The sequence below is a fragment of the Odontesthes bonariensis genome, chromosome 19 (genome assembly GCF_027942865.1).
Source record: "Odontesthes bonariensis isolate fOdoBon6 chromosome 19, fOdoBon6.hap1, whole genome shotgun sequence".
NCBI classification, from domain to species: domain Eukaryota; kingdom Metazoa; phylum Chordata; class Actinopteri; order Atheriniformes; family Atherinopsidae; genus Odontesthes; species Odontesthes bonariensis.
In genome coordinates this window covers 3,861,989-3,922,936 of record NC_134524.1, presented here as the reverse complement: position 1 = coordinate 3,922,936, position 60,948 = coordinate 3,861,989, and the positions used below count along the sequence as shown (strand labels likewise).

The following is a 60,948-nucleotide window of genomic DNA, read 5'->3' as shown; positions in this document are numbered from 1 at the left end:
AACTTTAAACACCTCGTTCAGCCTCTGAACATTACAAACTGGACAGTGAGGCGCAACAAAGGGGTGACGAACCTGGACCGAGAGCCCCAATAACAACCCAACTGGTGGTGATTACGTCACCTGTAGGAGGCTTTCATGACTCCTCAGAGAACCCCCACCGTAACACCCATCAGTCTGAGCAACACAAAGTTACTGTTGTCGTAACAACAAACAGTACAGGCTCCCAAACCGCCCAAGTGTTCAGTCACAATCATCCATCAGTCGGTTTGATGCTCAGCCGGCCTGAACGAAGAAAAACTGCAGTAAAACACTCAAGTTTGGTGAGAAAACAACTCAAAGTTAAACTCTGTGTCCACTGCAGATAGATTCAGCTCACCTGAGCCTCACCTGCGGGGTTCAGGGGTGACTTTATACTGGAGGTGAAGCTTCTGTGAGGATTTTAGTGTGGAAACAATTGTTTAATCTGTTTAATCTTCTTCCTTAGACATCAAAGAGCATCCAGTGATATTTACGTTACTTTCTGCTTTATTTCTATCCATTTATATCCGATTAGTGAGAAAAACTAGCCTGGAAATTCCCAGGCGATTTCATTCTCACTGCAAAGGCAGCCTGGACACCACCGCCCTTATTTTTGCCTGAGTTAGGGAACCAATCACAGAACGGGGGGTGGGCAGCAAGACGATGACGACGTCTATGCGCGACACCGAAGCTCGTAGAGTGTTAATCCAACATGGCAGCGGACACAACGGTATCGTTCGATGCAGCCTTAGAAAGTGTTTTAAGTAGCTTAGAGCGCAAGTTTACTTTTATTTTACTTTTTTTTTCTTCTTCTTCGTCGAATTTCTGTCGCTCTACATACGTCATCTGGTATAAGTGATACAATTGGCTATGAATCGCGCGCAAAGCAGCATGGGAAGAACCAGACGCCATTTGATAGACATTCGTAGCGCCCAATAAACGGCTCGAGGCATTCGTAAACCACGCCTCAAATACGAGAAGATGCACAACTAGTTCCCAGACCACCATCTCATCCAGATGTGGACGCGTCAGCCAGGCTAGAGAAAAACAGTAAAGTTCATGAACCTTAAATGAGGCTCTTGGCGGTTAATGGGTTAAAAAGAGCACATCTGTCCTGTGAAGCCTTCAGAGTCAGTTTAAATCAACAAATATTGGTAAAAGCTGCACATCAGAGCAGAGATAAGGTGGAAACACTCGTTCTGTCCCTGGATCCTCCTCATCCACAGCTAGTTAACGGTTAGTTACAATTTAACTTCAGAGAAAATTACAAACAAAAGAAGAAATCCCACGTTGTACAAAACAAGCTGCCGCCAAGAAAAGGAAACTAAAAACAGAGAGTTTGGGAATAAAAATATGTTTAATCTCTTCAGTTTAATATCTACAAAATCACTTTAACACAGAAATTTTTAATGAATCCGGAAAGGAAAACAGAAGAAGATTCGAAGCAGACAGAAATGAAGGCAGGAGTGTTGCTCACAGCTCTAAATTACAGAATAATCTGATAAATTTGGAGCTGAACACTCAGTTTAAAACAAACTAAAATCTGTGCTGTGACACAAAAAGCTCACATGGCTCCACAGAAAGGCTTCGTGGTGGTTTTAGACCGATTAAAGCGCTCCAATAAGGACGCCGCAGCGGCGGCGCTTAGATCAGCGGTTCTCAGGTGTTCCTCAGGGCTCAATCATCGGACCTTTAATTTTGCACCTAAAGCTACTTTATCCATCTCAGCTCCTAATAATACACACATTCTGTGTTACCCGGGATGAAAATGAAAGATAAACACGATAAATTTCAGAAACTAGTAGGAAACTCAACATGAAGACACAGCTGAGCAGCCCTGAAACATCCCAACAGCATTTCTCTGCTGGTAAACGTATCCAGAACCGGAATCTCCAGAAAAAGACCAGAAACAGGAATGCAGCAGCGAGGAGCTGGTTTTAGGAGATGAATTATGTTCATGTTTTAATGTATTTTTCCCATGAAACGGCTGTTAAAAAGAGAAGAAACCTTCAGCTGAGTCGAGTTTTAGCCTAAAAATCTCCAGCTGCAACGAGAAGAAACGATATCTGATCAATTCAAACAGTAATTATTAACTTTAACAGCTACTTTAAAAAGGTTCTTATTCCAGTGTTTGAGTTGATTTTAGGGAATAAGTTAAACACTTTACTGTTTAAAGTTAAAATACTTTAAACTATGTTCAGGACACATTTACTGTTTAATGCAGACAGATGGAAGGAAGGAAGGAAGGAAGGAAGGAAGGAAGGAAGGAAGGAAGGAAGGAAGGAAGGTTTGAAGAATGGATGGAAGGATGGACGAACGGAAGGATGAATGGAAGGGTGGACGGATGAATGGACGGACAGAAGGAAGGAACGATTGACGGAAGCAGTTTTTCTTTAGTTTTGAATAAATAAGTTTTGAAGAAGTAGATCAACAAACAACAAGAAAACAAAATGTCGACGGTGTCTGAGGCTTCCCAATATTCTTCCCAATGATCTTCCCAATAATCGTCCCAATGATCTTCCCAATATTCTTCCCAATAATCGTCTCAATATTCTCCCCAATTATCTCCCCAATAATCTTCCCAATAATCTCCCCAATGATCGTCTCAATATTCTTCCCAATAATCGTCCCAATAATCTCCCCAATATTCTTCCCAATATTCTTCCCAATAATCGTCTCAATATTCTCCCCAATTATCTCCCCAATAATCTTCCCAATAATCTCCCCAATGATCGTCTCAATAATCTCCCCAATAATCGTCCCAATGATCTTCCCAATAATCGTCCCAATGATCGTCCCAATGATCTTCCCAATATTCTTCCCAATGATCATCCCAATGATCTTCCCAATAATCGTCCCAGTAATCTCCCCAATAATCTCCCCAATAATCTTCCCAATGATCTTCCCAATAATCTCCCCAATAATCTTCCCAATAATCTTCCCAATGATCTTCCCAATAATCTCCCCAATAATCTCCCCAATAATCGTCCCAATGATCTTCCCAATGATCCCTTTACGGTCCGATTCTGCGGAGCTGACCCAGATACCGACTGTGGGAAAGTCTAACGGGACAAAACAAAGAAGAAAATGACTAAAAGCTGCCAGAAGAGAATCAGAAGCAGCTTTGAGCGTCTGGTTATTTCCTCAGAGGGAACATGAAGCACAGATGTGGCTCCAGAGCTCTTTGTCATCGTCGGGCTGGGAGCAGATTTCCTCTCCACTCTTGTGGCTTCTCTCATTTCGGGCTTTTATGGGAATGTGGACTCGCAGCTTCGACACCTCGCCTGTTGATCTGAGCATTTCCCATGTGAGTTCTGCTCTGCTTTCAGTCCGGGCCTGAAAGAATTCATTCTGGTTTTATGGTGCTCCAAAGTGTTTGGCTGCGCGTCACCAGGACCGCCGTTTATTTACCGCCTCAGACAGGCGGCCGACCCATTTTCTGTGTTCAGGGGAGGGTTCAGCGACTTCAACCTGTTTGTAATTATGACTGAAAGCTGGAAGGTCACGCCGGGTCGCGTCAGGACGAACCAGGCGGCGCTGCGACGGTCAGACACGAGGTCAACGAGCGACCGTCTCCTCTGATATCTGCCTGGAACATCTCCAAGCCAAAGATTTTATCCTCCTAGGGAACCCAAAACAAACCGCCGGCCGGTCCTGAGGGGGTCAGAGGTCGAGCACATTCCCCCTCAAGCCGCTGCTTCACTCACATTCTCAGAGACGATGTCAAACAGGAGCTTTTTCAGACACCTCAGAGACGTGTGGGCCTGTGTTTTTAACCTTTTTTCAGGCTAAATTCGGAGCCATTCGGCAGCTTTTGTGGTTCTGTTGGGTTCTGTTGGGTTCTGAGCACTTTAAGAACCTCTTAAGATCCAACGTTCATGGTTAAGTCTGTCAATCACACAGATAATAATCTGCGGTTTATCCCTTTACTATGTCCTACGGTGGCCCTGAAGTGCAAAACACAACGGCAAAATGAACCAAAACGGAAATAATACTTTCAAAATAAATGGGCTTAAACAATTTATCATGAACCCGTCGTACCAATATTGTTCCATATGTAGCATCTATGAGGGGAAAAAGGATGTTTGTAGATCAGTGACCATATAGAAGCATCTGTTTATTAAAGTAGGAGAGTTTTAGGGGATTTTTTTTCAACGTTATAATTACAAAATAAAAATACATTAAGGCCTCCTGATTTAGAGAAAATCTGGTTATTTAAAGTGTAAAAGTCTAAAAAGTTAAGGCCATCGTTATCATAGGAGTTCATTATTTCTGTTTTTTTTTAATGTTGTGGTTTTTGTGCCTCCATTTAAAGTTTAATAACATCTTTTGAGATCTTTTTGTTAACATCGAGAGATAAAGCAGCATCAAAATATTCTTTAATAGTTGTCACCAGCAGCGCTCTTATTTTGAAAATATGTTACCCGTTGTCTTTCCGGTTTAAAGCACGGAACAACACCAGAACCAGTATTTTATGTGGTTTTTGAAGCATTTTGGTCATGAGACGCCTTTTATTTCTTTATATTTTGCATCCAAGCAGCTTAAGTGATCTTCAGCAACAGTTTCAACACTTTCTGAAGGTCTTTCAGCGTTTTTCTGCTGACATTTTTCTGCCTTTTCACTCATCTTCAGTCCAGTTTTTTCTTCGTTAAGCCACTTAACTCTGAGCTGTGAACCATTCAGGCAGGAAAAAGGCTCCTAACTCAAGGGATGAACCAGCGTTGTGTCCACACAGAACAGACAACTTAGCAAAGAAGCCGTTTTAAACTGGATCTTTAGGCTCTTTGTTCCCAGCAGCCTGTCACAGAGACACTTCATTTGTTCCCATTTCTTTAGCTGCATCTGTGAAAAACAGCTTCATAGTTTCAACTTTTTTGTATATTTACATTAAAACTGCTTTCAGTTACCAAAAGAGTCAAATTAATATAAGAAATTCATTAAAAAAAAATCCTAATCCCAACATAATGAACTATAATCAATTATATTTTATTCAACATCAAGGAAAAGTAAATAAGATTAAATTTAAAGCTTAAAAAAGGAATATAAGATCAAATCTAATGACTAATTATGGAACAATTAATATAAATGACATGATTAAACTGTTTTATGCCACCAGAAATGAATAATCTAGAAGCTCTTTGTGGGTTTTAGACTGGAATTAAGATTTGTTCCCATTTCTTTAGCTGCATGTGTGAAAAACAGCAAAGATAACACAGTGTGACAGACAGAAAACAGGATTTCTGCAGCAACAAGGTGATTCCCAAAGAGCTGTTAGCTGAAAACTCTGCATATCTCAGCATGGTGTGCAGTGTGTCCTTAAAACATTTGAGGAAACTGGACAAAAGAAGAAGTGTCAGGCCTTCATCACACTTTCACTTCAAAGCGACCCGTCGCCTCATCCGTCTCCAGCTTTTCTTTTTGCTTGGACTCCTTCAGATAATCGGATTACTCGGCTTGGCGGCTCGTCTCCTGGCTTCCTGTTTCTGTCACTTTGATGCAACCTCTCAGTGGGAATCGCTCCCAGATGTGTCCCCGCAGACCCGGCTCTGCAGCCTTACTGAAATGCACCGTCAGTGATCACACCGCTGACGGCTGAAATGCGTGTTTCTGTCCCCCAGCGCCGACGCCGAGCGCTCTGCGGTCCCGTGATGAATGCAGCATGGCGTGTTTTTAACGTCTGGAGCTTCACACTCGCTGCTGCGAAAGCTGTTGTTTACTCCGTTCTTTTGATAATCTGTTTCTGGGAAACACTGCCAATTATCTATGATCTATGGGGCCTGAACACGCTCGCGTTGGCCTTAAAGAAGCGCAACTGTGGGAACGTTTACCGAGTGAAAAGCAGAAGAAAACAGCCCGCTTTCAGTTGAGTTTCCTGGAAGTTTTCCTTTGATTCGTACTGTGGAAAAAGACTTTAAAATCGTACCAAAATCTCATAACCTCATCATTTAATGCCCCGTAGGTCTCTACAGATTGGACCCGAGGATGTGATTTCACCCTGTGACGCGTCCCTTTGTGTTTCTGTGGAGGTAAAGCGTCTCCCGTCCTCCTTCGTCCTCCTTCGTCCTCCTCCTCAGTCCACCAGGGACTTGAGGTCGGGCAGCCCGCTCACCTTCAGGTCCAGCAGCATCTGTCCGTAAGCTTTACCCTGAAGGGAAGACAGAGATCTGAGTGAGTTTACAGGACGTGTTGGAATGCCCAGATTGTGTGTCTGAGCTTTACGAGTTCAGGAGGAGTGCGGAGCGGCACGTTGGGAGCTCTCTTTGATGTTTGGGAGGTTCCAGCGAGGTGAAAACTTTAAAACTTTAGAGGGGCGTTAGAGAATGGAGGCCTTTGTTCTCTGTGGGGAAGCTAAAAGGTGCTTTAAACACATTTCCTTTACTTTGCACCAGGAAGCCCCTCTAACAACATGCAGGACTGTAAGTGTCTGCAGTCAGAAGCTTCTTCTTCTATTATCTCTGAGCTATCTATCTTTCTTGATTTGACATGAGACGATGACTGAAAGTGTCGAACTTCCGCTTTAATTTACACGAGAAGTGACAGAACTGTGACGCTTCCTCTCTGAAGGCTTTTATTGGACTGACAGTAAGATGCAAAGGTATCAGCTGGAATAAAAAGGTTATTATTAAGGTCATCTGAGGACTCGGACTGTTGAAATAGAAGCTGGATGTCTGACAAACACATCAGTCACCAAACTGCAAACTTTTCTTTTCTCTTCTGACCTGAACGTCTTATGTGGGGGAAGACACAGCTGCAGAGATGCAGAGATGCAGAGATGCACAGATGCACAGATGCAGAGATACACAGATGCAGAGATGCGCAGCTGCAGAGATGCACAGCTGCAGAGATGCAGAGATGCACAGATGTACAGATGCACAGATGCACAGATGCAGAGATGCGCAGCTGCAGAGATGCACAGATGTACAGCTACACAGATGCAGAGATGCGCAGCTGCAGAGATGCACAGATGTACAGCTACACAGATGCAGAGATGCACAGATGCAGAGATGCGCAGCTGCAGAGATGCACAGATGTACAGCTACACAGATGCAGAGATGCGCAGCTGCAGAGATGCACAGCTACACAGATGCAGAGATGCGCAGCTGCAGAGATGCACAGCTACACAGATGCAGAGATGCACAGCTGCAGAGATGCACAGCTACACAGATGTACAGCTGCACAGATGCAGAGATGTACAGCTGCACAGATGCAGAGATGCACAGCTGCAGAGATGCATAGCTGCAGAGATGCACAGCTACACAGATGCAGAGATGTACAGCTACACAGATGCAGAGATGCGCAGCTGCAGAGATGCACAGCTACACAGATGCAGAGATGCACAGATGCGCAGCTGCAGAGATGCACAGCTACACAGATGCAGAGATGTGCAGCTACACAGCTGCACAGATGCAGAGATGCACAGCTACACAGATGCAGAGATGCACAGCTACACAGCTGCACAGATGCAGAGATGCACAGCTACACAGATGCACAGCTACACAGATGCACAGATGCACAGCTACACAGATTCAGATGCACAGCTACACAGATGCACAGATTCAGATGCACAGCTACACAGATGCACAGATTCACAGATGCACAGATTCAGATGCATAGCTGCATAGCTGCACAGATGCAGAGATGTACAGCTACACAGATGCACAGATTCAGATGCACAGCTACACAGATGCACAGATTCAGATGCAGATGCACAGATGCAGATCCCTCTCTGTGGCTCAGTGTCTTCAGTCCAGCGTTGAACTGGACCGAGTTGTTTAAACAGTGGGATGAAAAGTTTAACTGCTGCCGGCTGTTTCTGCATCTTTATGGAAAAAGTTTAAACTTGTTTAAAAGGAGGATAAACTGCATCCTAAGATTAGGAATTTGTGATCATTTTGATGTTTTTATGCACATTTTTCAGCCGGCTGTTAAATAAATTTACTTCTGAGGGTGTTTGAACTTCTGACATGTTGGAGTTCAACTGTGAGCAGATGAGGAGGAAGAGGAGGAAACGAAAAGAGGAAGTAGGACGCTGCAGGAGTTCAGTTTGGAGGGGGTTAACACCTTCTCTGACGGGACGTTTCTCCCACCGAAGCTCAGGATCTGCCCCTTTGGGTACAGTAAAAGGCTGTGGAAACCGCCATGTGTGTGTGTGTTTACCTGGGGGTCGCTGCGCAGCGAGGCCACCCCTCCCCCTCCCAGAGAGCTCTGCAGGACGAAGTTGAGGCTGTGGATCCCCGGCAGAGAGTATCTGCAAACCACAAGAGAGGCCACGCCTGTTACAGCGCCAGCAGAGAGTCGGGTACATGTGTTAAACACCAGCAGTGTGTGTGTGTGTGTGTGTGTGTGTGTGTGTGTGTGTGTGTGTGTGTGTGTGTGTGCGTGCGCTGTAAGTGTTTAAACATGTGTGTGTGTGTGCTTGTTAGGGTTAACAGGCGGCGGAGGTGCACTAATGAAGCGTTTTGAGGTGCGAGAGGAGACGCAGGCCGGTGAGGTTTACAGGCTCCAGGTCTTAATTACGCTAATCGCTAACAGTCGCCGCATGCAGCTCCGCCTCCGGCTGCGTTACCAACGGTTACAGCGAGGGGCGTGAAGATCAACAACACACTGGAGCTTTGTTTAAAGCCACGAACAGATCAACGGGCCGATTCTTCCATGTAAATCTGACTGACTGTAAGGTTCAGATCCAGCAGAGTCAGAGTGAAATATGAGGGAGTCGTATGCAGAGTTTTCTTTGGGAATCACCTTGTTGCTGCAGAAATCCTGTTTTCTGTCTGTCACACTGTGTTATCTTTGCTGTTTTTCACACATGCAGCTAAAGAAATGGGAACAAATCTTAATTCCAGTCTAAAACCCACAAAGAGCTTCTAGATTATTCATTTCTGGTGGCATAAAACAGTTTAATCATTTCATTTATATTAATTGTTCCATAATTAGTCATTAGATTTTATCTTATATTCCTTTTTTAAGCTTTAAATTGAATCTTATTTACTTTTTCTTGATGTTGAATGAAATATAATTCTTATTATTATCTGTTTTTTCCTACTTTTAGACGTGATAATGTTTATTTTTTTGGGATTAGGATTTTTTTTTAATTGTGAGCCCTGCACATTGTGCATGTGCAGGGCTCACATGCTCAATGTGGCCCAAATCCAATCATTCGCTCATATGCGACTCGGATTTCTTCATGACATTCAGTGGGGTCACATGGCACTGAAAGGATCAGATTATTGGCTAAATTACAATCAGACTGAGCTGAGCGAGGGTAATTCTCCTTGGATATATGGCGGTGAATGAATGGGATTAGAGGCACAAAGCGTGTCATACCCCGGTGTGATAGGTGGCGCTGTACCCATTCCAGCTGTTGCTAATAGAGCCACTTCCTGTTGACCTCTGAGTTAAGTTATCTCGGGGTCTCAATCCGATCCAATCCCATTCTTAGTCTGATTAAGGTGTCTACATGCACTTAATAACTCAGTCGGATTGTAATTTAGCCAATAATCCGACCCTTTCAGTGCCATGTGACCCCACTGACTGTGAACAGAACAGGTTTTTGGTCATAAATCGGATTAAATGCGACTTCTACGTCACTCTTGATCAGAAGTCGCCACATTTCGGTGTCTTTTCTAAACATGAAGGACGGGAGCGAGTCGCTGGGGGAGAATTCCTGCGTCCAGTGAGGTCTTTGCTTCTCTACTCAGTACGGTGAAATCTGATATCTGCCACATTAAAAAAAAAAAAGACTAAATGTGAACAGGCCAACAAAAATCTGAGCAATAAACTGTAATTAAGCATCAAAGGCTGCAGCCCGAACGTCGTCATGGTGATTTGTTTTTATGACGGTGGTTGGGGGGGGGGGAGCCAAAGAGCAGGAAAACTGCCAGATTCTCCAAAAACACTCTGAAAAAAAGAGGGGAAAAGCAGCCAAAGAAAAGCCTGGAGAACGGCTGCTTTGAAAGATTAAAGAAAGTCTGAAACAAAGAACCTTTTTTAAGCATCACTGAGGAAAACTAACTCAGTGTTTCCTTCTGTGGGCGAGAACGTAAAGATGACCCGAACAAGACGGGCTCAGAACCTTTAAAAGGAAACACGATTAAATGAAATGAGCACAGATTCTGCCGCTTGGCTCAGAGTTCGACCCCTTCTCTCACAGGAAGTTGGTCTAAATAAAGACTGATGTGGTTTTCTTCATGAATAAAAGCACATTGAGTTGGCTGTGGTATGAAATGCGCTATATAAATAAAGATTGATTGATTGATTGATTGATTGATGAATACTTAAAAAGAGTTTTCTTTACCGACTAATCAAGTTTGTTCCTCAGAGACTCGAAAACATGGGTCTCGGTTTGGACTTGGTCGTGATTAATGAGGATCCTGCCAATAAAACATAGTTAGTTGAGAGTTTTTTCTATGACGGATTGATTTATATGATCAGCTACGTCCCAGTTTGAGGTGTTGGAGGTGCCAATCTTTCCACAGACTTGGGATCTGACTTGAATCTTCTTGTCTTTGACCTGTTTGGACAAAAGACTTGATATCCGACATCTTAAAAGTCTTCATCTTGAATTGGACTTGTGATCTGACATCTTAAAAGTCTTCATCTTGAATTGGACTTGTGATCTGACATCTTAAAAGTCTTCATCTTGAATCGGACTTGTGATCTGACATCTTAAAAGTCTTCATCTTGAATTGGACTTGTGATCTGACATCTTAAAAGTCTTCATCTTGAATTGGACTTGTGATCTGACATCTTAAAAGTCTTCATCTTGAATTGGACTTGTGATCTGACATCTTAAAAGTCTTCATCTTGAATTGGACTTGTGATCCGACATCTTAAAAGTCTTCATCTTGAATTGGACTTGTGATCTGACATCTTAAAAGTCTTCATCTTGAATTGGACTTGTGATCTGACATCTTAAAAGTCTTCATCTTGAATTGGACTTGTGATCTGACATCTTAAAAGTCTTCATCTTGAATTGGACTTGATATCCGACATCTTAAAAGTCTTCATCTTGAATTGGACTTGTGATCTGACATCTTAAAAGTCTTCATCTTGAATTGGACTTGATATCCGACATCTTAAAAGTCTTCATCTTGAATTGGACTTGTGATCCGACATCTTAAAAGTCTTCATCTTGAATTGGACTTGTGATCCGACATCTTAAAAGTCTTCATCTTGAATCGGACTTGTGATCTGACATCTTAAAAGTCTTCATCTTGAATTGGACTTGTGATCTGACATCTTAAAAGTCTTCATCTTGAATTGGACTTGATATCCGACATCTTAAAAGTCTTCATCTTGAATTGGACTTGATATCCGACATCTTAAAAGTCTTCATCTTGAATTGGACTTGATATCCGACATCTTAAAAGTCTTCATCTTGAATTGGACTTGATATCCGACATCTTAAAAGTCTTCATCTTGAATTGGACTTGATATCCGACATCTTAAAAGTCTTCATCTTGAATTGGACTTGATATCCGACATCTTAAAAGTCTTCATCTTGAATTGGACTTGTGATCCGACATCTTAAAAGTCTTCATCTTGAATTGGACTTGATATCCGACATCTTAAAAGTCTTCATCTTGAATTGGACTTCTGATCCGACATCTTAAAAGTCTTCATCTTGAATTGGACTTGATATCCGACATCTTAAAAGTCTTCATCTTGAATTGGACTTGTGATCCGACATCTTAAAAGTCTTCATCTTGAATTGGACTTGTGATCCGACATCTTAAAAGTCTTCATCTTGAATTGGACTTGTGATCCGACATCTTAAAAGTCTTCATCTTGAATTGGACTTGATATCCGACATCTTAAAAGTCTTCATCTTGAATTGGACTTGTGATCCGACATCTTAAAAGTCTTCATCTTGAATCGGACTTGTGATCTGACATCTTAAAAGTCTTCATCTTGAATTGGACTTGTGATCCGACATCTTAAAAGTCTTCATCTTGAATTGGACTTGTGATCCGACATCTTAAAAGTCTTCATCTTGAATTGGACTTGTGATCCGACATCTTAAAAGTCTTCATCTTGAATTGGACTTGTGATCCGACATCTTAAAAGTCTTCATCTTGAATTGGACTTGTGATCTGACATCTTAAAAGTCTTCATCTTGAATTGGACTTGTGATCTGACATCTTAAAAGTCTTCATCTTGAATTGGACTTGTGATCCGACATCTTAAAAGTCTTCATCTTGAATTGGACTTGTGATCTGACATCTTAAAAGTCTTCATCTTGAATTGGACTTGTGATCCGACATCTTAAAAGTCTTCATCTTGAATTGGACTTGTGATCCGACATCTTAAAAGTCTTCATCTTGAATTGGACTTGATATCCGACATCTTAAAAGTCTTCATCTTGAATTGGACTTGTGATCTGACATCTTAAAAGTCTTCATCTTGAATTGGACTTGTGATCTGACATCTTAAAAGTCTTCATCTTGAATTGGACTTGATATCCGACATCTTAAAAGTCTTCATCTTGAATTGGACTTGTGATCTGACATCTTAAAAGTCTTCATCTTGAATTGGACTTGTGATCTGACATCTTAAAAGTCTTCATCTTGAATTGGACTTGTACGCTCTACAGACTTGTGATCTGACATCTTGCTGGCTCACACCTCCATGTGGTTGTGATCTAATAACTTCCTCTTGACGTGACGAAGTCCACAGACTTGAAACTTGGCTTGAACCTGATCTCTGGTGACCTGATGCTGACTGGGCCTTGTCCCCTAAAGGTTTAATACCAGACTTGGACACAAGACCTAGGGTCTTCCCCTTGAGTTGGACTCAAACTCTACAGACTTGTGACCCACTTTGAAGACTTGAAATCTGAAATCGTGCTGCCTAAAACGAGTCCTCGGACTTGTGCTCTTATAACTTCATCTTGACGTGAACTCACAATCTACCAGAGGTGGGAGAAAGTCCCCATGTTGCAAGTCCAAGTAGAGTCTCAAGTCTTTGCTCTCAAGTCCAAGTCAAGTCCAAGTCCTAGGATTTTTGTTTAGAGTCCCAACCAATCGCACGTGTCGGTTTCCAGAGGGTGGCGGTAAAGTAACATAAACAAACAACAAGAAGGAGAAGAAGACACGCAACAAGTCTAAGGAGGCGGTCTTATGAACATGTAAACTCCTTTGACACAAGGACACGACGCAAATCCTCTGACCCGGATATGTAAGTATCTAAAGTGCAACAGGCTGAAAGAGCGCACGTTTCACTAAAGCCCCGATATCTCAGTTTGTTGTTGATTTTGGTGGATACCCGCCTTGGTTTAGCTAAGGATAGCTCGCTAATGGCGGCACCTAGAGACACGCAGTTTTGACCCACAAAGAGTTTAAAGTCTCAGCTTTCAAACGAGCCATAACATGTTTCAGTGGCCCTATCACATAATATGCTGTGACTGTACAAAAAACGTAAAAAAAAATGGTTTAGAACGCTGGGAGTCTACGACATAATTCTGTAAAAACCGCTGGTAGTCAATGTGTTAAGTTGTTTATATATTATTGTTAATGTTCTGCCACTTATTCATTTGTTTATTTTTATTAATATTGTGTTTAGATGCTTCGTCAATATAAGCACTGCCTTCTTGTGCCAATAAAGCTATTTGAAATTGAAAAAAAATTGGGCGATATCTTTAGTATCTTTTTTTGTGTGTATTGGCATTAATTATCCAGCCAAGACTGATAACAGGAGTGCATTTGTAAATCAATAGACAATAGGCTTTGGGAGGTATTTCTCCTTTTATTTCTACACAAACTTGCTGAAACTTGCACATAAAAAAACCAGGTTGAACCTCTGGTCTGTTAGCTGTGCGTAAGGTAACGTGACGTAGTGACGTGATGTAGTGACGTGACGTGGCGGGCGGCGTGCAGTTCAGGCGGCGTTCAGGTGTCACTGACGGCTGGGATTTCTGGCTGCTTGCTACAGTATTGATGCGACACTTTTAAAAAATATTTTAATATTTGTGCTTGCTGCATGTGACTTAACTCGAGTCCAGAGGGTCAAGTCCAAGTAGAGTCTCAAGTCTTTTTTTGATTTGGTCAAGCAAGTCTCAAGTCATCAAAATCGGGACTCGAGTCCAAGTCAAGTCTCAAGTCTCGAGTCCAAGTCCCCACCTCTGCAATCTACTGACTTGGACTTTGACTTCAACTAGCATCCCCGGGACTTGAAATGTGACTTTGATTTGTGCTCGACAGACTTGAAACTTGACTTGAACCTGATCTCTGGTGACCTGATGCCGACTTGTCCCCTAAAGGTTTGATATCAGACTTGGACACGAGACCTAAAGTTTTCACCTTGAGTCGGGATCAAAAGCTCTTAGAGCTGTGCTCCAAGTGCATGAAGCTGACCTGGACTCGAGCTCTAAAAAGACTTGGGACCTGACTTGGACTTGCTTTCTCCAGCGCACTCATGACTTCAGACTTTGGACTCTCAGGAAGGGGAAGTCTAAAATCTAAGGCGTGATTCGGACTTGCTGACCAACTCCACTGAAAGACTTGAACCTGAGTGGAGCATTAAAACAGGATTCGCAAGTTAAACATGTTGAGGACTTGGACTTAGTTAAAACCAGGGCTGGGCAACGATTAAAATGTTTAATCTAATTAATCACATGATTTCCCTGATTAATCACGATTAATCACATTTGTACGCAAAATACAGACTTTTACAAAATAAAAGCCTGTGAGCAAAAGACTTTTACAATAATAAAAGCCTGTGAGCAACAGACTTTTACAAAATAAAAGCCTGTGAGCAAAAGATTTTTACAATAATAAAAGCCTGTGAGCAACAGACTTTTACAAAATAAAAGCCTGTGAGCAAAAGACTTTTACAAAATAAAAGCCTGTGAGCAAAAGATTTTTACAATAATAAAAGCCTGTGAGCAAAAGACTTTTACAAAATAAAAGCCTGTGAGCAAAAGACTTTTACAACAATAAAACCTGCGTTAATGCGCGATAAAATATGTATTGGCGTTAAATAATTAACAAGTTAACGCGATAATAACGAATTAACTCGCCCAGCACTAGTTAAAATATGTCAACTGGGACCTCTTTTGGCTTTTAAAAGTTCAGACTTTGCAGTGAGAAGCTGTTCTGATCGGCTTCTAGGCATAAACACAAAGAAAAAAAACAAATGTGGTGGACTTTAATGTGGTCTGGATATGTCCCCGCCTCAGTTATGACTAAAATCTGCTCGTACGCAGTTCTGACGGTGACCTCACCGACCACAGCTGCTGACTGCTGCTGTTTTATGTTCCTGGGTGTCTGACAGACACTCCCGTAAGAAAACCCCACAAACCTCCTCCATGCTGCTTTTATCCGTCTGTTTTGTCTCACCGTGTCACGGCGCCGCGCCGTCCCGGCTGGATGAGGTGGGAGAAGTATTCCTCCACCACGGAGGAAGTCAGGTGTTTCTTCAGGTAAGGGAAGAAGAGGGGATGACGAGCTACCACCCCTAAAAAGAGAAGAAGAAGAAGAAGAAGAAGAAAGGGTTAACTCTGAGTTTTTGACTCTTTTAATGACGGGTTTTTCTTTCCTCGTCTTTCAGAGACCAGTCGTGACGCTCTGCAGCGTTCAGGTGTGTGTTACCACGATGCCAAGGAGGAAAGACATCAGCAACCTGGGAAGGGTTAAAGGGCCGTTTCCAAACTATCTGGAGTCCATCGTTCCACAGAGAGAAAGATTATTCACAGGTGGAAAACATTCAGGACAGCTGTCAATCTGCCCAGGAGTGGACGTCCCAGCAAGGTCACCCCAAGGTCAGAAACCCAAGAGCTACATCTCAGACTCTGCAGGCCTCAGTTAGCATGTTAAAGGTTAAAGGTCACCCCAAGGTCAGAAACCCAAGAGCTACATCTCAGACTCTGCAGGCCTCAGTTAGCATGTTAAAGGTTAAAGGTCACCCCAAGGTCAGAAACCCAAAGAGCTACATCTCAGATTCTGCAGGCCTCAGTCAGCATGTTAAAGGTTAAAGGTCACCCCAAGGTCAAAAACCCAAGAGCTACATCTCAGACTCTGCGGGCCTCAGTTAGCGTGTTAAAGGTTAAAGGTCACCCCAAGGTCAGAAACCCAAGAGCTACATCTCAGACTCTGCAGGCCTCAGTTAGCATGTTAAAGGTTAAAGGTCATGACAGCACAGTTAGAAACAGACTGAACAAGTATGGCTTGTGTGGAAGGGCTGCAGGAGAAAGCCTCTTCTCTCTAAAAAGAACATGGCAGCACAGCTCAGGTTTGCAAAGCTGCATCTGAACAAACCACAAGACTTCTGGAACAATGTCCTTTGGACAGAGCAGACCAAAGTGGAGATGTTTGCTCATGATGCACAGCAGCAGGTTTGGAGGAAACCAAACACAGCACATCAGCACAAACACCTCACACCAGCTGTCAAGCACGGTGGTGGAGGGCTGATGATCTGGGCTGGTTCTGCAGCCACAGGACCTGGGCACCTCGCAGCCATTGAGTCCACCATGAACTCCTCTGGAAACCATTACTTCAGCTCACTGCTGCTACCAGCTGCTGGATCAGGGGTTCACTTAGTTTCTGTTCAGTAAATTATGACACAAAGCCATCTGAACCTCTAAATAAAGTTGTTTACTCAGCTATAACCCAGTCTGGTCAACTGAGGCCTTAAGAACAAACTGGTCTTCTTCAGGAAGTCCCTGGAAAATAAGGTCCTTAAACAAAGACGTTCCCAGGCTGCTTTTAGTTAAATTGAGCTCCGTTATGAAGCTGTGCCGTTTTTAAGCAGTTTAAATGTCTTTGCATTGGGAATCAGAACACCCAATAAGGACCTCTTGAACTGCCCCAGCTACCATTTCGGCACCATGTTTCATGTCTAGAACTTTCTGAACGACCTTCCTGACTTTGGAAACTTCTTATAAGAACCTATGACTCCCTAGAATCTCCTCAACAACCATTGCCCCCCCTGAGGGAACCCCGAAACTTCCTTTAAGACCAATTGAGCACCCCCACATAATGCCTTTCATTTAGTCAAGAACCATCTCAACTTCATTAACCCATTGAGGCCGGGAAAGCGTTGCCGCATTTCTACCTTTAAAGCCGGGGGCGCTGTTGCGTTATTCTACCTTTAAGGCCGGGAAAGCGTACACGTCTTTTTTCCTGTATAAGGTTGTTTTGCACCAATTATTGACCTCTGCGCCAGTTAAATGCATTATAATAGACACGTGAGAGTGTCGTCATGTTCCTCGTGTCATTGTTTTGAAGTTAAGTAAGTTACATCGAACAAGTATGGAGGACTTTCAGTGGAAAGACATTTCAGACGGGAGCGATTGTGAGGAGTTTCTTGGCTTTGATGATGCTGATGAACCCAATTGATGGAGATTTATGGCGAGCACATATGTTTGAAGATGACGATAACGAGGATGATTTTGAAGGGTTTGAATGTGAGTGTAAGACTGACAATTACCACCGTAATCGACGGAGAGATTTCAACCGCACACCAGGGGTGAAAGTGGATTTACCTGCAGATGCCACACCGTTATTTTATTTTATTACTGTTTTTTTTAATTGAAAATAGTGCTGTTCCTGCACTTTACTTTTTACATTTTCTATTTTCGTGAAGGTGTATGTAAATAAACTCAATTTCCAAAGAAAGCCACAGGTGTAAGCTCTCAAATACTTTATGAATTTTGTTTCTATCTGCTACAGAGGCTGAGAAATCAATCATTTGGTAGGCGTTGACACAATTGCTGAATTTCCAGAAAAACTTCAGGTTTTAGGGGGTCTTTCTGAAATCGCCCATAGGTTTTACAGGCATTCTTTTCCAAGCCTTTTAGGCGTAAATGGGTTAAAGACTTTATAAGCATCTAGAAATTCAAAAGGGGCCTTAGAAGGACCACTGGAGCCTCCTTAAAGGACAATTGAGGCCCTTCAGTTATGAATATAGCACCACAGTGACTGAGAAAACAATCCAAAGCTCACCGATGTTTGCCGAGTCTCCTTTGTCGCCGCTCCTCGTGTACGCCAGCTCCTCCAGTCTGTAGCTGTGTGGTCCGCTGGGCAGGTCTGAACAGAAATACGTGCTCGTTAGGCTCAATTCAGCCAGATAAAACAGAAGCAAACACACCGTTTGTTTTAATGGAACCACTTCAGCCTCTCAAGGACAGTGGAAGGCTCTGATAAAACATCTGGATCTATAAAGAACCTTTTAGCTCATATGAAGGACACAAGAACCCATTCAAGTTCATTAGCCCTCATACACAACTTCATTTCGGAAAGGGGACATTTTTGTCCACTTCAATTATTTAAAAAAAATTAACCCTTTAGATGCCAATTCATTATAATGGATGTCTATGGGAGCCGTTTCTGTAATCTGCCATTGCAGAAAAACTAAAAAGCTGTAAAAACTGATGTTGGAGCTCATCAATGACATATCCCAGACCTAATAATCCCCCATAGAATATTTCACTTTGCACAGCATACATTGAAAACACAGCAGTTTTTGTGTGTGTTTTTTAACAGAAATTGGCGTTCACCTCATATACACTGGTATTTAAAGGGTTAATTTTTTGAAAATAATTGAAAACTTGGTAGTTATGATCAGAACTGAAGTGGAAGAAAAGATTTCTGAAAAAAAAAGTGGAAATAAATATTGATATATGATGTTTTTAGGTCGTTTTAAAAGGGGACAAAAATATCCATTTTCAGAAATTAAGGAGTTTTTTTTGTTTGTTTTTTTTCCAAAGGAGGCATAACAAAAAAATTAAAAATCCCTAAAAATCAAAATTGTTGCCAATCATTGACATATCCCAGACCATAATTATCCCTACTCAATAATCCCACTTTGCATTCCATATTTTGAAAATACTGGCACCTAAAGGCTTAAAATTTGGGCTAAAAAGTTCAAATTGGCATCTAAAGGGTTATTTTTTTTTAAATAATTGAAAACTTGGTAGTTATGATCAGAACTTAAGTGGAATAAAAGATCTACGAAAAAAAAATCCGGAAGAAAATATTAACATACAATGTTTTTAGGTCGTTTTAAAATGGGACAAAAATATCCCTTTTCAGAAATTAAGTTGTTTTAAATCAGGTATGAGGGTTAAAGAGGCGAGTTTACCCACAACACTGTCTGAGATCTTTCAGAATGTTCAGACGGTTTCTGAACAGATTTATTGGGTTTAAAAACATCCTATTAAAGACTATTTGAATTCATTTATACAAATCCATCTGCTGAGGAGCTGAAGTTGCCCTAAAATGTGTTTTCCCGAGCTGAAACGTCCATCCAAAGTACAAAAATATGTCAATAAACCACAGCTACAGTCGATGAATGACTTGGATTTAAGTAAAACCAGCTTTTTCTTCTTTCACTGGAGCACCTTAACCCCGTCAGACTGGTCTTTGTGCATTTTTGTGAATGAAGCAGTTGCCACGGCGCCGCTGTGCGAGTGCGTCTTTGTGTAAATCCGGTGTCTAAACATTGAGTGAGAGGATTAAAGTGGCCCAGCTTGTACTTCTCATGAAAACACACAGTGACAATCCTGAGTATCTGGAGGGCCTGGGACGTTCTCATGACCTCCAATCTGAAGATTTGTCAATTGTTTTCATTCCGTTTATGTTTTTAAAGTTTAATTTGAGTTGGTTTTCCTGTGTTGAGCAAAATGTGAATGATTAACAATGAGCTAACGCTGGATAGTGCATGAGAAGGAGTCACTCTCCTTTGGCAGACCCAGAAAAATGAGCCATTAATCTTATTAAGGCCAGACACAGCAGGCAAAAACAGTGATTTTTCATGCAGTGAGATTTTGGACTCCTTCAACATGTGTTCTTTCAACCTGCTATAAAGAAACCGTTGAAAACACAAATTAAAATGTTTATTTTATTTCACTTCTTTTGGGTTATTCGACTGTGATCTGTATGAAAGTAAAACTTAATATTCTTATTGAGCTAATCTACAGTAATTAATATTCTTTAGACCTGCAACAGGCTGGTGTGGCAGTTAGCACCGAGGGTTCCTGGTGGATTCTGGTCTACGGCCTCTGGTCTATTCTACGGCCTCTGGTCTATTCTACGGCCTCTGGTCTATTCTACGGCCTCCGGTCTATTCTACGGCCTCCGGTCTATTCTACGGCCTCCGGTCTACGGCCTCCGGTCTACGGCCTCCGGTCTACGGTCTACGGCCTCCGGTCTACGGCCTCCGGTCTACGGTCTACGGCCTCCGGTCTACGGCCTCCGGTCTCCGGTCTACGGCCTCCGGTCTATTCTACGGCCTCCGGTCTATTCTACGGCCTCCGGTCTACGGCCTCTGGTCTATTCTACGGCCTCCGGTCTATTCTACGGCCTCTGGTCTATTCTACGGCCTCTGGTCTATTCTACGGCCTCTGGTCTATTCTACGGCCTCTGGTCTATTCTACGGCCTCCGGTCTATTCTACGGCCTCCGGTCTATTCTACGGCCTCCGGTCTACGGCCTCCGGTCTACGGCCTCCGGTCTACGGTCTACGGCCTCCGGTCTACGGCCTCCGGTCTACGGCCTCCGGTCTACGGCCTCCGGTCTATTCTACGGCCTCCGGTCTATTCTACGGCCTCCGGTCTATTCTACGGCCTCCGGTCTACGGCCTCCGGTCTATTCTACGGCCTCCGGTCTATTCTACGGCCTCTGGTCTATTCTACGGCCTCCGGTCTATTCTACGGCCTCCGGTCTATTCTACGGCCTCCGGTCTACGGCCTCCGGTCTACGGCCTCCGGTCTGGTCTACGGCCTCCGGTCTACGGCCTCCGGTCTATTCTACGGCCTCCGGTCTATTCTACGGCCTCCGGTCTACGGCCTCCGGTCTATTCTACGGCCTCCGGTCTACGGCCTCCGGTCTATTCTACGGCCTCCGGTCTACGGCCTCCGGTCTACGGCCTCCGGTCTCCGGTCTATTCTACGGCCTCCGGTCTACGGCCTCCGGTCTACGGCCTCCGGTCTACGGCCTCCGGTCTATTCTATGGCCTCCGGTCTATTCTATGGCCTCCGGTCTATTCTACGGCCTCCGGTCTACGGCCTCCGGTCTATTCTACGGCCTCCGGTCTACGGCCTCCGGTCTATGGCCTCCGGTCTATTCTATGGCCTCCGGTCTATTCTATGGCCTCCGGTCTACGGCCTCCGGTCTACGGCCTCCGGTCTACGGCCTCCGGTCTACGGCCTCCGGTCTACGGCCTCCGGTCTATTCTACGGCCTCCGGTCTATGGCCTCCGGTCTATTCTACGGCCTCCGGTCTACGGCCTCCGGTCTATTCTACGGCCTCCGGTCTATTCTACGGCCTCCGGTCTACGGCCTCCGGTCTACGGCCTCCGGTCTCCGGTCTATTCTACGGCCTCCGGTCTATGGCCTCCGGTCTATTCTACGGCCTCCGGTCTATTCTAAGGCCTCCGGTCTCCGGTCTATTCTACGGCCTCCGGTCTACGGCCTCCGGTCTACGGCCTCCGGTCTACGGCCTCTGGTCTATTCTACGGCCTCTGGTCTATTCTACGGCCTCCGGTCTATTCTACGGCCTCCGGTCTATTCTACGGCCTCCGGTCTACGGCCTCCGGTCTACGGCCTCCGGTCTACGGTCTACGGCCTCCGGTCTATTCTACGGCCTCCGGTCTACGGCCTCCGGTCTACGGCCTCCGGTCTATTCTACGGCCTCCGGTCTATTCTACGGCCTCCGGTCTACGGCCTCCGGTCTATTCTACGGCCTCCGGTCTATTCTACGGCCTCCGGTCTATTCTACGGCCTCTGGTCTATTCTACGGCCTCTGGTCTATTCTACGGCCTCTGGTCTATTCTACGGCCTCTGGTCTATTCTACGGCCTCCGGTCTATTCTACGGCCTCCGGTCTACGGCCTCCGGTCTACGGCCTCCGGTCTACGGTCTACGGCCTCCGGTCTACGGCCTCCGGTCTACGGCCTCCGGTCTACGGCCTCCGGTCTATTCTACGGCCTCCGGTCTATTCTACGGCCTCCGGTCTATTCTACGGCCTCCGGTCTACGGCCTCTGGTCTATTCTACGGCCTCTGGTCTATTCTACGGCCTCCGGTCTATTCTACGGCCTCCGGTCTATTCTACGGCCTCCGGTCTACGGCCTCCGGTCTACGGCCTCCGGTCTACGGCCTCCGGTCTGGTCTACGGCCTCCGGTCTACGGCCTCCGGTCTATTCTACGGCCTCCGGTCTATTCTACGGCCTCCGGTCTACGGCCTCCGGTCTACGGCCTCCGGTCTATTCTACGGCCTCCGGTCTACGGCCTCCGGTCTACGGCCTCCGGTCTACGGCCTCCGGTCTACGGCCTCCGGTCTACGGCCTCCGGTCTATTCTATGGCCTCCGGTCTATTCTATGGCCTCCGGTCTATTCTATGGCCTCCGGTCTATTCTACGGCCTCCGGTCTACGGCCTCCGGTCTATTCTACGGCCTCCGGTCTACGGCCTCCGGTCTACGGCCTCCGGTCTATTCTATGGCCTCCGGTCTATTCTATGGCCTCCGGTCTACGGCCTCCGGTCTACGGCCTCCGGTCTATTCTACGGCCTCCGGTCTATGGCCTCCGGTCTATTCTACGGCCTCCGGTCTACGGCCTCCGGTCTATTCTACGGCCTCCGGTCTATTCTACGGCCTCCGGTCTACGGCCTCCGGTCTACGGCCTCCGGTCTCCGGTCTATTCTACGGCCTCCGGTCTATGGCCTCCGGTCTATTCTACGGCCTCCGGTCTACGGCCTCCGGTCTATTCTACGGCCTCCGGTCTATTCTAAGGCCTCCGGTCTCCGGTCTATTCTACGGCCTCCGGTCTACGGCCTCCGGTCTACGGCCTCCGGTCTACGGCCTCCGGTCTATTCTATGGCCTCCGGTCTACGGCCTCCGGTCTATTCTACGGCCTCCGGTCTACGGCCTCCGGTCTATTCTACGGCCTCCGGTCTATGGCCTCCGGTCTATTCTACGGCCTCCGGTCTACGGCCTCCGGTCTACGGCCTCCGGTCTATTCTACGGCCTCTGGTAAACGGCCTCCGGTCTATTCTACGGCCTCCGGTCTACGGCCTCCGGTCTATTCTACGGCCTCCGGTCTATTCTACGGCCTCCGGTCTATTCTACGGCCTCCGGTCTATTCTACGGCCTCCGGTCTATTCTACGGCCTCCGGTAAACGGCCTCCGGTCTATTCTACGGCCTCCGGTCTATTCTACGGCCTCCGGTCTACGGCCTCCGGTCTATTCTACGGCCTCCGGTCTACGGCCTCCGGTCTATTCTACGGCCTCCGGTCTATTCTAAGGCCTCCGGTCTATTCTAAGGCCTCCGGTCTATTCTAAGGCCTCCGGTCTATTCTACGGCCTCCGGTCTATTCTACGGCCTCCGGTCTATTCTACGGCCTCTGGTCTCTCTATGAGGAGTTTACATGTTCTCCCTGAGCCACCGTGACTTTCTCCCACCGTCCAAACCAAACTGTGACTTCATGGTGATTTTAAATTAAAACAGACAGCTGGACAGACCTAAAACTCATCTAACAGGAAGAGGATGAGTTATGTGGCTGCTCTAATCACACATTTCTGTCATCTCGTGTGTTTAAAAGAGCTTTTTAACAATGTTTTTCAACACAAAAGAAACGGAGGAGAATGTCTGTTGCTTTTAACTCGTTATCAGCTGACAGGGGCAACCCTTTTTCAGTCCCCCCCTGAGGGCTAAGCCCCCCTCCCTTTAAGTCCTACAGACGCCCCTGCTGCTCCACATCAGCTTTACTCTCTGTTCGCTGCTGTTTTCAGCTCCACGTATGATCCGAGTGGTGAAACTGTCAAAAACAAAGACTTAGACACGAATAAAATCACTGCGCATTAACTCACCTGTGTCAGTTGTGTCCTCGAATGGGGTGGGAGGGGCTTCCTCCTGCTCAGGTGTGGCTGGTTCCACCTCTAAAAGCGACTCCACCAGCTCTCCACCGACGTGAATGTCCACCTGCCGTCACATTACTGCCGTTAGCTCTTTTTTTAAAGCCTCTAACTCCACATAAAATCATTTCTCAGAGACAGATTTAGATTTATCTTTGAATGAAGTCAGTTTTTATGGATAAATGCAAACATTATCTGGAGAGAACTGACTCCTGCTCAAACCAAACTCACCTTCAGCTGAGATTTGGGATATAAAAAGAAAAACGGCTTCAGGACAGGAGACCTATAAATCACGAGAAAGTGGACAAGACGTGAAAATATTGTGAAGGCAGTGATTTATGTGAGAGACGCCCCCGTCGGGAATGTTTTCATCATAACTCACACTTTGGGTCGTCCACCCACGATGCCGGTGAGTCCAGGAGCTGAAAGTTAGAGAAAAAGTGAGTTTTCACACTCTTTAACCCTCATTCCCGATTTAAAACAACTTAATTTCTGATAGAGGACATTTTTGTCCCCTTTTAAAACAACTTAAAAACATCGTATGTTAATATTTTTTCCACTTTTTTTTTTTTTTCATTGATCTTTTATTCCACTTCAGTTCTGATCATAACTACCAAGTTTTCAATTATTTTTAAAAATTCAACCCTTTAAATACTGGTTTATATGATGTAAACGCCAATTTCTATAAATAAAAAAAAAAAAAGAATATTCTTCTCTTAAAAATACCATATTAACATGGTATTTTGGGGATAATTTTAGAAGGGGACAAAAAAAAATGTCCCTTTTTAGAAATTAAGAATTTTTTATTTTTCTTAAAATCAGGCATAACAAAAAAAAATTTTAAAAAATCCCTAAAAAATCAATGTTGTTGCTAATCAGTGACATATCCCAGACCATAATTATCCCTACTCAATAATTCCACATTTTGAAAATACTGGCACCTAAAGGCTTAAAATTTGGGCTAAAAAGTTCAAATTGGCATCTAAAGGGGTAATTTTTTTAAATAATTGAAAACTTGGTAGTTATGATCAGAACTGAAGTGGAAAAAATATTAATAAACAGGTATGATGTTTTCAGGTCGTAAAAGTGGACAAAAATATCCCTTTTAAGAAATTAAGGAGTTTTTTTTCTACACAATGAAAAATTGTGTTGTATATGATGTGTGTTTGAAATTCGAAAAAATAGTAAAAAATGCACAACTGGATCAAATATGATGAGTATCACTATTTCCAGTGTGAGATTAGAGGAGAAAGGACACCCCAAGTGGACAAAAATGTCTCCCATCAGGGATTAGGGTTTAGCAGCGGCTAAATAAAGTCAGCGGGAGTCACACAGAGTTCACGGCGAGTTGAACCCGTCACCAGAAAGTAAACCCAAACGCAGTTCAGGAGGTCACAACCCTGCTTATCTGCAGCCAGCGGAGGGAGACTTCCCCTTCAGGGAGGAATCCAGTTCAATAAACCACTTAGAGCCCAGAGTTCAGCTTTGTGTCTGTTTCTTCCCCAGTTAATGAATCTTTTACATTAAACTGTTGGACCCGCATATTTCAGACGGACGTTTTCACACTCTCACTCACTCTTACATTTAGGTGCCATTTTTGGGAAAACGACTGCATTTCTGAAGCGTTTGCTCCAGCTGGACATGCTATTTTAAAACAAATGCTTGTAAATCCACATTTTAAGTGATATGCATCTTTGTTTTTTTAGTAGGACTGGGCGAGTTAACTCGTTATACGCCGATAAATATTTTATAATATTTTATAATATAATAAAATATAATATTTTGTTTTTATTTAAATATATATATATATATATATATATATATATGTATGGGGGGAGGGGTGCTTTTGTGCCTTTAATGGATAGGAAAGTTCAAAGAGACAGGAAGCAGGGGGCAGAGAGAGGGGGGAACAACATGCAGCACAGGGCCGTCGATAAGGGACTCGAACCGGGGCCCGCTGCAGCGAGGACTATAGCCTCTGTACATGGGGCGCCTGCTCAACCCACTACGCCACAAACCACCCCTGTTTTATTATTTATTTTATTTTGTAAAAGTCTGTAGCTCACAGGCTTTTATTTTGTAAAAGTCTGTTGCTGTCTGCTGTGGAACAGGAAAAGAAAGTAATCGGCGGATCCACCAAACATGGAGAAGGGTACGGAACTTTTACTCGGCCATTTTCATGTTAAAGTTCTTCCAGACGGCGGAGTCGACAGAACCAAAGTCATCTGTAAACACTGCCAAGTTGAATTGTCTTCTCAGCGTAGTAGTTCCAGTCTAAAATATCACTTAAAGGCAAAACACACAACTGATAGCAGCAAGTCATTCAAGGAAACAGACAGTGGAGCGAGGCTTCTACATAAAAACTACAGAAAGATGCTGATGTTAAAAGTGTGTTTGCACAACAAATGTTATGGCACTTTCATTTATATGGCAGCACATTTAAAATAAAGCTAAATGCTAAAAGCTATACACTACTTTTGAATTCATTTTTGGATTTTGCGTACAAATGCGATTAATCGTGATTAATCAGGGAAATCATGTGATTAATTAGATTAAACATTTTAATCGTTGCCCAGCCCTATTTTTTAGTTATATTTAGTGTATCCTGCAGGAGCCAGGAACTACCCCCACTGACCTGCCCAGGGACGCCCTAATCAGTGGTACAGCATTAAGGAGTTCATTTTAGTCAAATAATGTCCAGTTTTCTTAGGAAAACTGAATTAAAACCTTATGAGACAGCTAAAATTCCTAAAAACATACTTTTAATGACAGTTTGAGGAGTTTAAATGGCTGCACGGGTCGCCATAAAGGCAGTGTTATGCAGGGACGGGGGGGGTCAGGAGGGTTTAAAGCCGTTTGTCGTACCCATGCCGGTCCCAGCAGGAGCTATTTCTCTGGCGAAAAGCTCCAGAGCTTTCTTCTGTTTGTGGTGGACGGCCATCCAGATCACTGCCTCCCTGGAGCCCTAAAAAAAACAGAAAGAACAGCGAACATCACCAGCCTTGGACACGAATGTAAAAGGCGAGTGAAAGGAGAAGGTGGTGGGAAAAACAGGCTGAACTCTGCTCCTGCTTCTGTTAGAGGAGACTTTAAGAGGAAATGTAGGGCAGCAGGGCCGTGTCTGATGAGGAAGAAAAGGGTGAAAAAGGGGGAATTCAGAGGCGTGAAACAGGCTTAGACCCGTTTTTGGGCTTCAGAGCGGGACGGATCCCAAGATTCGAACAACACTCAACTCCTTTTACCTTGTTGTGAGCGTTGGCGCCGTAAGTGTCCTCGGCTCCGAGGACCTGGACGTTGACCGAGTTGAAATCCTCCAACCCGAGCTGCTTAAACAAGCGTTTAGTCCTGCACACAAACAGAGAGGCTCGGGTTGGAACACTCGCCGTGAGAAAATGCGTCGCCGTGACCTCCGAAACCTCCTTCCTGTACGCACCGTTTGATGATGCTGTCCGCGGTCCGTCTGGCCTTCTCCGCTGCTCTCGGCCCTCCGACGGGACACACCGCTGTGGCTCGAAACCCGTCCATGTAGGTGGCGCACACCTGTTTGGAGGAAGGCGACGAAGTTAGCACGATAATCAGAAGGAGTTACTCAGATTTATGAAGACATGACACTAAGGCTGTGTTTGAAACCGCATACTTCTTCTCGCATACTAACTTTTTGAGTTAGTATACTAACTTTTAGAGTTAGTATGCGAGTTTGAGTAAGCGAGAAGTTCCCAGATGCATACTAGATTGGCCGAAATGTTGGGTATGCATCATGAGGTTACTACTCATACTCAAACTACCCAAGATGCAACGTAACGTGACGTCGCTGATCGTCGTTTCCTGTCAAAACGGCAGTTTCAAGCTAGCTACAACGAGGGTAGGTTCACTTCCTGTTTTCAAAACAAAAGCACCAATTGTATGGTAATGGCTTTCCCTATGATAAAAGGCAACGGGTATTTTATTTTGTGAAAATAACCGGAAGTGCGTTGCTCACTGCGGCTAGCTTTAGCAGCGCCTAATTCGTGGGAACAAAATTGTAAATAGCCGGTATTTTGTCAGGTTTTCAACACGTTGGGGATCTAAACGACTACTTTCTCACCTGAAAATGTTTCAAATGTTGCTAAAGTTTACAGAGTTTAGAGCTTAAGGGAAATCAGCTTCAGGCCGGCTGATTTCGGCTCGGGCAGGAGCGAAATGCATTGTGGGTAAACGCTCTGCTTACTGTCTGATCGATCAGTATGTAGTATGTAGTATGTAGTATGCAGTTTCTAACAAGTTTTCTACCAGCCCAGATGCTGCTTTACCTTGTAATCATGTGACGGAGGGAGGCCTTTCGCCCCGGTGACTCTGACAGCACCACCTTCTACACCTGAAAAAAAAAAAATAATCACACAAACACACTTTATTAACTCTGTTGATCCATAAGAAGAGAATCTAAACAAACACAAACCTTCAGAGGGTCAGGTTTTTGTTTTTAGAATCACATTTTTCCATTAATAAAACCTGGGATACACTAATTTTCACGATATTTTAATTCCTTTGACATTTATTTTGTTAAATTTGATAAAAAACTTCTGGCTAAAAACGGGCTTCTATTGAACAAAATGTTTTTGTTTTGCTCTTTAGCTCCGCCTACAGTTGATGGATGGAACACCGGTGTCATAAAAACTCAGTGTGAACCCTGCACATGCACAGCCATACACATGAACTTGTTGTCATGGTAAAGAGGCCACAAAGACGCCATCAAAAGCAAAAATGTCAAGCGACCACGAAGAAAAGCGGTGTGGTGGTGAACCGTGGTTTCTTAGCTACAGCCGGAAACCCAACTGGTTCCTGGACTTTAGGATATTTAAATAACTAAAACCTATAAGGTGCCGGGGTTACCTTTACTGTGGGGCTTCCTTCCAAAGAAGAAAAGTAGGCTACCAATTGTACAGCTATGTCTGCTAGCAACAACATCAAAATATAGTCAATGGCTATAGCAAAACGGGATATTTGGGATAATACTTCTTCAAAATGTGAAAACTTTGACATTTTTAGAATCGAAGACAATGAGAATAATACTGTTAGTGGCTCGTAAGAAGCGTCAACAAGTATTAGCAAATGTTAGCCGCTAGCTAACGGCTAACTGTTAGCCGTTTAGCCGCTAGCTAACTGTTAGCCGCTAGCTAACTGTTAGCCGTTAGCCGCCAACTTGGTAGCGTCTAACATATGCTAATATTGACAACTGACACATATTTTCTCAAGATGGCAGCGCTCAAACCGCCAAAACGGGAAGACAAGGAGGTCATAAGGCAGTTAGCCACAAAGGTTGTCGGGTAACGAGTCGGGTTGCGGGTTATGCATCAACAACTTGGGTCGGGTCCAGATTTGACTCGTAGGTAACAGGTAAGTTTGGGTAACCTGTGCAGGACTCTGATCTCAGCTTCATATCAGGAAATGTGCATGAAAAAAGTCAAATGAGTCAGAAACACATAGTTTCTAAGGTTCACAAACTTAGTATCATTAAGATGTTTTCGTTTTTTCCAGATAATTAAAAAAACCTGCATCTTATCAGTCTGTATTTCTCTGTTTTTAATCAACATTCTTCTTCTCTCTAATGGCTTCATGCATTTCAGTTTTTCCCCGACTGAACCACTCAGGCCTCCCTTCACGGACCCTCGCAGCTCGCCGACCTTAAACATTCAGAAAGGACGGAGACGTTTCCGCCTCTCTCCCCGTCTTTCGACGCCATCCTTCACCTCCTGACATCTCGCCGCTCACGCTGAGAACAGGACGCAGCCCTTGGTTCACCCCTGCGTGAACCGGACAGCGGACTCGCCGCCAGCTCGCCTTCGCTTCACTTTCCCGCCTCGCTGGGGACAGAGTCGGGGTCGGCGAGGGGTCACGCCGGCCTCCAGGGTTCAACGAGGCTCAATTAGACGGGAATATTTACATGTTCATCAACAACAAGAGCGAAAAGTTTACATTCCGCTCTCAGTCGGATGAGTCACCACGATGTTATTCTCAGGGAGGAAAACCTTCAGATTCAGATTTGTTTTGGTCTGCAACTGGAGCCCAAACCACATTTTTATGATTAATTAAAGCAGGAATCCGGCTGTTTCAAAAGGCATTTAAAGGTGCATCTCTGTCAAATCAACTAAAATGTCAGATCAAAACAAAACAATAAAACACTGCTGGTGACGTTTCAGCACAGTTATGCAGCTTGTTGTAAATATTCCTCATCAAAGGATCAAATTAAAGGTTTTAAATATCGTCCTCTGCTGTGGTTTAAAGGCACACGAGTGGATTTACTGAAGCTAGCTTTGCATCTGGAGGTTTGTCTGAACATCACGGATTCAGTGACGAACCCAAACCCTTCAGCACGGCTGTGAGCGCCTTTAAATTAAAGAGAAAATAAGGGGAACCCTGAGTATTTGGAGACATTTGGAACCAGAACCTGGTGCAAGGACTAAATATCCACCCCGACACGGAAATCACCGAGCAGCTGCAGCTTTTTTAGAGTTTAAATATTCACCATTAACATCCGAGGAAGGTAGTTTAGTTCATGTTTTATGGTCATGTGATAAAAGTCCAACAATTTTGGTCTAATATTTATGAGTATTTGTGTGAGATTGCAGAGATAAAAATGCCATTTGGCCCTAGATTATTTATTCTGGGTGATCATTCAGTTCTGACAGGACAGGATAAACGTATCAGAAGTTATATCCGCTGATAGTAAGAGACAGCAATGGATAAAAGACCGACAAGAAGATGTTACACTCAATGAATGGAGTGAAATATGTTTAAAAATACACACTCAAACCATCAACACTCGATTGAGAATGATACAATCTAATTGGATAATGTGAACACATATTTCTCCTGTACAATTAAATAAATTTTATACTAATATACTTGATCTATGTTATAAGTGCAACAATCACCAGGGTACATTATATCACTGTTTATGGAAATGAGGATGTGGAAAGAGAGCTTCTGAATTTTATGATATTTGGAGGATATTTCTGGAACTGTTGAGGGAGGGAGAATGAGATAATGAAAATTATTTAATTGGTTGTTGGGAGTGCAAGCTGTAACCTACATTTTGAATATATATACATTTTAAATTTATTATTATTAATATTCCTAATAATTAATAATCCTTCCCCAAGTGGAGGAGTTCAAGTATCTCGGGGTCTTGTTCACGAGTGAGGGACGAATGGAGCAGGAGATTGACAGACGGATTGGTGCGGCGTCTGCAGTGATGCGGGCTCTGCACCGGCCCGTCGTGGTGAAGAAGGAGCTGAGCCAGAAGGCGAAGCTCTCGATTTACCGGTCAATCTATGTTCCTACCCTCACCTATGGTCACGAGCTGTGGGTAGTGACCGAAAGAACGAGATCGCGAATACGAGCGGCCGAAATGAGTTTCCTCCGCAGGGTGTCTGGGCTCTCCCTTAGAGATAGGGTGAGAAGCTCGGTCATCCGGGAGGGGCTCAGAGTAGAACCGCTGCTCCTCCGCATCGAGAGGAGTCAGATGAGGTGGCTCGGGCATCTGGTTAGGATGCCTCCTGGACGCCTCCCCGGTGAGGTGTTCCGGGCCCGTCCCACTGGGAGGAGACCCCGGGGAAGACCCAGGACACGTTGGAGAGACTATGTCTCTCGGCTGGCCTGGGAACGCCTCGGGGTCCCCCCAGAAGAGCTGGAGGAAGTGGCCGGGGACAGGGACGTCTGGGTCTCTTTGCTCAAGCTGCTGCCCCCGCGACCCGATCCCCGGACCAGCGGAAGATGATGGATGGATTATTAATATTTTTATTTATATGTGTTTATTTACTTATTTATTTGTATTATTTCATATTCGTTGCACATTAATTTGCTGACTAATTACGGCGGTTTATTGTATCTTTTTTAATCATTTAATTATTATTTTCTTTTCTGCCATTTGTTTTGGATGTTTAAATTGTTGGATGTTGTTATATTAAACATGAAAAACCAATAAATATGTTTAAAAAAAAAAAAAGTTATATCCAAACCAGTATCATGATTGGCAGATGTGTACTTATCAGGGGATGGAAGACGGAGGGGGGGTGCCCTCTCTTCATGAGTGGGCTGTGGAGCTGGCACGAGTTGCAGCATTGGAAAAAACATCATATAAACGACAAAGTGGGGCAAATACTTTAACTTTTTAAAGGGCTCCTGGAAGGGGTCATATAGTGGAGAGATGCAAGTTTTAAGCAGTGGTGGATAAATACATAACAGTTTTAACCTTTAAAGCCGGGGGCGCTGTTGCGTTATTCTACCTTTAAGGCCGGGAAAGCGTACACGTCTTTTTTCCTGTATAAGGTTGTTTTGCACCAATTATTGACCTCTGCGCCAGTTAAATGCATTATAATAGACACGTGAGAGTGTCGTCATGTTCCTCGTGTCATTGTTTTGAAGTTAAGTAAGTTACATCGAACAAGCATGGAGGACTTTCAGTGGGAAGACATTTCAGACGGTAGCGATTGTGAGGAGTTTCTTGGCTTTGATGATGCTGAAGAACGTGCTGACCCAATTGATGGAGATTTATGGCGAGCACATATGTTTGAGGATACATATGATACATTTGAGTGGAAGACTGACAATTACCACCGTAATCGACAGAGATTTCAACCGCACACCAGCGGTGAAAGTGGATTTACCTGCAGATGCCACACCGTTGCAGGCATTTAATCATATTTTTACTGAGGAGCTTTGGGCGCATCTCGTTTCCGAGACGAATAGATACAGTGAGCAGGTACTTCAGACTCCAGCTCGAGCAAAGATGGCAAGGTGGTCACACGTAACTGTGCCGGAGATGAAAACGTTTATTGGAATGTGTATGGACTCCTTGTGCTGCCAGTACGAAGAGATTACTGGCGATAAAATAAATAGATAAATAAATCATTTAAATATAAAATTAAATTTTATTACTGTTTTCTAATTGAAAATAGTTCTGTTCCTGCACTTTACTTTTTACATTTTCTATTTTCGTGAAGGTGTATGTAAATAAACTCAATTTCCAAAGAAAGCCACAGGTGTAAGCTCTCAAATACTTTTTGGATTTTGTTTCTATCTGCTACAGAGGCTGAGAAATGAATCATTTAGTAGGCGTTGACACAATTTCTGAATTTCCAGAAAAACTTCAGGTTTTAGGGGGTCTTTCTGAAATCGCCCATAGGTTTTACAGGCATTCTTTTCCAGGCGTTTTAGGCCTAAATGGGATAACTAATTATTTCTCTGACGTATTATTTTACTATATATTGACATATTATTTGACTTATTTTACTAATTTGATGTATCGACCTTGTTTGGAGCTATTTTTATGTGTATAATTTTGTTATTTTTTGTTATCAACAAAGTTATTTTTTAGTTATTTTGTCTACATCGATGCAAATAGTGTGGCTACATGAAGGAGCACAGCAGTAGATGTTGGTAACCAAAAAGGGATCAGCATGGATGGAGGTGGCTTGGGAGGGGTTTGTTTGCTGGGGGGGGGGGTTACTGTTGTTATTGTATTGTTGAAATAATGAAAATAAAAAAATGTTAATCACAAAAAAAAAAAAAATTCAACATTAAAAGTTTAATCTGCATTTAGAGGCCGCGCGGGTCAACTGAGGCGATTTCTGCCCGTTTCGAAGACTCGATGCGTACGACTCGGTGTGAAAACTGTTTTCTTGTTTTTATTTTCCCGTTTCTTATTAAAATGATTGACGTTCCCTTGTTTGTTCTGACACTCTAACAAACATTAGAGCACAAATATTAGCCCATCAATGTCTTACTTGTCCAGTAGAACCTTCTCCGTTATGGTTGGTGACCTGTCCTCTTCCAGTGCTCCTCACTCCTGTGGAGTCCCACAAGGATCTATTCTTGGCCCTATCCTCTTCTCATTGTACCTGCTGCCACTTGGGTCAGTTATAGCCAGGCACAACCTTTCTTTCCACTGTTATGCAGACGATATAAACATTTATCTACCATTGAAGCCAAATAGTAACAGTGCACCATGTTCTGTGTTTAATTGTATTAAGCAGCGGTTGGCCCAAAACTTTTCTTCATTTAAATTATGACAGAACTGAATGCATTGTGTTTGGGGACACTGTGACGGCTGGCTTTGGCACCTCGTCTTCAAAGCTTAGTTCAACCGTCAGAAATCTGGGAGTGACCTTTGACCTGAGGTTGGACAAACAAATGAACAATGTCGTCAGGACTAGTTTTTTTCCAGCTGTGTCTCCTGGCCAAAGTTAAAATGTTTTTAAGTCGTCATGACCTTGAGAAAGCCATCCATGCCCTAATAAGTTCAAGGTCAGACTATTGCAATGCTCTTTATGTCGGCGTCTCCCAGTCTTCTCTCAGTCGCCTTCAGCTGGTGCAGAACGCTGCTGCCCGTCTTTAACCAACACCAACAGACGTGTGCACATCACTCCTGTTCTTAACTCCCTCCATTGGCTTCCTGTCCTTTATAGAACTGATTTTAAACTTTTAATGTTTGTTTTTAAAGCTCTTAACGGCCTCGCCCCGTCGTATTTATCTGAGCTTTTAACAGTCCTGGTAGAGCTCTGAGGTCAACAGATCAGTTTCTGCTGGAAGCGCCCAGGTCAGAATACAAACCCTGGGGTGGCCGAGCCTTTTCCCAAAGCTGCCCCCAGGCTCTGGAATAAGCCCCCCGTCCAGCTGCATGCATCATGAGGTTACTACTCATCCTCAAACTACCCAAGATAAGGTAACTTGACGTCGCCGATCGTCATTTCCTGTCAAAACGGCAGTTTCAAGCTAGCTACAACGAGGGTAGGTTCACTTCCTGTTTTCAAAACAAAAGCACCAATTGTATGGTAATGGCTTTCCCTATGATAAAAGGCAACGGGTATTTTATTTTTGTGAAAATAACAGGAAGTGCGTTGCTCACTGCGGCTAGCTTTAGTAGCGCCGAATTCGTGGGAACAAAATGGTAAATAGCCGGTATTTTGTCAGGTTTTCAACACGTTGGGGATCTAAACGACTACTTTCTCACCTGAAAATGTTTCAAATGTTGCTAAAGTTTACAGAGTTTAGAGCTTAAGCGAAATCAGCTTCAGGCCGGCTGATTTCGGCTCGGAAGGAGCGAAATGCATTGTGGGTAAATGCTCTGCATACTATCTGATCGATCAGTATGTAGTATGTAGTATGCAGTATGCAGTATGTAGTATGTGGTATGCAGTATGGAAGTATGTAGTATGTAGTATGCAGTATGTAGGATGTAGTATGCAGTATGTAGTATGCAGTATGGGAGTATGTAGTATGGAGTATGTAGTATGCAGTATGTAGTATGTAGTATGTAGTATGCAGTATGGAAGTATGTAGTATGCAGTATGGGAGTATGTAGTATGGAAGTATGTAGTATGTAGTATGCAGTATGGGAGTATGTAGTATGGAGTATGTAGTATGCAGTATGGGAGTATGTAGTATGCAGTATGTAGTATGTAGTATGTAGTATGCAGTATGTAGTATGCAGTATGGGAGTATGTAGTATGTAGTATGTAGTATGCAGTATGTAGTATGCAGTATGGGAGTATGGAGTATGGAGTATGTAGTATGCAGTATGCAGTATGCAGTATGGAAGTATGTAGTATGCAGTATGCAGTATGTAGGATGTAGTATGTAGTATGCAGTATGGAAGTATGTAGTATGTAGTATGTAGTATGCAGTATGTGAGTATGTAGTATGGAGTATGTAGTATGCAGTATGGAAGTATGTAGTATGGAGTATGTAGTATGCAGTATGGAAGTATGTAGTATGTAGTATGTAGTATGCAGTATGTGAGTATGTAGTATGGAGTATGTAGTATGCAGTATGGAAGTATGTAGTATGCAGTATGCAGTATGTAGGATGTAGTATGTAGTATGGGAGTATGTAGTATGCAGTATTGAAGTATGTAGTATGTAGTATGCAGTATGTAGTATAAAGTATGGAAGTATGTAGTATGCAGTATAGGAGTATGTAGTATGGAGTATGTAGTATGCAGTATGGGAGTATGTAGTATGCAGTATGGGAGTATGGAGTATGTAGTATGCAGTATGGAAGTATGTAGTATGTAGTATGCAGTATGGGAGTATGTAGTATGGAGTATGCAGTATGGAAGTATGTAGTATGTAGTATGTAGGATGTAGTATGCAGTATGGAAGTATGTAGTATGTAGTATGCAGTATGTAGTATGTAATATGCAGTATGTAGGATGTATTATGCAGTATGGGAGTATGTAGTATGCAGTATGGGAGTATGCAGTATGGAGTATGTAGTATGCAGTATGGGAGTATGTAGTATGGAAGTATGTAGTATGGAAGTATGTAGTATGCATTATGCAGTATGCAGTATAGAAGTATGTAGTATGAAGTATGTAGTATGTAGTATGCAGTATGTAGTATGGAAGTATGTAGTATGTAAGTTTGTAGTATGGAGTATGTAGTATGCAGTATGGAAGTATGTAGTATGTAGTATGCAGTATGTAGAATGGAAGTATGGAAGTATGTAGTATGCAGTATGTAGTATGCAGTATGCAGTATGTAGAATGGAAGTATGGAAGTATGTAGTATGCAGTATGTAGTATGGAAGTATGGAAGTATGTAGTATGTAGTATGCAGTATGTAGTAAGCAGTATGAAAGTATGGAAGTATGTAGTATGCAGTATGTAGTATGAAAGTATGGAAATATGTAGTATGGAGTATGTAGAATGCAGTATGGAAGTATGTAGTATGCAGTATGTATTATGTAGTATGTAGTATGTAGTATGCAGTATGAAAGTATGGAAATATGTAGTATGGAGTATGTAGAATGCAGTATGGAAGTATGTAGTATGCAGTATGTATTATGTAGTATGTAGTATGTAGTGCTTCTAAATGAGTCAGAAGCACATAGTTCTAAGGTTCATAAACCTTAATCAGGTGCCAAACTTCAGCGAGTTAAAAGCTAAATGTAAAGGCTTCTTGTTGCTTCTTTTTGTTGATGGAGGATAAATACTTCACACGTTCCCAGTAAAAGTGTCTGAATGAGCCACGAGCAGCTCTGGATGATCCCGGTCGGGCCTTCTGGAAGCCAGGTGAGGGTGAAACGAACAGAAAACACCAAAACAGGTCAGATTCTCCGCAGTCTGAACCCATTCCGTCACGTCGGCTGAAGAACTGGGTCAGGCCGAGCTACAGGTTGTACCAGGGGTGTGAAACAGTATGGATTTCCAAATGTAAACACATCACCAGTGACCTGAGGTGTTATTTACTCAAAGCGAGCAGCAGGAGGGTGAGTTATGGGAACGCTGGAGCTTCTTCTCTCCCGATGAATCAAAAGAGCTCCTGAGTTAATTACCCCAGAGGAGGCGAGCGTCTTATCAGGTTCTCTGGAGTTCATGCGAAGGTCGGAGCTGCAGCGGAGCTCCTGATGGGTTCAATCAGGGTCGGCGGACACATGTTTAGTTTAATAGAAGGGAAATCAGTCACTAATCGCTGATAAAGCGTTCGGATGGAGGTTCGGAGGAGGGTGGAGGGTTCAGTCAGCGGGCAAAGAAAGCTCCAGAATGGTTTGTTTAAGGTCGCCGGAGAAGTTCTCTATGGCTGTGTTCGAAACCGCATACTACATACTTCTCTTACTGCATACTACATACTGCATACTACATACTTGCATACTGCATACCACATACTTGCATACTACATACTTGCATCCTACATACTTGCATACCACATACTTGCATACTACATACTACATACTAGCATACCACATACTTGCATACTACATACTTGCATACCACATACTTGCATACTACATACTTGCATACTGCATACCACATACTTGCATACTACATACTTGCATACTACATACTACATACTTGCATACCACATACTTGCATACTACATACTTGCATACCACATACTTGCATACTACATACTTGCATACTGCATACCACATACTTGCATACTACATACTTGCATACTACATACTACATACTTGCATACCACATACTTGCATACTACATACTTGCATACCACATACTTGCATACTGCATACCACATACTTGCATACTGAATACTTGCATACTGCATACCACATATTGCATACCACATACTACATACTTGCACACTGCATACCACATACTTGCATACTGAATACTGCATACTTGCATACTACATACTTGCATACTACGTCCTTGCATACTACATACTTCCATACTTCATACTTCAATACTGCATACTTGCATTCTACATACTACATACTGCATACTCATCGATCAGACAGTATGAAGAGCGTTTACCCACAATGCATTTCGCTCCTGCCCGAGCCTAAATCAGCCGGCCTGAAGCTGATTTCCCTTAAGCTCTAAACTCTGTAAACTTTAGCAACATTTGAAACATTTTCAGGTGAGAAAGTAGTCGTTTAGATCCCCAACGTGTTGAAAACCTGACAAAATACCGGCTGTTTACAATTTTGTTCCCACGAATTCAGCGCTACTAAAGCTAGCCGCAGTGAGCAACGCACTTCCGGTTATTTTCACAAAATAAAATACTCGTTGCCTTTTATCATAGGGAAAGCCATTACGATACAATTGGTGCTTTTGTTTTGAAAAGAGGAAGTGAAGCTACCCTCGTTGTAGCTAGCTTGAAACTGCCGTTTTGACAGGAAATGACGATCTGCGACGTCACGTTACGTTGCATCTTGGGTAGTTTGAGTACGAGTAGTAACCTCATGATGCATACCCAACATTTCGGAGAATCTAGTATGCATCCGGAAACTTATACAAAGTTAAAGTTAGTATGATTAGTATGAGTATTAGGATAAGTATGCGGTTTCGAACACAGCCTATGACAACAGTCAGCTGTTCGGACCGCGGTGGCGTCCTCAGACTGTGTGCGTACCTGCCACTTCCTGGATGACCACCTGGCTGAAGTCGCAGACCACGTCGGGCAGCAGGTAGCGCCGCGGGTCGCCGATCTCGTACACCAGCTGCTCGGCCACCGTGCCGAACGACACCAGGCCGCCGGTTCTGGGCGGTTTGGAGAGGACGAAGGAGCCGTCGGCGGAGCACTCGACCACCGGGAAGCCCATGTTGTCCCTGAAAGCATCAGACGGTCAGGTTTGTCCATCTTTAGGAGGACCGGTTAGTTGTTAATAACTTAATAACTCGTCAGCTGGATATTCAGGGGAAGCTTTTACATGTTAGGACGTTAAAAGGAGAAAAAAAACATCTACTTTAGGAAACACTTACCCAATTTTAAAGTATAAAAAGAAGATATTAATTATATATTATAATAATTGAATTATTATTAATTAATTATTATTATAATAATGAGCGATTATTAATGAATTATTATTATTTATAATTATAATAATTGATATTTAAAGTATAAAATCATGTCATTATTTACTGAATAAAAACTAAGTGAACCCCTGATCCAGTAGCTGGTAGCAGCAGTGAGAGAGAAACTAAGTGAACCCCTGATCCAGGCCTGCAGAGTCTGATATGTAGCTCTTTGGGTTTCTGACCTTGGGGTGACCTTTAACCTTTAACATGGTAACTGAGGCCCGCAGAGTCTGAGATGTAGATCTTGGGTTTCTGACCTTGGGGTGACCTTTAACCTTTAACATGGTAACTGAGGCCCGCAGAGTCTGAGATGTAGATCTTGGGTTTCTGACCTTGGGGTGACCTTTAACCTTTAACATGGTAACTGAGGCCCGCAGAGTCTGAGATGTAGATCTTGGGTTTCTGACCTTGGGGTGACCTTTAACCTTTAACATGGTAACTGAGGCCCGCAGAGTCTGAGATGTAGCTCTTGGGTTTCTGACCTTGGGGTGACCTTTAACCTTTAACATGCTAACTGAGGCCTGCAGAGTCTGAGATGTAGCTCTTGGGTTTCTGACCTTGGGGTGACCTTTAACCTTTAACATGCTAACAGCCAAAATGCTCTATTTTTCCATTAATTCTAACATATTTGGACTTATTTCAGTTAATTTCACACTTTATCGTAGTTTAAATCTTATTCTAAATGGAGTTAGACTCCATCATCAATCAAAACTTTGAGTGTTTAAATGGATCTTCTCACCAGTCAGGAACCTTGTGCCAGTCGGTGAAGATCCCCCCCGTGCTCTGGGCGCCACACTCGATCAGGTGACCTGCGAGACTGAAGCACAAACAGTCAAACAAACTGAAATCTCTCTTTTTCTGGAGCTTCAAAGATTTTCTGTTCCAAGTTTCAGGACTAAGAAACGATATTTTTAGTTTTATTTTCCATAAAACTACATTTTTGTTTGTTTTGGACCCTTTAATTCGGTCTAATTAAGACACGTCTGACGTCAGCCTTAAAGGGCCAGCGGCACAAAACAGCTTCTTCTTCCTTTTGTTGGAGTTAGAAGTTATTTTAACAGGCGAGTCCATTTAGAGACGGTTCACCTGTTTTCAGAAAACTCGGGTTAAAGTCTACAATAAATTTAAGACAATGCACTTCTTTTATGATGGTACGGTCCAATCCTTTAACCAGCTAATCGAACAATATGACCTTCCCTCCCGGTATTTGCGGGTCCGTAGTTTCCTCTATGGACTTATCTGGTCTGACATTCCCAGAGAAAGCCACATTATGAAATCAGTTAAACATCATAGTTACACCTGGATATCTGCTCATCCCTTTAACTGATGAACAAATTGGAGCTTTTAATGTCGTTGTATGGTTTCTTTTTGTTTTGGTTCTTGTCTGTACATAATATTAATCTGTTTTGAAAAGATGTTTTCAGGTTTTCCTGGTTTCTTTGTTTGTTTGTTTAATTTTCTTCGTTAATTTTGTTTTGTTCGCTTCTTTGTTTTGTTTGTTCTTGTTTGGTTTTGTTCTTTTTTGTTTGTTTTGTTCTGTTCTTTTTTGTTTTGTTTTGTTAGTTTTGTTGCTTTTTTTGTTTGTTTTGTGTCTTGTTCTTTTTTGTCCGTTTTGTTTGTTTGGTTCTTTTTGTTTTTGTTTTGTTCTTTTTTTGTTTGTTTGGTTCTTTTCTTTTTTGTTTTGTTCTTGTTTGGTTTTGTTCTTTTCTTTTTTGTTTTGTTCTTGTTTGGTTTTGTTCTTTTTTGTTGTTTTGTTCTTTTCTGTTTTGTTCTTGTTTGGTTTTGTTCGTTTTGTTTGTTTTGTTCTTTTTTGTTTTGTTCTTGTTTGGTTTTGTTTTGTTCTTTACTTTTTTGTTCTTGTTTGGTTTTGTTCTTTTTTTGTTCGTTTTGTTTGTTTGGTTCTTTTCTTTTTTGTTTTGTTCTTGTTTGGTTTTGTTCTTTTTTTGTTTGTTTTGTTTGTTTGGTTCTTGTTTGGTTCTTGTTTTGTTCTTTTTTGTTTGTTTTGTTCTTTTCTTTTTTGTTTTGTTCTTGTTAGTTTTGTTGCTTTTTTTGTTTGTTTTGTTTGTTTGGTTCTTGTTTGGTTCTTGTTTTGTTCTTGTTTTGTTCTTGTTAGTTTTGTTGCTTTTTTTGTTCGTTTTGTTTCTTTGTTTCTTTTTGTTCTTTTTTGTTCTTGTTTGGTTTTGTTCGTTTTGTTCTTTTCTTTTTTGTTCTTGTTTGGTTTTGTTTGTTTTTTGTTCGTTTTGTTTGTTTGGTTCTTTTCTTTTTTGTTTTGTTCTTGTTTGGTTTTGTTCTTTTTTTGTTTGTTTGTTCTTTTCCTTTTTGTTTTGTTCTTGTTTGGTTTTGTTCTTTTGTTTGTTTTGTTTGTTTGGTTCTTTTTGTTCTTTTTTTGTTCTTGTTTTGTTCTTGTTTGGTTTTGTTCGTTTTGCTCTTTTCTTTTTTGTTTTGTTCTTGATAGTTTTGTTGCTTTTTTGTTCGTTTTGTTTCTTTTGTTCTTTTTGTTCTTGTTTGGTTTTGTTCTTTTTTTGTTCGTTTTGTTTGTTTGGTTCTTTTCTTTTTTGTTTTGTTCTTGTTTGGTTTTGTTCTTTTTTGTTTGTTTGGTTCTTGTTTGGTTCTTGTTTTGTTCTTTTTTGTTTGTTTGGTTCTTGTTTGGTTCTTTTTTGTTTGTTTGGTTCTTGTTTGGTTCTTGTTTTGTTCTTGTTTGTTCTTGTTAGTTTTGTTGCTTTTTTTGTTCGTTTTGTTTCTTTGGTTCTTTTTGTTCTTTTTTTGTTCTTGTTTTGTTCTTGTTTTGTTCTTGTTTGGTTTTGTTCGTTTTGCTCTTTTCTTTTTTGTTCTTGTTTGGTTTTGTTCGTTTTGCTCTTTTCTTTTTTGTTCTTGTTTGGTTTTGTTCTTTTTTTGTTCGTTTTGTTTGTTTGGTTCTTTTCTTTTTTGTTTTGTTCTTGTTTGGTTTTGTTCTTTTCTTTTTGTTTCGTTCTTTCCTTTCTTTCACTGTGTGGGTTTTTGCTGTTGTATGGTTGCTTGTTCACCACATTCTGTGTGATATAAGGCGTTTTCATGCTTCTGTACGAAGCTTTTCGTGTACAGTTTGAAAAAGCAATAAAGATATGTTTTAAAAAAAAAATTTAAAAAGTCTCCAATAAATGTAGGAGTTTTTGCTCTAATGAAGCTCCCATAATGCTGCCAGACGCTCAGTGTGGGTGTGTTTGTGTTACCTTCCAGCTGCGAGCAGGTCGTAATCACTTCTTTTCCATCCAAACTGCAACAGAAGCACAGACGTTAGATCTCTGAACACCTCAGAGGTTCTCAGATCAAACCAACATCCTGCAGCTTGTGACTCACTCTAACCTGCCAGCTTCTACCTTTACTGTGTGGAAGCTACACTCATTTAAGAGGAGTTTGAACCTTTAAACTTTCTGACTCGATCTGAAGCATACAAAGCTTCGTCGTGTTTGGCTTTAAGGGCCTCTGTGTCGACTGTAAGTCAGAGAAGATTAAATCCGTGTCATAAAACTACTGAGACGTGCTCATGTAGTCCAGACATTTCCTTTAGAGCTCTGTTATGTTATCTATCAGAGATTAAAACATGTTATAAACTCCTCATGATCATCTCTGACTCACAGGTAAGGCCGTTAGCTCCTCAGTTAGCTCCTCAGTTAGCTCCTCAGTTAGCTCCTCAGTTAGCTCCTCAGTTAGCTCCACAGTTAGCTCCACAGTTAGCTCCACAGTTAGCTCCACAGTTAGCTCCACAGTTAGCTCCACAGTTAGCTCCACAGTTAGCTCCACAGTTAAGCCTGATTCTTACTCGGCGCAAACGCGCAACTGTTCTGGCTCGAGAACCATTAATGACGTCATCGAAAGCGCCAGCCCCTTCACAGTTCCTTCAGCTCATAAGCGCAGTTTGCGCCGAGTATGCGTCACATTTGCAGTTCTCTCCAGACCAGCGAGCGTCACTGTTGAGGAAACAAGCTGAAAAGCATACGAAGAAAGCATACACAATGCCACCTGTGGTGTCACGTCAGCAGAGGCTGGCACATCTGATGCGGAATGAATTTACTCTGGGTGTAGAACTGTATATGCATCTCAGAGCTGAGCGGCTGCGGCAAAAACAGAAGAGAAGGTGGAATGTTCGTCCTTTGCAACAAGACGAACTTTGTCAAACGTTGTCCCAGTGTAACTTCATAGACGTGTCGTACAGATGTTTGTAGAGGCGCATCCTCTCAGTCACCGCGGTCTCTGCAGTGTTCATTTTTTCTTTTTCTTGGTCAGCTGTTTCCGGTGGAGCGCGCGCAAAGTCAGAAAAAAAAGTTGTGTGCGCGCCCTTGCGCCGCGCGAGGATTTTCTTGCTTGCGACGGGGGGCGTGGCGGAATTTTAGGACACGTGACCGTTTGCGCCATTTGCGACCAGCTAGTAAGAGCGAGGTCGCGCCGAGTAAGAATCAGCCTTTAGCTCCTCAGTTAGCCCCTCAGTTAGCCCCTCAGTTAGCCCCTCAGTTAGCCCCTCAGTTAGCCCCTCAGTTAGCCCCTCAGTTAGCCCCTCAGTTAGCTCCTCAGTTAGCTCCTCAGTTAGCTCCTCAGTTAGCTCCTCAGTTAGCTTCACAGAGTGAAAAGTTGTCTCTTCTGAAGCTTTGAAGCTAATTTGGCGACATCAGTTAGTTTCACAAAAGAACCAAATGAGCTTAAATTAAAGCTAAAAATGTTAAGATGAATCCCTGAAATTAAAGCTGCACTTTAACCTCGTCATGGCTCCTTAAATGTCCCTTTTCTTTCACAGAACAAAGAAAGAGAACACGCTGAGACCAACATACGGAGTGCATGAGCGGCCCCAGAGCCACGGCGCTGTCCACGCAGCGTCCCGTCACCACGATGTCGGCTCCGAGGTCGAGGCAGCGGCGGATGGGCTCGGCCCTGAAGGCAGAGACAGAAAGACGTGAGCAGGCGTCTCTGCCGCAGCTAAAGATCTGCCCGCCGTCACCGGCTCCGTACCCGAGGTAAGCGTTCATGCTGTGGAGCGTCTTCGGCAGCGGCTGCCGGCCGCTGCTGTCGGCCATCTTCACGTCAGAGAGGCCGCTCCTCTGACGGGGGAAATGAGATGGATTAGGTCAAATAAATTCATAAAAAACACTGCGATGATGTCATACCGGGGGGGAGGGGCTTTACATGGGGTATGAGGTCATCACCAGTCACCATAGCGACCTTCAGGTTAAGCCCCGCCTTTTTGATGACCTCCCGTATGGCCTCGGCGCACGCCAGCGGGTTCACTCCTCCCGCGTTGCTGACCACGCGGATACCTAACGGCAAGGGAGGCTGGCGTTGACTGTTGCCGTGGAAACAAGCGCCCGAGGAGGTAAGTGGTGGTCCCGCCGCGTCACATACTCACCTTTCCGGTGGATGTCGTTGATGAACGGCGCCAAAGCGACCTGAACGAAGTCTGGAGCGTAGCCCAGGTTCTGCGGGAGGAAATCACGTAAAACACTTTGTTCCCAGCAGCCTGTCACAGAGACACGGCATCTGTTCCCATTTCTGTGAAAAACAGCTTCGTAGTTTCAACTTGTTTGTACATTTACGTTTAAAACTGCTTTCAGTTACCAAAAGAGTCAAATTAATATAAGAAATTCAGTTTAAAAAAAATCCTAATCCCAACATAATGAACGTTATCACGTCTAAAAGTAGAAAAGTAGGAAAAAAAACAGACAATAATAAGAATTTTATGTTATTCAACATCAAGAAAAAGTAAATAAGATTCAATTTAAAGCTTAAAAAAGGAATATAAGATAAAATCTAATGACTAATTATGGAACAATTAATATAAATGAAATGATTAAACTGTTTTATGCCACCAGAAATGAATAATCTAGAAGCTCTTTGTGGGTTTTAGACTGGAATTAAGATTTGTTCCCATTTCTTTGGCTGCATGTGTGAAAAACAGCAAAGATAACACAGTGTGGCAGACAGAAAACAGGATTTCTGCAGCAACAAGGTGATTCCCAAAGAGCTGTTAGCTGAAAACTCTGCATATCTCAGCATGGTGTGCAGTGTGTCCTTAAAACATGAGAGGAAACTGGACAAGTGGAGGACAGAAGAAGAAGTTTTAGAGCTCTTAATATAAAATATATATTTATATAGGTATAAATAGGGATGTTAGAAATCTATCTGCAGGTGTTTCTGTGGGTCAGCCTATCAGACGTAGTTTGCTCTGTTCACCAGCAGAGGGAGCTCTACTGTCAGCTCCTCACTGCTAAGAAGAAAAGGGCCAAGAGGAGGAACCAGGATCCACTTTTTCTCACTTCTCAGACTGTAAATACATGTAAAAACAGACTGACTTCATGTGTAACAGGAAATTCAGGCTTTCCTCTCATTAAATTAGATAAAAACGCCTGCAGGGCAAAGGCTGACACTCACAGGCATCTTGGTCTTGGCGGCGGTGAGAAGAGACATGGTGATCTCACTGAGGTAGTCGAACACCAGGAAGTCCAGCTTCCCTCCGTGGATCAGCTGAGGCACTGAAAACACACACATTAAGGAGCTCGTTTATATGTGGAAGTGCTTCCACAAACCTTCATTTTGAAGTCAGAGAAGTCTGAGTGGAGATTTGGATGTTTGATCAGTTTTCACCGACTATCTGAGCTGCTCCTCTTCATAATTTAACACAAACTGCGATGTGAAGTACGTTTAAACTTTAAAAGGAGATTTAAAATGATCAAAAATACAAAAACCCACAAAAAAAAACACACACAGGGCGCCGAAATGGGCAAAAACAACTCCAACAGGATACGGAAAAAGCTAAATGTGACAGAAAACAACCAAAATGACCACAAAGGGACACCAGACAACCAACGAGAGAAACAGCAAAAGAAAGACCGCAGAGATAAACTAAACCAGAGACACAAAATGACCAAAAAGTGGAAGAAAACAACCAAAAAGAGACTGAAGCGATGAAAAACAAATAAAAACAACCACAAAAGACACAGAAACAACCAAACAGAGACAAAAACCCCACAAAGAGACACACAGGGCGCCGAAATAGACAAAAACAACTCCAACAAGACACAGAAAAAGGTAAATGTGACAGAAAACAACCAAAAAAGAGACACAAGGGATGAGAAACAAATGAAAACAACCACGAAAAGACACAGAAACAACCAAAAAAGAGAAAAATAAAACTCATAGCAGACAACAAAAAGTCCCAAAATACACACGGGGGGGGCGAAACAGGCAAAAATAACTCCAACAAGACACAGAAAAAGCTAAATGTGACAGAAAATAACCAGAAATAAACTGAATGAGCACAAAGAGGTAAAGAAAGACAAAAAGACACCTGAAAGAGGACAAAGAGGATGAAAAACAAGAATTTAAAAATAGACAAGAGGGATAAAATACCTAGATTTTTTTTAAAAAACAGTAAGTAAGACACAAAACAGCTGTTTTTACTTAGGGGGGCCTGCCCTTTGGGGCAGCTGGGGCCCTCAGGGGCCCTTGTCTCATTATTTGTTGTGTTTTCATGGTAAAATATGAGACTTTTTTTAACCTCTGACTTCCTGTTGAAGCTCACCCGGCATCGCGGTTACCTGAGGTGGCCGTGTCCCCCCAGAACCCGGAGGCACAGCCGATCCGGACCGGCTCCGTGCCGGCAGAGCAGCTGTAGCCCCGGCAGCTGTAGCCCCGGCAGCCGCCTGTTTGCGGGCTGCAGCCGCCTGTTTGCGGCCGGTTTGACGGCAGCTCCGCGGATGAAATGCGGCGCGACAACCGTCTGAAGGCCGCGGGCGCGACATCGAGTAACCGCGGAAAGGTCGACATCGTTCAAAAAAGTATTTAATTTAAAGTGCGAGACGAAAGTACGAAGACCTAAAAACTTCCAAGAAGTTCAAGGTGCACTGGTACCACCATGAAAACAGTCCGTCAGGAAACGCAGCGCGAAGGTTCCGACCTGTTCTTCTTCTTCTTCTTCTTCTTTGATGACCGCCATCGTAACTTATATTATTTTGAAATAGACTTCATATAACTTATTATATTATTTCAAAATAGACTTTGTATAAATTATTATATTATTTTAAAATAGACTTTGTATAAATTATTATATTATTTTAAAACAGGCTTCATATAACTTATTATATTATTTCAAAATAGACTTTGTATAAATTATTATATTATTTTAAAATAGACGTTGTATAAATTATTATATTATTTTAAAATAGACTTTGTATAACTTATAATATTATTTTAAAATAGACTTTGTATAACTTATTATATTATTTTAAAATAGACTTCGTATAAATTATTATATTATTTTGAAATAGACTTCGTATAACTTATTATATTGTTTTAAAACAGACTTCGTATAACTTATTATATTATTTTAAAACAGACTTCGTATAACTTATTATATTATTTTTAAACAGACTTCATATAACTTATTATATTATTTTAAAATAGACTTTGTATAACTTATATTATTTTAGAATAGACTTCATGTAACTTATATTATTTTAAAACAGACTTCAAATAATAAAAAATGCTTTTTAACCTCTTTTCAGAGAAACCTCTGAAAGACCTTCAGAAAGCCTGGGGATCTATTGCTCAAAATCACTTTAAAAGTTTAGAAGAAAGCAGCAGAGATCATTCCAGGACTTGCATACCACCAGGAAGTTGATGACGTCCTCTGGGTTCCAACCTGGTTTCTTAAGGACTGGGGCGACCGAGGCTAATACATTTATCTCTTCACTCAGTCAAAATAGCTCAATTAGTCAAAATAGCTCTATGAATTAGAAATCATTGTGCAGCATATGTCCGAGTCTGATGAGTCCACGTGAGTGAAACTTGAAACCAAACACCGGCCGAGGCTCCAGAAAACAACTTAGAAACAACAAGAGCGTCGGGTGGCCTCAGACTCCTGCAGGTGGCCGATGCTTTTATGCAAATTACCAGCACAGAGGCTAACGTTTGTTCTGAAAAGCACGTAATGAGCGTGTGTGGTAAAACATATTGTTTATAACCAGCGGTGTAGTCTACCTTTTTGAGGTGGGTATACTGTATAGTTGGCCAGTCACAGGCCTGTGGTACCAAACTAGGGGTCGGGACTCGGGACCCCTCGGGACCACTAGTAGCCCCTTAATGCACGCCGTACCTCCAGTGGCGCGCTGTAATAGTCATTGAAAAGTTAAGTACCATAGTACTACAATACTATGACATAACACAGGGCTTTTAATAATGCACTACGACTTGGTCATTGCCATTCTGGTAACAGCACATTTATAATGCTGTCTTAACGTGTTAAGGGACAAACATGTTTGTGGGGTCGCAGCTTTGCACTTACCTGCCCCTTGCATGCATGAGGGACAGCATAAACTCACTTTGATTGTGTGGACTGTGTGCTGTGTATCTCAGTGGCAATGGGACTCCCTGTGACACTTAATCTTTGTACTCATCCCTCATAGAGCGAGGCCTAACAGAGTGATTGTTTTAAAGCAGCAGAACACCATCACATCTTGAGACAGGTTGTTATATATATATATATATATATATATATATATATATATATATATATATATATATAATTATAATTAATTAATTCTGACAGCCCTTGTGTATATATATATATATACATATATACATATATATATATATATATATATATATATATATATATATATATATATATATATATATATATATATATATATATATATATATACACAAGGGCTGTCAGAATTAATTAATTGTAATATACATATAAATGTATTACATTCGTTTATATATGTAATATACATAAAAAAATACATATACACACACACATCCATTTTAGTTTTCCACCTTCCACTCCTATAGGGGGCGCTGTTGTGCGTCAGAGAATCACCGCTTTCAACTAATACAAAGAAGAAGAGTTTCTATGGGACGTTATTGTAAAAAAACTGATAGTGAATCGCTGGGAGATTGATTGACTGCCGCAATTTCCGAATGAATGCTATTCTGAAGTGTTGTCGTTGCATTGTTAAATTATAACAAGGCTTCCATGAAACGTGGCTGTGCTATTCTAAATATTGAAAAACGAATTTTAAGTGGGTATACGGAGCATTTTAGGTAGGTATACGGAAATCCCCCCAAAAAAGAGGTGGGTATACGCCGCATACCTGCGTTCAACGTAGACTACACCACTGTTTATAACTCTGGTTTGCAGTCAGAGGAGCTGCCCAATGAGCCACCTGAGAGCAAAGGTAGTGGCAGCTGCTGATATATTTAATCAGCCATAAACAAAGAGCATGAAAACACAACATCCAACTGTTTTTATACTCTGTGAACAGTGAAAAAAAGCTTTAAACTTTAGCAAATTTGCTGTTTTGTCGCATTAAATTGTTTTAGGGGTTTGAATTGTTTTAATCAACACAACACGAAGGGGCAAACTGTACAAAATCACGAAACAGACCAGAAATAAGAAGAAAAAAACACAAAACCTGTGGCTAAGCCTGCATAAGTGTGACGGTTACACCCCCTGGTTGGTAGACGCCGGTTTCATCGAGCACCCTCGGTGGGGTTGAACCCTCGGCTGCAGACAAGGTTTCAGTCATTCTTTAAGGGGGTTACCTTTGGCAGGAAGTCAAAAAGGCTTCCACGGGCATTTCTTTTGGCTTTCAAGCTTTTCATCAGCTACCTTCTTCAGAGGGTGTTAAGGTCGATGCCGTGTCCACAGTGGGTGTAGGTCACCTCAGTCCCTATGCGTGCCCGACCAGCAACCAGCATGGCTGTAGATCCTGTGTCTTCTGACGTCTCACCAGTCACTCAGTGGGGTCACATGGCACTGAAAGGACCGGATTATTGGCTAAATTACAATCAGACTGAGTTATTAAGTCCATGTAGACACCTTAATCTGACTAAGAATTGGATCGGATCGGATTATTAGCTAAATTACAATCAGACTGAGTTATTAAGTGCATGTAGACACCTTAATCTGACTAAGAATTGGATCGGATCGGATTATTAGCTAAATTACAATCAGACTGAGTTATTAAGTGCATGTAGACACCTTAATCTGACTAAGAACTGGATCGGATCGGATTCAGACCCCGAGATAACTGGGCTGAAAGTCACTCTAAACCTGCTTGTAGACGCTGAAGCACGTGGTGAATCAGACTTTGCGTTCTGCGCATGCTCCAGATGTTTTCCCGGGGTCGTGACCCGGAAGTCAAAGGAGACGATATTATGGCGCTTTTCCACTAGCTCGCTTCGGCGCGCTATTGTGTGTTTCCACTAGCAACCGGCACGACTTTCCGTACCACCTCAGCCCTGGTTCCAAGCGTTACTAAAAGGTGACGTCAGCCGACCGCCTTCCACTGATTGGGCGATGAGTGTCGTCACTGGAAGCGATAATAAAAGCTAGCGTTAGCAACCGTTAGCTTACCTCCAAACGTCGTCTTTTTGAAGCTCGTAACAAAACTCTCTGGTACTTTTCAATACTGTTTTGTCTGGCGAGTCTTCTCTGGCTCTCTTCTCTTGCCTTCTGTGCGACAAAAAGCCGCAGGGTGAGCAGCAACATGCGCAGCCGTGTTACGACGACCCCGCCCACGTCCAGGAGGCACGAAGTGTAATGGAAACACAACCAAACCGAGCCGTGTAGTGGAAGGTAGTGGAAAAGTGCCATTACTGTTGTTGTCGCCGTCAGAAAGAAACAAACAACGCGATGGAGAATGCTCCGTTGGGCATCGAGTTTGTGCAACAAGCAGCTCATCACAGAGCAAATGTAGAGGGACGTAGCTTCATCTGGCTCTGCGTTCTCCATCCTTCTCCAACGCCTGAGTTTGTTGTTGTTGTTGGTGGTGAAGAGGTCAACAGGAAGTGGCTCTATTAGCAACAGCTGGAATGGGTACAGCGCCACCTATCATACCGGGGTATGACACGCTTTGTGCCTCTGATCCCATTCATTCACCGCCATATATCCAAGCAGAATTACCCTCGCTCAACTCATTCTGATTGTAATTTAGCCAATAATCCGATCCTTTCAGGGTCATGTGACCCCACTGAGTGAGTCAGAGTCTGCTGCCCCATTAGGCCTTCACTGGCCTGACTTACCACCTCCACAGTTCCTCCTTTGACAGCTTTCTGGCCATTACCCGGAGTCTTTACCATCTTTATTACTGGTTCAACCTGTCCATTCAGCCACTGTATTACGGTGCGTTCACACCGGACGCGGTGCGAATGATCGCGCCGCGTTACTCGCGCGAGTGTTGCCGCGGGTGTAAATTGAATTTACTTGCGCTATTCGCGCGAGTAAAAAACGAGCGAATAGCTCAAGGGGCTATCCATGGCTGATATAAGTACCATCGCGTCCTTGTACCTGCTGTGGCAGTCCGAGATTCGTCTGAAACACACACGCCGTCGTGTCTGGGTCAGTGACATCATCCGGTGGTGCATTCAGCTCGGATAATTTCACCGCCTTCTCCAGGAGTTGCGTCTGGATGACTTCCAGCGGTATTTCAGGCTCACCAGGACCCAGTTTGATGACCAGCTCGGGAGGATCGGTGCCGCGATCTCTCGGCAGGACACCAGGCGCTCCGCAGCTGAAATGGAGCTGCGATTTCCTGGTGAGCCTGAAATACCGCTGGAAGCCATCCAGACGCAACTCCTGGAGAAGGCGGTGATTTTTTATTTTTATTTTATTTAGTCAGGGACCATGTGCAAAGTACATTTATTACAAAGTAAAGAGATGACCTGCACCAGACTGTTGCTTAGAAGCTAATTTCCATCTGCATGTCACAGACACGACTCCATTTCAGCTGTGGAGCGCCTGTCCATCTGTCTCCACGTCACTGTCGTCCAGAATCTCAACGCTGATAGGCTGTCTGACGCGATCATTTCGCCAAAGTTGGATTTTTTGAACTCGCGCGGATTCGCATCTTTTCACTCGCGCGGCGGCATGCGGCATGCGCCTCACCGCGCCTCACCGTGCCGCCGGCTCGAATCCGCGTCTATTCGCGTCTTTGCATTGACTTTGTATGTAATTACGTCACGCGAACGATTCCGGTGTGAACGCACCGTTAGTCTACCGAACATATTTGCCTCCATCTGCCTGATTCTCCAACCCTTGGGCCATCTGCCCAGAATCTTTTATTGCCCCGGCCTCTGCCCTTTCAACCTCTTCTCTAATTTATCTTTTTATTTTTTTTAAATTTTTTATTGACATTCAGAAACAAACATTCACATCCGGTACATGTGCATACATCTTAAGGGCCGTGTATACTCTCGCAGCAGTGTGTCACAGTGAGCTTGTCGCAGACACGACGCAGTTATTTTTGATTTATGCCTACTTTTGAAGCGCGGTCTGCGCTATGTTAATCCCACGCCACAACACAAGAGGGACAATCACGAACAAGCTAGGATTGTGGGTGTGGTGGGTGGCGTGTTTCTCTTCCGGTTACGGAGGTCATTCAACAACAATGGCGACTGGACGAATGCGCACTTTGATTGAGATGCAGCTGATCGATCTAGAAATAGAAGAAATATTGCTACTACTGGAGCTGGCAGAGAGGCGAAAGAATCGTCACGGTTAGCACGGTTAGCACGGTTAGCGTCACCATTAGCCGGTTAGCAAAACGGAAATACGCATAGTGTAGAGCGGATGTAGAGTTGACCAATCAGAGGCCTCCTTTCTCTCCTCCCTGCGGCGATATCTGCGGCACTGTCTGCGGTGAGTTACAATTTTGGGGAGGTGCACCAGAGTGTCTGCGTAGGGGGGGGCATGTCTGCGTTAACTGCGACACACACGCAGACGACCTGGTTTCCGACCATAAACCGCCCTTTACATCTCTTGTCTGTCCTAAATGCCAAAGTGGTATTTTTGTTTTATGTTTAAACGATAAAAAAAAAAAAAAGAAAGAACCAAACAACAACAAAAAAACACAAGAATATGTACAAAGTGGGGAATGATCCTTTTCATATGGAATAGTTACTGATTTGTAAAAATAAAATCAGGTCTATGGAGCGTGACATAGTTGACCCACTTTTCCCAATACGAGGTGAATTTCTCTAATTTAAGATTAACAAATGCTGTTAATCTCTCCATTTTATACGTGTCCATTGTGATGTCCATCCAGATGTTGACAGTTGGGCTCTCTTGTGATAGCCATTTCCAGGTTATATACTCTTTACAAGCCATTAGCAGGATATTTATGAGGTGCTTATCTCTTTTCAGCCATCCCTCAGGTATGTGTCCGAAAAACATAGTCTTAATGTCGAGCGGTATTTCACATTTGAAGATGTCCTGTAGGGGGTTGTGTATCTTTTTCCAATGGTCCTTCATGACCGGGCAGTTCCAGAAAATATGGTAATGGTTTGCATTTTGATTTCCACAGTTCCTCCAGCAGATTGAGGAGTTATTGTCATAGTGAGATTTCTGGGAGGGTGTAATAAAGCACCTAATCAGGCTTTTCCATCTCTAATTTATCCTTATCCTCCGCAAACCATCCATCCACTTATTTTGCTCCTCGACCCTGTATTCTAAGTTTTGTTGGTGTTTTCGCCATTCTCTGCCACAATGTGCACCAGTTTGCATGCTTTTGGGTTGACTGACCCATCACGTGCACGCTGGTATACCACACCTGAGCTCCCTCTCCTCGGTCCTGCTCTGAACGCACTCATGACATATGAGAATACTGATTGCATTTACATAGTTGGCTATATGGGATTTGCGTACATGCAAATAATGTTGTATTTTATTGTGAGTTTATTGTGACTGTGAGTTTTATTTTTCTCCCCACGGTATATATGCAGCTTCACCTACATCAGAAATATAAGTGCTGACGGGTCACCACAGTCTGTGCAGAACACAGGCTGGAAAAGGCTTGAGCGATCTGGAAGAGATAAAGGAAAACACTGCCGACAAGTTTGACTTCTGAGGTATATTTACGGAATTTTCCAACAACTATATTTCATGTGTGGGTTCCTAATCTACAGCATTTATTGATTAGACCATGAGAAATAGAACCAGCTGATGGTCTTCAGGTACCAGAGTATGTGTAAAAAAAAGCTGATTAGAGCTATAACCTGATTGTTGATTGCAATTAATTGGACTGTAAATGCACTGTTTAACTATTTATGGCTTTATTTGGGCTGTTCTTTGTCAGTAGATTCTTTAACATTTCTCTAAAGCATAATTACAAAGATTAAATCTGTTCAAATGAAGGCAAACAAATTCTAAAGGTAAATAATTTTCCCCTCACTGAAAGTCAGACGCGTCCTTTCCTTCAGACCCAAGAGACGATCTGAAGTCTGAAAAAGTGGATTCATGCTGCAGATTCTCTGACGTTGCCCTTATGCTCGACCAACGAACGCATTTATTCACATACGTGGTTTGTTTTATACATTTTTGTCTTGGAAACACAAGTATCATCAGCATAAGTGATGACGTTAAAATGGGCAAAAGAAGATTGAATGTTTCAAATATTTCGCTCATTTTTTCTTCTTGTCTTTTACAGGAAATGTATTCTTCCTCCACCCTTGATGCCCTCCTCTCTACCTCCAACTCCTCCAACTCCTCCATCACCCCTTTCGATGCCCTCCTCTCTGCCTCCAACTCCTCCAACTCCTCCATCACCCCTTTCGATGCCCTCCTCTCTGCCTCCAACTCCTCCAACTCCTCCATCACCCCTTTCTACTTAGCGTGCCAGCAGTCAATAATCAGAAATGTCGTCTACACCTTGTTCGCCTTCACCAACGCCCTCTTCCTCCTCCCGCTCTACATCCTCGTCCTCTACGTGGGCTTCAAACGATGGAGGCGCCAACGCTCGAAGTCTTCAGACAGGACAATGAGCCACTTTGACTTCTTCACCTACAACATGATGATTTCTGAGATAATTTGTGTTTTTGGTGCCGTTTTCTATGTTTTGGCCACCTACATAAAAAGCCAGCCGCTGTTCCTGTTGGGCGTGTTCTGCTACTTTGGTGTCTTTCCTGGACAGACTCTGTTTCATGTGCTGACCTGTGTGGAGCGCTACCTGGCTGTCCTTCACCCCGTCACCTACATGCGCCTCAGAGAAGCAGCCGGGATCCGGATCAGAAACATCATCACCGTGTGTGTTTGGCTGCTCTGCTTTGCATGGATGGGGATGATGAAGTTGTACTTGCCAAAGTTTCCCACCATCCCCTTCTTCTCCTTCCTAGGCATCTGCGTATTTGTCACATTTTTCTGCTGCCTTGCCGTTCTCTGGGGTTTGACCCTTCCAGGGCCGGGGGAGGCGGGCAATCACAAGCAACGTGGTGACCAATCAAAGCAGAGGGCTTTCTACATAATCTTAGCAATAACAGCAACGCTGCTGTTGAGGTTTGCTGGGCTCCTGCTAAGTTTTGTCCTTGAACATATGGTATCAGTAACTCTGACCGAGCTTTGTGAGTTGCTGGATTCGGGCATCTGGCTGATAGTGCCCAGCAGTCTGGTTCTGCCGCTGCTGTTTCTGTACCGAGCAGAAAAACTACCGTGCTGCAAAAGGAGCTCCGAATCGGGTTGAGGAGTCAAGACAACAGTTTTCTGGATATGAATGAAACCCGGTTGGGTCACAATGGTGAACTCAACGGGCCAATCAAACCCAGTTTATTCAGAAATAGAGAAATATTTTAAGCTACTTTAACCTTTAGCCACATGAGTGCGACGGTAGGAACTTTTCTAGATTTTACATATACTGTTATTCCCACCGGCTTAAACATCTCTCCATTGAGCTTATATAATGTCGTATATCGTTTCAGAGTGATGTGTCGCTCATGTATATTTGCCATTAACTGGTACAAAATGCAGCTGCACGACTTTTAACTGGCACTAGGAAATTTGAGCACATTACGCCGATTTTAGCATCTCTCCATTGGCTTCCTGTCCATTTTAGAATTATGTATGAATGAATTTACCACCGTCTAGGTTGTTTATTTTATGTGCACAGTTTTGTTTTATGATGTTTTATTGTTTTTATTTTAATGTACAGCACTTTGGTAACCTTTGTATTTATTTAAAATGTGCTTAATAAATAAATTGATTGATTGATTGATTGATTGATTGATTGATTAGTTGCTACGAGAGTGTAGCGGCTGGTTTGTTTTGGGGTTTTTTGTGGTTGCTGTGATATTTCTGGGGTCTTACTTAATGATCAGCATGGTCTTTATTTGTGGTTTCTGGTTTACTTCAGAGGGAATACACCAATGTCTCATGTTTCATCTGGACACACCCTCTAAGTTCAGACCATTCAGACATCTGTCAGGGGTTGGGAATATGGCAAGAGCATATCATCTTGAAGTAAAGGCTGTTGGTAAACCTAAGGCTTACCAAAGAATTTGTGGACTGAATTGGTTTGTGTGCGACTGATTTCTATGCTGGTGTTGTGCCCTGTGAGGGACCGAGCCGGTCAAACATGAGGACACAGAAATGATTTTCAAGAAAGAATGGGCTTATTCCCAAAAAATAACAAAACTTTAAACAATAGTTACAGGGCCCTTAAAAGAGGTCAAATGAGGAAAGTAAATTCCAAGACAAAAATCAAGATTTTAACATAACCTTAAGCTAACAAACAAAACTGACCTGACACACAAGAAACGAAGGGGACTTAAATGTTGGCTGATCAGACCATGACACACTGAGGAAGAGGGAAGGGAAACATCAACACAAATTTAACTAACAAAAGTAAATAAACACAATTAGCTCAAGAATCAACTTAAATGCCTAAAAACTAAACCAAGTTAACAAAATAAACAAATCACAAAAGCAAAAAGAACTAATGCAGAAATTCAAAGACTCCATAGTCTTCCCCCCTCTAGTTGGTATCACCCAATCAATCTGGGATTGGAGTGGAGTGCTTCGTTTCAGCCCAGTCCAAGCAACTGTGTGGCTGCAGGTGTGGCCATCATGTGCCCTGTGCTTTTATGTCCCTTTGAGCTTTCCGTAGGGCTCCAACATCACCTGGAAGAGGATATCATGTCCAGTCATACTACAAAGCAGGATTTGTCTGTGAAATTAGGGTTACGGGGGCCACAGATTCAACTAACAGTTTTTGTGCCGGTGTAGAATCCACTGAACAGTCCATGCGACCTGAGCTTTTTCAGGAGATGATAAATAGCCTTTAAAGTCTGTGGTTTTGTCAAACTTTCGACCCATTTTGCGCTCTTTTCTTTATTTTTTGGGGAATTTATTTTAAAAATTCTGCCAACTTCTCGTTGTTGGTTCAGAACAACAGATCTTTTCCATTTCTGACGTGTTTTTCTGTTTCATACCACTCAAAGACTCTGTGGTCACACAGGCTTGCTTCTCCTTGTTACTTGGTCGGAATAACCCGAGTCCTACAGAAAGCTGCACAACTCCTATGACATCACAGCCATGGGCGTCGCACCCGTGGGGGATGGGGGTGTTTCGACACCCCCACTTTTACAGCAAGATGATTTCACCTTTTTGAATTTTCAATGACCAAATAAAGTTTTAACAAATCATAAAATGTGTTTTAAAGAATCTATTGCCTCTTTAGAATAATTCCATCCAGATATGAGCAGTTTAACTATTGTAGTTTCCATACAGGATCTAGTTTAGTGATCAAAATGCACAAAAAGCAGTAAAATGGCCCTGTTCTGCATTTTCACAAATCAGAAAAAGGTTTCACAAATCCCAAACAAGGTTTTAATGAATCTATAGCCTCTTTAGAATAATTCCATCCAGATTTGAGCAGTGTAACTATTGTAGTTTCCATACAAGATCTAGTTTAGTGTGATCAAAATGCACAAAATGCAGTAAAATGGCCCTGTTCTGCATTTTCACAAATCAGAAAAAGGTTTCACAAATCCCAAACAAGGTTTTAATGAATCTATAGCCTCTTTAGAATAATTCCATCCAGATTTGAGCAGTGTAACTATTGTAGTTTCCATACAAGATCTAGTATAGTGTGATCAAAATGCAAAAAATGCAGTGAAATGGCCCTTTATGCCCATCCATTTAATTCACGAATCGGATGCCAACTTCAGCGTCGTGTCTCTGGGCTTGATGTGGCGCTCATGTGCCCCCCCTGGAACACCCCTGATCACAGCATTTTGGCTGGTCGGGGTTGCACGTTTGGCACTGTGAGTAGGACAAGCTGTAGGAGCAGTTGAATATGTACCAAAAGCATAAGTGTCCCATCTGGATCTACTCTGGTTCTGTTAAATCCAGGCACGTTTCTCCATGAACGATCTCGTCATATTCACCAAACTGCCTGGGAGAGACTGTATGCTGCACTGTGGGGTTATTATCACTGATGATAAAAAAAAACAACAACCTTGAATTGATTCTGTATTGAGAACAATAGCACCACCTTGTGGCGGATTGTGGACGGAAACGTGCTGTAAAAGGTTTCCTGCTGTATTTGCACTGAGAATCTGAGAATCTGGTCTGATTTATCACATGTTCACTTATGTGTGTTTTCTGACAACATTTACATGTCTGGTTGCTGTGATATTTCATTGTGTCAAAGATATTGTAGATTTCTTATTGTTTTTCCTCTGATTTACGTTGAATATGATACAAATAAATTTACTCTGTATGCAGTGCATCAATGTTTCTGTTTAAAACTGAGATTCAATGTATCAATGTATATGCATATATATGTATGTGGAGTCACTCACAGTATTGTGTAAATAGAAATAAGTGTGAATAAACAAAGGGTTGTAGAGCTCTTTATATTATATGTATACATATATATATATATATATATATATATATATATATATATATATGTATGTGTACGTATATATATGCATGAATATATATATATATATATATAATATAAAGAGCTCTACAACCCTTTGTTTATTCACACTTATTTCTATTTACACAATACTGTGATATATTCATACATATATATACGTACACATACATATATATATATATATATATATATATATATATATATATATATATATATATGTATATATATATATTCATATATATATGTTTGTGTATAATGTCAGAAAAACAGGAAGCAGCTGCAGAGATTTACTGAAACATGTTCCAACCTGAACATAAACCCAGAATCTGAGGCAGAACCAGAGTTAGTTCAGTTCTGAGCAGCTTTAAAGTGAATATCTGCAGATGTTTCCATGGTAACAGCTGCAGAGATTCACTGAAACATGTTCCAACCTGAGCATAAACCCAGAATCTGAGGCAGAACCAGAGTTAGTTCAGTTCTGAGCAGCTTTAAAGTGAATATCTGCAGATGTTTCCATGGTAACAGCTGCAGAGATTCACTGAAACATGTTCCAACATGAACATAAACCCAGAATCTGAGGCAGAAGCAGAGTTAGTTCAGTTCTGAGCAGCTTTAAAGTGAATATCTGCAGATGTTTCCATGGTAACAGCTGCAGAGATTCACTGAAACATGTTCCAACATGAACATAAACCCAGAATCTGAGGCAGAACCAGAGTTGGTTCAGTTCTGAGCAGCTTTAAAGTGAATATCTGCAGATGTTTCCATGGTAACAGCTGCAGAGATTCACTGAAACATGTTCCAACATGAACATAAACCCAGAATCTGAGGCAGAACCAGAGTTAGTTCAGTTCTGAGCAGCTTTAAAGTGAATATCTGCAGATGTTTCCATGGTAACAGCTGCAGAGATTCACTGAAACATGTTCCAACATGAACATAAACCCAGAATCTGAGGCAGAACCAGAGTTAGTTCAGTTCTGAGCAGCTTTAAAGAGAATATCTGCAGATGTTTCCATGGTAACAGCTGCAGAGATTCACTGAAACATGTTCCAACATGAACATAAACCCAGAATCTGAGGCAGAAGCAGAGTTAGTTCAGTTCTGAGCAGCTTTAAAGTGAATATCTGCTCTGAGCTGCTTTCTCCTCCAGCACAGCCTGAACCCTCTCAGACGAGCTTTCTGTCCTTTCTTTAAGGAGTCTTCAGGAATAGTTCTCCAGGCTTCTGAAGGACATCCCAAAGCTCTTCTTTGGATGTGGGCTGCCTTTTGTTGCGTTCTCTGCCAACATGATCCCACACTGCTTCAGTAATGCTGAGCTCCGGGCTCTGGGGAGGATTCATCCCTCCATCAGACCTGCTGCCACTGATTTTCAGCCCACTTCTTGTGTCCTTTGGCACAGCTCAGCCTTTTCTCCCTGTTTCCCTTCCTTAAGAACGGCTTCCTGACAGCCACCCTTCCATGGAAACTCTAACTATTTTACCCGTCTATGACCAAAACTTGGTTTCTGTCCTAATATAGAGTCAATCTTTAACCTCATTCACTGAAAATGGAGATTTTTGCCAAATTTCCATCCAAAGGTCCATTTTCTGAGACCATTTTAAAATCAAAACTGAAGAAGAGATGGAAGAAAATGAAAAATGAAAGGGGCAACTGTCAAACAAACTATGAATGGATAAGCTAACATGATGCTAACCTGGAGTGAGGACATATTGAACTTTACAACTGGGTCACTACATCAATATTTATATGCTGAGCACTTTAAAATTGTTTTTTGGGCTTGAAAGAGATGGAAAAACTCTACTGATGACCCTGTTTCCCTTCCTTAAGAACGGCTTCCTGACAGCCACCCTTCCATGGAGCCCATTTCTGATGAGGCTTGGGCCAACAGCAGATGGATCAGCTGAAGGTCCAGATGCATCTCTCAGCTCCTGTGTCAGGTCTTTGCTGGATGTTTTCCTCTTTCTTAAGGACATCACTTTCAGATCCTGTTCATCTGCTGTAGATAGTTCTTTAGGCCTGACACTTCTTCTTCTGTCCTCCACTTGTCCAGTTTCCTCAAATGTTTTAAGGACACACTTGTGAACACTCATTTGCCTCCAACTC

At 42.7% G+C, this 60,948-nt stretch overlaps 1 protein-coding gene across 1 annotated transcript; it reads right to left on the bottom strand.

The window, feature by feature from the left end:
* Positions 1-1,356: 1,356 nt before the first annotated feature.
* Positions 1,357-47,037, bottom strand: LOC142368835 (uncharacterized). Its single transcript, XM_075451033.1, has 20 exons — positions 46,726-47,037; positions 45,560-45,660; positions 44,538-44,607; positions 44,318-44,448; positions 44,144-44,232; positions 43,966-44,065; positions 42,373-42,416; positions 39,903-39,980; positions 38,718-38,914; positions 28,152-28,216; positions 27,296-27,402; positions 27,105-27,207; positions 26,728-26,827; positions 24,245-24,284; positions 24,094-24,145; positions 23,818-23,929; positions 17,958-18,041; positions 15,354-15,471; positions 8,176-8,266; positions 1,357-6,163 (listed from the first exon to the last, which is right to left on the bottom strand). The coding sequence occupies exons 1-20, from the start codon at positions 46,952-46,954 to the stop codon at positions 6,089-6,091; spliced, it is 1,986 nt and encodes a 661-aa protein (XP_075307148.1). The 5' UTR covers positions 46,955-47,037; the 3' UTR covers positions 1,357-6,088.
* Between the last annotated feature and the right edge of the window lie 13,911 nt (positions 47,038-60,948).

Excerpts from the sequence above, each read along its gene's own strand:
- LOC142368835 (XM_075451033.1), bottom strand. The coding sequence starts at position 46,954 with ATGTCGACCTTTCCGCGGTTACTCGATGTCGCGCCCGCGGCCTTCAGA. Across the intron at positions 44,233-44,317 it reads GTGATGACCTCATACCCCAT|AGGAGCGGCCTCTCTGACGT; the intron begins GTAAAGCCCCTC and ends TTCCCCCGTCAG. Across the intron at positions 39,981-42,372 it reads GACCTGCTCGCAGCTGGAAG|TCTCGCAGGTCACCTGATCG; the intron begins GTAACACAAACA and ends TTTGTGCTTCAG.